Source organism: Manis pentadactyla, chromosome 8 (assembly GCF_030020395.1).
Source record: "Manis pentadactyla isolate mManPen7 chromosome 8, mManPen7.hap1, whole genome shotgun sequence".
Taxonomy (NCBI): Eukaryota; Metazoa; Chordata; class Mammalia; order Pholidota; family Manidae; genus Manis; species Manis pentadactyla.
Window position 1 is genome coordinate 53,742,944 of NC_080026.1, and position 60,948 is coordinate 53,803,891.

Here is a 60,948-nt window from a genome sequence, read left to right on the forward strand (position 1 = left end):
TTCATCTCCTTTTACATAAGAAGGCTCCCCGTTGATTCCTCAGTGCAAATTCCTCTGGGTCTACCCATGCTCCACTATTGGGTGGGTACTTTTGCCTTTCACTAAACTTTTATTCTCCAAATAAACTCAAAGCTCAAATATTTTTTGCACCAGTTCTTGAATTCTTTCTTGCAAAAAGACCAAGGACCCCCATCTCCAATAATACTACTACTGCTTATATTTCCTACATTATTTAGGCCACTGTTCTCCAAACATTTCTTGGTGGCATCTCTTTTTTTTTTTTTTGGTATCATTAATGTACAATTACATGAGCAACATTATGGTTACTAGACTACCCCCATTATCAAGTCCACACCACATACCCCATTACAGTCACTGTCCATCAGCGTAGAAAGATGCTATAGAATCACGGCTTGTTTTCTTTGTGTTGTACTGCCTTTCCTGTGCCCCCCCACCCCAGTACATTATGTGGCCTAATTCTAATGCCCCCTTTCCCCCTTCTCTCTCCCTTCCCACCTATCCTCCCCAGTCCCTTTCCCTTTGGTAACTGTTAGTCCATTCTTGGGTTATGTGAGTCTGCTGCTGTTTTGTTCCTTCAGTTTTTGCTTTGTTCTTATACTCCACAGATGAGTGAAATCATTTGATACTTGTCTTTCTCTATCTGGCTTAATTCACTGAGCATAATACCCTCTAGCTCCATCCATGTTGTTGCAAATGGTAGGATTTGTTTTCCTCTTATGGCTGAATAATATTCCATTGTGTATATGTACCACATCTTCTTTATCCATTCATCTACTGATGGGCACTTAAGTTGCTTCCATTTCCTGGCTATTGTAAATAATGCTGCGATAAACATAGGGTTGCATATGCCTTTTTCAAACTGGGCTGCTGCATTCTTAGGGTAAATTCCTAGGAGTGGAATTCCTGGGTCAAATGGTATTTCTATTTTTAGTTTTTTGAGGAACCGCCATAGTGCTTTCCACAATTGTTTAACTAATTAACATTCCCACCAGCAGTGTAGGAGGGTTCCCCTTTCTTCACATCCCCGCCAACATTTGTTGTTGTTTGTCTTTTGGAAGGTTGCCATCCTAACTGGCGTGAGGTGATATCTCATTGTGGTTTTAATTTGCATTTCTCTGATGATTAGTGATGTGGAGCATCTTTTCATGTGCCTATTGGCCATCTGAATTTCTTCTTTGTCTGTTCTGAAATTTCTGAATTTCTTCTTTGTCTGTTCAGATGCTCTGCCCATTTTTTAATTGGATTATTTGCTTTTTGTTTGTTGATGTGCATGAGCTCTTTATATATTTTGGATGTCAACCCTTTATTGGATATGTCATTTATGAATATGTTCTCCCACACTGTAGAATTCCTTTTTGTTCTATTGATGGTGTCCTTTGCTGTACAGAAGCTTTTCAGATTGATATAGTCACACTTCTTCATTTTTGCTTTTGTTTTCCATTGCCCAGATAGATATGTTCATGAAGAAGTTGCTCATGTTTATGTCCAAAAGATTTTTGCCTATGTTCTTTTCTAAGAGTTTTATGGTTTCACGACTTACATTCAGGTCTTTGATCTATTTTGAATTTACTTTTGTGTATGGAGTTAAACAATGATTCAGTTTCATTCTCTTACATGGAGCTGTCCAGTTTTGCAAACACCAGCTGTTGAAGAGGCTGTCATCTCTCCATTGTATATCCATGGCTCCTTTATCGTATATTAATTGACCATATATGTTTGGTTAATATCTTGACTCCCTATTCTGTTCCACTGGTCTATGGGTTTGTTCTTGTGCCAGTAACAAATTGTCTTGATTACTGTGGCTTTGTAGTAGATCTTGAAGTTGGGAAGCGAGATCCCGCCTGTTTTCTCCCTTGTCAGGACTGCTTTGGCTATTTGGGCTCTTTTGTGGTTCCATATGAATTTTAGAACTATTTTTTCCAGTTTGTTGAAGAATGCTGCTGGTATTTTGATAGAGATTGCCATGAATCTGTAGATTGCTTTAGGCAGGATGGCCATTTTGACAATATTAATTCTTCCTACCCAAGAGCATGGAATGAATTTCAGTTTATTAGTGTCCTCTTTAATTTCTCCTAAGAGTGTCTTGTAGTTTTCAGGGTACAGGTCTTTCAGTTACTTGGCTAGATTTATACCTAGGTATTTTATTCTTTTTGATGCACTTGTGAATGGAATTATTTTCCTGATTTCTCTTTCTGCTAGTTCATCATTAGTGTATAGGAAAGTAACAGACTTCTGTGTATTAATTTTGTCTCCTGCAACTTTGTTGAATTCAGATATTTGTTCTAGTAGTTTTGGAGTGATGTCTTTAGGGTTTTTTATGTACAATATCATGTCATCTGCAAATAGTGACAGTTTGACTTCCTCTTTACCAATCTGGATGCCTCTTATATTTTTGGTTTGTCTGATTGCCATGTATAGGACCTCCAGTACTGTGTTGAATAAAAATGGGGAGAGTGGGCATCCCTGTCTTGTTCCCAATCTTAGGTGAAAGCTTTCAGCTTCTCGCTGGTAAGTATGATGTCGGCTGAGGGTTTATCATATATGGCCTTTATTATGTTGAGGTACTTGCCCTCTGTACCCATTTTGTTGAGAGTTTTTATCATAAATGGATGTTGATTTTTGTCAAATGCTTTTTCAGTATCTATGGAGATGATCATGTGGTTTTTGTCCTTTTTATTGATGTGGTGGCTGATGTTGAATGATTTTTGATTGTTGTACCATCCTTGCATCCCTGAGATGAATCACACTTTATCATGACTTATGATCCTCTTGATGTATTTTGAATTCAGTCTGCTAAGATTTTGTTGAATATTTCTACATCTATGTTCATCAAGGATATTGGTCTGTAATTTTCTTTTTTTGTGGGGTCTTTGCCTGGTTTTGGTATTAGAGTGATACTCACTTCATAGAATGAGTTTGGAAGTATTCCCTCCTCTTCTATTTTTTGGAAAACTTTAAGGAGAATTGGTATTGTGTCTTCTCTAAATGTCTGAGAAAATTCAGCGGTGAATCAATCTGGTTCAGGAGTTTTGCTCTTTGGTAGTTTTTAAATTACTGATTCAATTTTGTTGCTGATAACTGGTCTGTTTAGATTTTCTGTTTCTTCCTTAGTCAGTCTTGGAGGGTTGTATTTTTCTAGGAAGTTGTCTATTTCTTCTAGGTTATCCAGCTTGTTAGCATGTAGATTTTCATAGTATTCTCTAATCATTCTTTGTATTTCTGTGCTGTCCATCATCATTTTTCCTTTCTCATTTCTGATTCTGTTTATGTGTGTAGATTCTCTTTTTCTCTTAATAAGGCTGACTATGGGTTCATCTATTTTGTTTATTTTCTCAAAGAACCAGCTATTGGTTTCACTGATTTTTTTCTATTGTTTTATTCTTCTCAATTTAATTTATTTCTTCTCTGATCTTTATTATGTCCCTCCTTCTGCTGACTTTGGGCCACATTCGTTTTTCTTTTTCCAGTTTCATTAAGTGTGACTTTAGACTATTCATTTGGGATTGTTCTTCCTTCTTTAAATAGGCCTGGATTGCTATATACTTTCCTCTTAGAACTGCCTTTGCTGTGTTCCACAGAAGTTGGGGCACTGTGCTGTTGTTGTCATCTGTCTCCATATATTCCTTGATCTCTGTGATCTGAGAAGTTGGTTGGTAAAATTTCAATCTTTTTAAATTTACTGAGACTCTTTTTGTGGCCTAGTATGTGGTCTATTCTGGAAAATGTTCCATGTGCACTTGAGAAGAATGTCTATGCTGCTGCTTTTGGGTGTAGAGTTCTGTAGATGTCTGTTAGGTCCATCTGTTCTAGTGTGTTGTAAAGTGCCTCCATGTCCATACTTCTTTTCTGTCTGGTTGATCTGTCCTTTGGAGTGAGTGGTGTGTTGAAGTCTCCTAAAATGAATGCATTGCATTCTATTTCCTCCTTTAATTCTGTTAGAATTTGTTTCACGTATGTCGATGCTCCTGTATTGGGTGCATAGATATTTATAATGGTTATATCCTCTTTTTGGACTGACCTCTTTATCACTGTGTAGTGTCCTTCTTTATCTCTTGTTACTTTCTTTGTTTTGAAGTCTATTTTGTCTGATACAAGTACTGCAATACCTGGTTTTATCTTCCTATTGTTTGCATGAAATATCTTTTCCATCCCTTCACTTTTAGTCTGTGCATGTCTTTGGGTTTGAGGTAAGTTTCTTGTAAGCAGCATATAGATGGGTCTTGCTTTTTTATCCATTCTATTACTCTGTGTCTTTTGATTGGTGCATTCAGTCCATTTAAATTTAGGATGATTATTGATAGATATGTACTTATTGCCATTGCAGGCTTTGGATTCGTGGTTACTAAAGGTTCAAGGCTAGCTTCTTCACTATCTATCTGTCTAACTTAACTCACTTATTACACTATTATAAACATAGTCTGGTGATTCTTTATTTGTTTCCCTTCTTTTTCTTCTGCCTCCACTCTTTCTATGTTAGGTGTTTTATTCTGTGCTCTTTTGTGTTTCCCTTGACTGATTTTGTGGATAGCCGATTTCATTTTTTGCCTTTAGTTAGTATTTGGTTGGTCTGCTTTCTTTGGTGTGATTTTCTCTGGTGACATCTGTTCAGCCTTAGGAGTACTTCCATCTAGAGCAGTCCCTTTAAAACACCCTGTAGAGGTGGTTTGTGGGAGGCAAATTCCCTCAACTTTTGCTTCTCTGGAAATTGTTTAATCCCTCCTTCAAATTTAAATGATAGTCTTTCTGGATACAGTATTCTTGGCTCAAGGCCCTTCTGTTTCATTGCATTGAATATATCATGCCATTCTCTTCTGGCCTGTAAGGTTTCTGCTGAGAAGTCTGATGATAGCCTGATGGGTTTTCCTTTATAGGTGATCTTTTTTCTCTCCCTGGCTGCTTTTAATAGTCTGTGATTGTCTTTGATCTTTGCCATTTTAATTATTATATGTTTTGGTGTTGTCCTCCTTGGGTCCCTTGTGTTGGGTAATCTGTGGGCCTCCATAGTCTGAGAGACTATTTCCTTCCCCAGCTTGGGGAAGTTTTCAGCAATTATTTCTTCAAAGGCACTTTCTATCCCTTTTTCTCTCTTCTTCTTCTTCTGGTACCCCTATAATGCAAATATTGTTCCATTTGGATTGGTCACACAGTTCTCTTAATATTCTTTCATTCCTGGAGATCCTTTTATCTCTGCCTCAGCTTCTCTGTGTTCCTGTTCTCTGATTTCTATTCCATTAACATTCTCTTCCACCTAATCCAGTCTGCTCTTATGCTCTTCCATTGATTGTTTCATTTATGTTATCTCCCTCTGAACTTCATCCCTTAGCTCTTGCATATTTCTCTGCAGCTCCATCAGCATGGTTATGACTTTCATTTTGAATTCTTTTTCAGGAATATTGGTTAATCTATCTCACCAGGCCCTCTTTCTGGCATTGCTTTAATGATTTTCGACTGGACCAGGTTCTTCTGCCTTTTGATAATGATAGAAGTGATCGGTGGCAAGAGGTGGGTATGTCAGCTGGGAGAAAAAGTCCCTTCCTGCTTGCTGGTTGCCTTTTCCTTCTCCACTGCCTGTGTTGGTTACCTGCACACTGGGAGCAGTATCTGGGTTAATCCCCTTAGCTGCCATGGGTAAGGCACCCCTCAGGATGGCATAGGGCACTGCTGGGTGTTGCAGGCGCATGGCGTGTGGTCTCATGTGAGAACAGCGCCCCTTCATGCCTTCCATACCTTGCACCAGCTTCCTCTGTCTGTGCTGTGCAGCTGTGTGCTGGTGGCAGCCTCTGGGTCTGGTCCAGTTAATTGCACGCTGGGAGTAGGGTCTGTGTGGTTGCTGTGGGTGGGGCTGCTCCCTGGCTGGTCCTCAGCAATGGCAGGTCAGCTGGTTTGCTTTCAGTGCCAGCTGGGGGAAATGAACGGCAGGCTGCTTATTGCTGTGAAGGGCTTCAGAGATGCATTGCTACCCAGAGGGTTAGGGCGCCTGAAGTTTCTTAAGATTCCCAGCCTGCTGGGCTGAGTGTGCCGGAACGATTTTGTCCACCTGTTAAACCTTGTCCCTTTAAGACTTTTAAAGTGCCCTCTTGTCTTTTGTCCCAGGGAAGCCAGCTGTGGGGACCTGCTCTCAGTCTCCCTCTCGGATTTTACTTTTCCATTTTTCTAATACCCAGTACACCATGCAATGTGTGTCTGTGCCCCCAGTGCAGATCACCAGGGCTGGTAATTAGCAGTCCTGTACTTCCACTTCCTCCCCCACTCTGATTCTTTTCCTCCCGCCAGTGAGCTGGGCTTGGGGGAGTGCTCAGGTCCCGCCGAGTCATGGCTTTGTATCTTACCCTTTTCCTGAGGTGCTGAGTTCTTGCAGATGTAGATGTAGCCTGGCTGTTGTACATTATCTTCTGGTCTCTCTTTTAGGAATAGTTGTATTTGCTGTGTTTTCAAAATATAAATATATATTTGGGAGGAGATTTCCACCACCCTACTCACGCTGCCATCTTGAGCGCCTCCCCCTCCCTTCTTGGCAGCATTTTTATTGAGATATACTTTACATGTCATGTAACTCACCCACTTTAAGTGTACAATTCAATGGTTTTAGTTTATTCACAAAATTGGGAAACCATCACCATCATCATTTTTAGAACATTTCTATCACACCCAAAAGAAACCCTATGTCCATTAACATATCCCCCCTATGGGGACAAGCGCTGTCTGCTTGTAACCATTTGTCCCAAAATAACCATGAAATCACATGGCCCCCTCCTTCAGGCAGTATGCTAAGTATATGGTATGTTGATGGTCTGGGGCTGGCCAAATCCAGGCCTCCTCATCTATAGAAACATTTCATTGAGAGGCAGACCCCTATGACTAAAGTTTTGGGGCATTGGTCAGACAAGAAGGATCCCTTTTAGCAAAGCATATAGTCTTTGTCCCCTCACACCATATAGCAGTTCCTTCCTTGTCGGCAATAGTCATTCAAAACCTCATCTGGTGAGCTGCTCCTGGACTCCCTGTATGCAAGGCCCAATAAATTCTCATTTCCTTCCAACCCCCTGAGCCCCTGTTAATCACTACTTTACTTTCTGTCACTGTAGCTTTGCCTATTCTGGATATTTTATATAAATGAAATCATATAGTAAGTGGTCTTTTGGACTTGCTTCTTTCACTTAGCATAGTATTTTCAAGGTTCACTCATGTTATAGAACTTCTGTTAAAAAACAAAGTTCAACTGAGTAGAATTGCGTATCTAATTGGCTTTCATAAACTATTCACCAAGTGGGCAGCATCCCATCTAGCAAGTAGAGAGATGCTCTGAGGAACTGAATAAAATGTAAGGCTTTTATAGGAAGGAAAATGGGGCAGGAAGTTATTAGCAAAAGAAAAGAAAAGATTGTTTAAGGCAAGATCACTTACCCATAAGGGGAAGAGCAGGAGGTTTTATCATGCAGATTGCCACATCTTGTGGGGGAGAGGGATAGAGAGAGAGAGAGAGGCCACTTGACAGATTACTTCTTTGTTACTGACCAGAAAATTCCTGATTAACTATTAACGGGTCGCATTCCTGGAATAGGTTGAACCTTTAATTAAGTCTTGGTATGGGGGAAGACAAGGTGCAAATGACTCCACTGGGCTTGTTGTTTCTTTTTATTAATACTCTATTCCTTTTTACTACCAAATAATATTCCATTTTATGTATATATCACATTTAAGAAGTTACAGACTCCAAGTATTTCAGTGATGTGCAACAATGAGAAATCTTCCACTAATGAATTGTACAGTTTAAATGGGTGAGTTACATGACATGTAAAGTATATCTCAAAAAAATGCCACCATATTCCTGACAGGAGAGTAAATTGTTACAACCATTATGAAGAGTAATTGACAACACTTCTATAGTTATGGAAGTGGATCTTAGGACCCAGCAATTCCACACTTAGATATGGATTCTACAGAAATTCTTGCACAGGTGCACAAAAGATATGTGCATATACATTCAGCTTTATGATTGCAAAAAACTCCAATATTTCTTATGGTATATCCATTCTCTTCTTTATAAACAGTATATTCATTTAGTTGAATAATCCATAGTGACCTACTGACATGGATGGAATCTAAAGATTTGTTTAGCATAATGCTAAACAAAAAAGCAACTTTCCAGAACACATCTAAGAGGATACCACATATGGGATTTAAAAAAAGTAACAATACTATATGCCTACTTTTCTATTTCTCTCAAAGTGTTTATTCATTTTTAAAAACTAGCCCTTCCCCACCCTTCCCCCACCTAAGCTATGGTTCTTTGAAGTTCACAAGCAATAGTAAATAACTCTAAAATGTTTTTTTGTTTTTTTTGTGTTTTTTGATATACATTTTTTAAATTCAGCTGAACCCTCAATCACAAATAAATTGTTCATTTTTGTTAGACATGGCAATGTTATGAACTTCACGTGGAGAAAAGCTTGACAGTACATATGCTTTTAATAGGAATCTGTACTGGTTAGTTTCCTCATGCAGAAATGAAATACAAGACTTGGAAACAGAAAAGATTGTGATTTCCCAGACAAATAGGCAGTGTCTTATGATTGTGTTAATAATTTACTGCAGTAAGCCACATATTATGGTTTGTAATTGCTGAGAGAGCTTTGTGCAACTGAATGCACAGATACAACCTCTCCATTAAAAACTTGGAGAGGTGCTAGGTTCTGAAGGATTGCAAGAGGAAATGAGGAAGATCAAGATGGTAGTAAGGACTGGGATGTTCTTTCTTTACAAGGAAAACCTGAACGTTTTGTTGGAACATAGCCAAACTGTCTGACATTACTCTGAAAAAGCCCTCCTCTTCCCCAGTGCATGTGGCAGACTCTCTCATCTCACCAAGTAAATTTCTTAAGCATTCTCCCAAGAATAGTTTTCAGGGGAAATAGGATCCTCCATGACTTTTGACAGGCATGCCCTTCTTTTTGAAATTCCTAACTGCATTTATTTACTATAATTGTACCAGAAAAATGGACACAATTTTTTTGTATATAAGGCAGCTAAGTTAGGGGTACAGTGAAAACAGAATTTTACATTTGCAAGGGCTCTTAGAGATCCTATGATCATTTTGAAGAAACAAACTCCTATAGAAATCTTAACTCCCTGAAGGCACCTCTGTTAAATGTGAGACTCATGTAAACCTCAAAGTGTAGAGTAGTGACTTTCCTACAGAGCTAGTTAATGACAGGACAAATAATTTTGGGCCAGTACTCAGAACCATCACATCCAACGTATGTCATAAGAAACAAAGATAGAAGAAATGTAAGTACATAAAAGCATGGAGCAGAAGAAGAGCGCAGAGGCTTTCATCAATCCCAAAGGGCTGGTTGCTTGAATGCCACAGCTAGTTAACATCTGAATGAAAGAAATATTGTCTATTCAAGGACTTAAACTTCAAAAGATCGTTTTCTTTTTTTTTGAGAGGGCATCTCTCATATTTATTGATCATGTGGTTGTTAACAACAATAAAATTCTGTATAGGGGACTCAATGCACAATCATTAATCAACCCCAAGCCTAATTCTCAACAGTCTCCAATCTTCTGAAGTACAACGAACAAGTTTTTACATGGTGAACAAGTTCTTACATAGTGAATAAGTTCTTACATGGTGAACAGTGCAAGGGCAGTCATCACAGAAACTTTTGGTTTTGATCACGCATCATGAACTATAAACAATCAGGTCAATTATGATTATTCGTTTGATTTTTATACTTGATTTATATGTGAATCCCACATTTCACCCTTATTATTATTATTTTTAATAAAATGCTGAAGTGGTAGATAGATGCAAGATAAAGGTAGAAAACATAGTTTAGTGCTGTAAAAGGGCAAATATAGATGATCAGGTGTGTGCCTATAGACTAAGTATTAATCCAAGCTAGACAGGGCAACAAAACATCCACAGACGCAGAAGATTTCTCTCAAAACAGGGGGGGTGAGGTTCTAAGCCTCACCTCTGTTGATCCCCAATTTCTCACCTGATGGCCCCCTGCGACTGTGCCTGTCTTAGGTTGTTCCTCCCTTGAGGAATCTTACCCGTCTCTGGCTAACCAGTCATCTTCCAGGGCCATACAGGGAAATGTAAAGTTGGCAAGTGAGAGAGAAGCCTTATTGTTTGAAATGGTTAGCTTTTTACTTTTTTGCAGGTTTATGCCCTGTGGCTTCTATGCCCAGCATTTGTCTTGAGGTATCTTTACCACTTGGAAGAATTATGATACTCGGTAATTTCGATATGAGGCATGACTTAGGGGTTGTAATTATGAAGGAAGAAGAGAAGCTGTAGAAGTAGCAGATGGAAGAAAACATGGGAAGATTGATTATTTCTTTGACATATCTTCTTGTAGTGTAATACAAGCATGTATAGGTTTTAAACTACTAATTAGATTGCGTACACACATTAACATAATAGGAATACAGCTACATAACCAAAGCAGACCTACAATTACCAGCCATATCCAGTGAAACCAAGAAAACCAGTTAGGCACCCTAGGCATTTGTGAAAACTTATCAATGATATGATGAATATTGTCTAACTGAATTTGAATATTTTTAGAAAAATCAGACAAATTAAAACAACACATTCCTGGGAACTGTTCACATCCCATATGTTCTTTTAACAGTAGATAGTCTATAGTCGCAAGATTTTGGAGCGCTGCAACTTGCACTTCTCCTAATTCTTGGGTGAGTTCTGACAGTATAGATCCAGTCAAATTTGTTGTTTCACTGTATGCACAGGCCAGCTTAGATATCTCCTTCTTCATTCCAATGGCAAGTCCAGGAACCGGTGGGAGGAATGCAGCTACCACTGCAACAGCACCAGGATCTTTGTTGAAGTTTTTTGATGATCATCCTCTGGAATGACTCTTCCAGAGAATGTTGATGTTGGAAGTTCTTCATATTACATCTTAATTCATTTTCTGGGTAGCCAAATTAGGCTTCGATCCTCTGTATAAACACAAACAAATCCCCTGCCCACACTTTGATATGCCCTTTATACCATTGTGAAGAACCTATTGGAGATCACCACACAGGAACTGCCTTTTTTTCTTTCTTTTTTTTTTTTTAAGAGAAAGGAATATTATCAAAAAAATGTACTTCCATAGCTGATCATCTGACACCCTTTAAATGATCAAAATTAAGGATATTTAAAGCATGCATTAATCAGTGATTTGCAGTTAATTTTATCCTATCAGGGAGTAATCTCCCTTTTCTTTCTTTCTTTCTTTTATCATTAATATACAATTACATGAAGAACATTATGTTTACTAGGCTCTCCCCTATACCAGGTCCCCCCAACAAACCCCCTTACAGTCACTGTCCATCAACATAGCAAAATGTTGTATAATCACTACTTGTCTTCCCTATGTTGGACAGCCCACCCCTTTCTCCCACCCCCCCATTCTGCATGCTAATCATAATACCCCCATTCTACTTCCCCCCCTTATCCCTCCCTACTCACCCATCCTCCCCAGTCCCTTTCCCTTTGGTACCTGTTAGTCCATTCTTGGGTTCTGTGATTCTGCTGCTGTTTTGTTCCTTCAGTTTTTCCTTTGTTCTTATACTCCACAGATGAGTGAAATCATTTGGTATTTCTCTTTCTCCACTTGACTTATTTCACTGAGCATAATACCCTCCAGCTCCATCCATGTTGCTGCAAATGGTAGGATTTGCCCTCTTCTTATGACTGAGTAGTACACCATTGTGTATATGTACCACATCTTCTTTATCCATTCATCTACTGTTGGACATTTAGGTTGCTTCCATTTCTTGGCTGTTGTAAATAGTGCTGTGATAAACATAGGGATGTATCTGTCTTTCTCAAACTTGATTGCTGCGCTCTTAGGGTAAATTCCTAGGAGTGCAATTCCTGGGTCAAATGGTAAGTCTGTTTTGAGCATTTTGATGAACGTCCATACTGCTTTCCACAATGGTTGAACCAATTTACATTCCCACCAGCAGTGTAGGAGGGTTCCCCTTTCTCCACAGCCTCGCCAACATTTGTTGTTGTCTGTCTTTTGGATGGCAGCCATCCTTACTGGTGTGAGGTGAAACCTCATTGTAGTTTTAATTTGCATTTCTCTGATAATTAGTGATGTGGAGCATCTTTTCATGTGTCTGTTGGCCATCTGTATTTCTTTTTTGGAGAACTGTCTGTTCAGTTCTTCTGCCCATTTTCTAATTGGATTATTTGTTTTTTGTTTGTTGAGGCGTGTGAGCTCTTTATATATTTTGGATGTCAAGCCTTTATCGGATCTGTCATTTACAAATATATTCTCCCATACTGTAGGGTCCCTTTTTGTTCTATTGATGGTGTCTTTTGCTGTACAGAAGCTTTTCAGCTTAATATAGTCCCACTTTTTCATTTTTGCTGTTGTTTTCTGCCCGGGGAGATATGTTCAAGAAGAGGTCACTCATGTTTATGTCTAAGAGGTTTTTGGCCTATGTTTTTTTCTAAGAGTTTTATGGTTTCATAACTTACATTCAGGTCTTTGATCCATTTTGAATTTACTTTTGTATATGGGGTTAGACAATGGTCCAGTTTCATTCTCCTACATGTAGCTGTCCAGTTTTGCCAGCACCATCTGCTAAAGAGACTGTCATTTCACCATTGTTTGTCCATGGCTCCTTTATCAAATATTAATTGACCATATATGTTTGGGTTAATGTCTGGAGTCTCTAATCTGTTCCACTGGTCTGTGGCTCTGTTCTTGTGCCAGTAATAAATTCTCTTGATTACTACAACTTTATAGTAGAGCTTGAAGTTGGGGAGTGAGATCACCCCTACTTTATTCTTCTTTCTCAGGATTGCTTTGGCTATTCGGGGTCTTTGGTGTTTCCATATGAATTTTTGAATTATTTGTTTCAGTTCACTGAGGAATGTTGCTGGTAATTTTATAGGGATTGCATCAAATCTGTATATTGCTTTGGGCAGGATGGCCATTATGACAATATTAATTCTTCCTATAGCTATGAGCATGGGATGAGTTTCCATTTGTTAGTGTCCCCTTTAATTTCTCTTAAGAGTGACTTGTAGTTTTCAGAGTATAGGTCTTTCTCTTCTTTGGTTAGGTTTATTCCTAGGTATTTTATTCTTTTTGATGCAATTGTGAATGGAGTTGTTTTCCTGACTTCTCTTTCTATTGGTTCATTGTTAGTGTATAGGAAAGCTACAGATTTCTGTGTGCTAATTTTGTATCCTGCAACTTTGCTGTATTCTGATATTAGTTCTAGTAGTTTGGGAGTGAAGACTTTAGGGTTTTTATGTACAATATCATGTCATCTGCAAATAGTGACAGTTTAACTTCTTCTTTACCAATCTGGATTCCTTGTATTTCTTTGTTTTGTCTGATTGCCATGGCTAGGACCTCCAGTACTATGTTAAATAACAGTGGGGAGAGTGGGCATCCCTGTCTTGTTCTCGATCTCAGAGGAAAAGCTTTCAGCTTCTCGCTGTTCAGTATGATGTTGGCTGTGGGTTTATCATATATGGCCTTTATTATGTTGAGGTACTTGCCCTCTATACCCATTTTGCTGAGAGTTTTTATCATGAATGAATGTTGAATTTTGTCAAATGCTTTTTCAGCATCTATGGAGATGATCATGTGGTTTTTGTCTTTCTTTTTGTTGATGTGGTGGATGATGTTGATGGATTTTCTAATGTTGTACCATCCTTGCATCCCTGGGATGAATCCCACTTGGTCATGGTATATCATCCTTTTGGTATATTTTTGAATTCGGTTTGCTAATATTTTATTGAGTATTTTTGCATCTACATTCATCAGGGATATTGGTCTGTAATTTTCCTTTTTGGTGGGGTCTTTGCCTGGTTTTGGTATTAGGGTGATGTTGGCTTCATAGAATGAGTTTGGGAGTATTCCCTCCTCTTCTCTTTTTTGGAAAACTTTAAGGAGAATGGGTATTATGTCTTCTCTGTGTGTCTGATAAAATTCCGAGGTAAATCAGTCCAGCCCATGGGTTTTGTTCTTGGGTAGTTTCTTGATTACCGTTTCAATTTCTTTGCTCGTAATTGGTTTGTTTAACTTTTGTGTTTCTTCCTTGTTCAGTCTTGGAAGGTTGTATTTTTCTAGGAAGTTGTCCGTTTCTTCTAGGTTTTCCAGCTTGTTAGCATATAGGTTTTCATAGTAGTCTTTAATAATTCTTTGTATTTCTGTGGAGTCTGTCGTGATTTTTCCATTCTCATTTCTGATTCTGTTGATTTGTGTTGATTCTCTTTTTCTCTTAATAAGTTTGGCTGGAGGCTTATCTATTTTGTTTATTTTCTAAAAGAACCAGCTCTTGGTTTCATTGATTTTTGCTATTGTTTTATTCTTCTCAGTTTTGTTTATTTCTTCTCTGATCTTTATTATGTCCCTCCTTCTGCTGACTTTAGGCCTCATTTGTTATTCTTTTTCCAGTTTCGATAATTGTGATGCTAGACTATTCATTTGGGATTGTTCTTCCTTCTTCAAGTGTGCCTGGATTGCTATTTACTTTCCTCTTAAGGCTGCTTTCGCTGCGTCCCACAGAAGTTGTGGCTTTGTGTTGCTGTCATTTGTTTCCATATATTCCTTGATCTCTATTTTAATTTGTTTGTTGATCCATTGATTATTTAGGAGCATGTTGTTAAGCCTCCATGTGTTTGTGAGCCTTTTTGTTTTCTTTGTACAATTTATTTCTAGTTTTATACCTTTGTGGTCTGAAAAGTTGGTTGGTAGAATTTCAATATTTAGGAATTTACTGAGGCTGTTTTTGTGGGCTAGTATGTGGTCTATTCTGGAGAATGTTCCATGTGCACTTGGGAAGAATGTATATCCTGTTGCTTTTGGATGTAGAGTTCTATAGATGTCTATTAAGTTGATCTGTTCTACTGTGTTGTTCAGTGCCTCCGTGTCCTTACTTATTTTCTGCCCTGTGGATCTATCTTTTGGGGTGAGTGGTGTGTTGAAGTCTCCTAAAATGAATGCATTGCAGTCTATTTCCCCCTTTAGTTCTGTTAGTATGTGTTTCACATTTGCTGGTGCTCCTGTGTTGGGTGCATATATATTTAGAATGGTTATATCCTCTTGTTGGACTGAGCCCTTTATCATTATGTAGTGTCCTTCTTTATCTCTTGTTACTTTCTTTGTTTTGAAGTCTATTTTGTCTGATATTAGTACTGCAACCCCTGCTTTCTTCTCTCTGTTGTTTGCCTGAAATATGTTTTTCCATCCCTTGACTTTTAGTCTGTGCATGTCTTTGGGTTTGAGGTGAGTTTCTTGTAAGCAGCATATAGATGGGTCTTGCTTTTTTTTATCCATTCTATTACTCTGTGTCTTTTGATTGTGCATTCAGTCCATTTACATTTAGGGTGACTATTGAAAGATATGTACTTATTGCCATTGCAGGCTTTAGATTCGTGGTTACCAAAGGTTCAAGGTTAGCCTCTTCAGTATCTTACTGCCTAACTTAGCTCGCTTATTGAGCTGTTACATACACTGTCTGGGATTCTTTTCTTCTCTCCCTTCTTATTCCTCCTCCTCCAGTCTTCATATGTTGGTTGTTTTATTTTGTGTTCTTTTGTGTTTCCCTTGACTGATTTTGTGGGTAGTTGATTTTATTTTTTGCCTTTAGTTAGTATTTGGTTGGTTTGCTTCCATTGCCATGATTTTATTTTCTCTGGTGACATCTATTTAGTCTTAGGAGTGCTCCCATCTAGAGCAGTCCCTCTAAAAAACCCTGTCGAGGTGGTTTGTGGGAGGCAAATTCCCTCAATTTTGCTTGTCTGGGAATTTTTAAATCCATCCTTCATATTTAAATGATTATCATGCTGGATGCAGTATTCTTGGTTCGAGACCCTTCTCTTTCATTGCATTAAGTATATCATGCCATTCTCTTCTGACCTGTAAGGTTTCTGTTGAGAAGTCTGATGGGTTTTCCTTTGTAGGTGACCTTTTTCCTCTCTCTAGCTACCTTTAAAACTCTGTCCTTGTCCTTGATCTTTGTCATTTTAATTATTATGTGTCTTGGTGTCATCCTCCTTGGGTCCCTTCTGTTGGGGGTTCTGTGCACTTCTGTGGTCTGATCGATTATTTCCTTCCCCAGTTTGGGGAAGTTTTCAGCAACTATTTCTTCAAGGACACTTTCTATCCCTTTTTCTCTCTCTTCTTCTTCTGGTATCCCTATAATGCAAATAGTGTTCCTTTTGGGGGTCACACAGTTCTCTTAATATTGTTTCATTCCTGGAGAGGCTTTTATCTCTCTCTGCATCAGCTTCTATGCATTCCTGTTCTCTGGTTTCTATTCCATCAATGGCCTCTTGCATCTTATCCATTCTGCTTATAAATCCTTCCAGAGATTGTTTCATTTCTGTAATCTCTTTCCAGACATCGTCATCCCTTAGCTCTTGCATATTTCTCTGCAGCTCCATCAGCATGGTTATGAGCTTTATTTTAACTCTTTTTCAGGGATATTGGTTAGGTCTATCTCCTTCTCAGGGTTTTCCCCTGTGATCTTGGTCTGTATCAAATTCTTCTGCCTTTTCATGGTGATAGAGGTATTTCTGGGGAGTTGGTGGGTAGTTGGCTAAGAGAAAGTCCCTTCTTGCTGGCTTGTGGCCTTCCTCTCCTGGGAGAACAGCGACTCCTAGCAGCTTGTGCTGGGTACCTGCGTGCAGGCGGGGTTTCTAATTCTTGCCCGGCTGCTGTGGAGCTCCACGGTTGCTGTGGGTGTGGCCATACTTAGGCTGCTTCTCCAATATGGTGGAGCCATGTCGGAAGGGGAATGGGCAGGATGCTGTTTATCGCCATGAGGGGCCTCCGAGGTGCGCTGCCATCACTGCTGAATTTTATCAGACATTTAGAGAAGACATAATAACAACTCTTCTTAAAGTTTTCCAAAAAATAGAAGAGGAGGGAATATTCCCAAACTCATTCTATGAAGCCAGCATTTCTCCAATACCAAAACCAGGCAAAGACACCACAAAAAAGAAAACTAAAGACCAATATCCCTGATGAACATAGATGCAAAAATACTCAACAAAATATTAGCAAACTGAATTCAAAAACACATCAAGAGGATCATAAGTCATGATCAAGTGGGATTCATCTCAGGGATGCAAGGATGTTACAACATTAGAAAATCCATCAGCATCATCCACCACTTCAACAAAAAGGACAAAAAACACACGATCATCTCCATAGATACTGAAAAAGCATTTGACAAAATTCAACATCCATTCATGATAAAAACCCTCAACAAAATGAGTATAGAGGTCAAGTACCTCAACATAATAAAGGCTATCTATGTATGACAAACCCACAGTCAACATTATACTTAACAGTGAGAAGCTGAAAGTTTTTCCCCTAAGATCCAGAACAAGGCAAGGATGCCCACTCTCCCCACTGTTATTCAACATAGTACTGGAGGTCCTATCCACGGCAATCAGACAAAACAAAGAAAAAAAGGCATCCAGATTGGTAATGAAGATGTCAAACTGTCATTGTTTGCATATGACATGATACTGTACATCACAAACGCTAAAGAATCCACTCCCAAACTACTAGAACTAATATCTGAATTCAGCAAAGTTGCAGAAGACAAAATTAATACACAGAACTCTCTTGCTTTCCTATATACTAATGATGAACTAGCAGAAAGAGAAATCAGGAAAACAATTCCATTCAAATCTGCATCAAAATAAAACACTTAGGAATAAACCTAACCAAGGAAGTGAAAGACCTATACCCTGAAAACTACAAGACACTCTTAAGAGAAATTAAAGAGTACACTAATAAATGGAAATTAATCCATGCCCTTGGGTCAGAAGAATTAATATTGTCAAAATGGCCATCCTGCCTAAAGTGATCTACAGATTCAATACAATTTCTATCAAAATACCAACAGCAATCTTCAACAAACTGTAACAAATAGTCTAAAATTCTTATGGAACCACAAAAGATCCCAAATAGCCAAAGCAATCCTGAGAAGGAAGAATAAAGCAGGGGAATTACGCTCCCTGACATCAAGCTCTACTACAAAGCCACAGAAATCAAGACAATTTGGTACTGGCACAAGAACAGACCCACAGACCATTGGAACAGAATAGAGAGTCCAGATATCAACCCAAGCATATATAGTCAATTAATATATGATAAAGGAGCAATTTATATACAATGGGGAAATAACAGCCTCTTCAACAGCTCGTGTTGGCAAAACTGGATAGCTACATGTAAGAGATTGAAACTGGATTGTTTAACCCCATACACAAAAGTAGACTCAAAATGGATCAAAGACCTGAATGTAAGTCATAAAACCATAAAACTCTTAGAAAAAAACAAAGGCAAAAATCTCTTGGACATAAACATGTTCTTCATGAACATATCTCCCGGGTAAGAGAAAAAAAAGCAAAAATGAACAAGTGTGACTATATCAATCTAAAAGGTTTCTGTAAAGCAAAGCACATCATCAGTAGAACAAAAACATCCTATAGTATGGGATAATATATTCATAAATGACATATCCGATAAGGGGCTGACATCCAAAATATATAAAGAGCTCATGCATCTCAACAAACAAAAAGTAAATAATCCAATTAAAATATGGGCAGAGGATCTGAATAAACACTTCTCCAGAGAAGAAATTCAGATGGCCAACAGGCACATGAAAATATGGTCCACATCGCTAATTATCAGAGAAATGCAAATTAAAACCACAATGAGATATCACCTCACACCAGTTAGGATGGCCACCATCCCAAAGACAGACAACACCAAATGTTGGCGAGGATGGGAAGAAAGGAGAACCCTTCTACACTGCTCGTGGGAATGTTAATTAGTTCAACCATTGTGGAAAGCAGTATGGAGATTACTCAAAACACTCAAAATAGAAATACCATTTGACCCAGGAATTCCACTCCTAGGAATTTACCCTAAGGATGCAGGAGCTCAGTTTGAAAAAGACATATGCACCCCTATGTTTTTCACAGCACTATTTACAATAGCCAAGAAGTGGAAGCAACCTAAGTTTCCATCAGTAGACGAATGGATAAAGAAGATGCAGTACATATATATAATGAAATATTATTCAGCCAAAAGAAGAAAACAAATCCTACCATTTGCAACAACATGGATGGAGCTAGAGGGTATTATGCTCAGTGAATTAAGCCAGATGGAGAAAGATAAGTATCAAATGATTTCACTCATCTGTGGAGTATAAGAACAAAAAAAAAAACTGAAGGAACAAAACAGCAGCAAACTCACAGAACCCAAGAATGGACTAACAGTTACCAAAGGGAAAGGGACTGGGGAGGATGGGTGAGATGGAAGGGATAAGGGGAATAAGAGACATTATGATTAGCATACATAACATAGAGGGGGCATGGGGAAGGCAGTATAGCACAGAGAAGACAAATACTGACTCTATAGTATCTTACTATGCTGATGGACAGTGACTGTAATGGGATATATGGTGGGGACTTGTAATGGGGGATGTCTAGTAAACATTATGTTGCTCATGTAATTGTACATTAATGATACCAAAAAAAACGATATATGCACCCCTATGCTTATCGCAGCACTATTTACAATAGCCAAGACATGGAAGCAATCTAAGTGTCTATCAGTAAATGAATGGATAAAGAAGATGTGGAATATTACTCAGCCATAAGAAGGAAACTTATCCTACCATTTGCAACAACATGGATGGAGCTAGAGGGTATTTTATTCAGTGATATAAGCCAGGTGGAGAAAGACAAGTGCCAAATGTTTTCCCTCATTTGTGCAATATAACAACAAAGCAAAACTGAAGGAAGAAAATAGCAGTGGACTCACAGACTCCAAGAAGGGAATAGCAGTTACCAAAGGGGAGCAGTTTGGGAGAGTGGGTGGGGAGGGAGGGAGAAGGGATTTGAGGGGCACTACGATTGGCACACATGGTGTGTGTGTGTGTCACAGGCAAGACAGTGTAGCACAAAGACAAGTAGTGACTTTGTGGCATCTTGCTACTCTGATGGATAGTGACTGTGGTGTGATGTGTGGAGGGACTCAATAATATGGGTGAATGTAGTTTCCACAATGTTGCTCACGTGAAACCTTCATAAGATTGTATATCAATGATACCTTAATTAAAAAATAATAATAAATTTAAAAAATAAAGTGAGTGTCTTATTGGTAAAAAAACATGTATATAGACAACTGCCAAAGTGTCTGAAAAAAACTGCTCTATGGTGCCAAAGGACTCGTCTATTTATGTAATTTAACATAGGCACCATTAGGTCCAAGTTTTAGATAGCAAATCCAACAAACTGCTAAAATATAAGTAACTGTTGTAATAGAGTTGGCATGCTGAATGCAGACAGCAGTGTTTTTATCTGGTCTCAAAATGATGATCCTTTTGGTCAGTCTTGTAAATTCAAGTCCCACAGATATTCCCCCAGTTTCTGGGAAGTAAAGTCGTGAATTCTTACAGTTTCTTTTTTTTTCTATTCCTACTCTGCAACTCTGCAAGCCCTCACCACATTGAGGCTATTTTGAGGTTGAAGCAGGATTCACTGCAAGCAACCACCGCTATTGCTACAGTTAGTGCGACCACTGTTAGTACCACCTCAGGCCAGGCCCTGTTCTCTTCAAAGTATTAACTTATTTAATTCTCCCCAAAACATCACACAGTTAGTCCTGAGATGCCAAGAAGTTCAGCAAGTTGCCCCAAATTACACCACCAATCAGTGGTGATGCAGGATGATTTGCTTTCTCTCTAAGGGAGGCATGTCTTTGGCTGACAGTGAGGGCTGGGGGTGAGGGCAGGGTCCTTCTCCTAAGCCTCCTGCCAGGGAGGAGAAGTGAGGAGTGTTTGTGTGTGGACAGGCATTTGTACAATTCTGTTCAGCATTCTTTCATTTGATTATCTTATTTCTGGGGTGTTTTAAGTCTTTGTTCTGATCCGGACTAATAAAATCATAGCTCAAGTATGAGATGGAAAGGCTCTACTTAGCAGTTGTCAATGAAATGTTTTAAAGTAAAAATGACTGTTGACCCAGATCCTATTAGAAAACAAAATTCTGAGCAGGGCTACAACTTGAAAGATTGTTAAATAGTTGAAGACTGGGAATTTCTATGACTTGGTGATAGTAAGAATATAAATTTTAATTCACATTGCAGCAAAGTACTGGAAATGGGAGAGGGGGCTGACCTCATCATGTAGAACATGAAGGAGATCAAGAGTGGGCAAGTCCTGCTATACAGTGATTTTCGCAATGGCCCTGGCCGCTGTTCGGTAGCTCTGGATGGGCCAAGAAAGTCAACCACATACGCTTCTTCACCTTTTCAAAGTGATGTGAAAATATGCACAGATAAATACATCTGAAATATACTGAAATCTAATTTCCAGTCCACAAAAGAATACTTCAATTCATTGGGGACCTTTTCAGTTTGCTCTGGAAATATCACCCCTCCTCCCCCTTCAACATTTGCTGTTCTCTTTCCTCCACCCTGCTCTGATCCTCCAGTCTCCCAAAGCCCAGCTCAAATGCCACCTTTACCCTGAGGTGTAGTCAACATTATTAGCAGAGGCTAGAGCAATTGCTCTCATTTGAAGTCCAATGGCAGCTGTGGTCTCTAGCATTCATTTAGCACTCACCATTGGCTGCTCTGTATTAGGGGTATTTTTTTATGTGTGTGTATGTATCATAGACTATCAAGACTCTAACAGCCTAGAAGAGAGAATTCCTTCCTCATTTAATAGCTCCCTGACAATTGATGATAATGCCTATACACACTTGCCAATTAACTTTTGTTGATTGAATTATTAATACTGTTTAAATTTTCAATTTGCTCTCAAGGGATATCTGGATGGCCATCCTAGAATCGGTGCTACTTATGGAAAGAGGAAATTATACACCCTAATTACTTTGCTTTTATTAAATTTGAAGTCTAGGCAAAAAGAGAAAAAATTGTTTAATATTTTCTCTTAAGGACAAGATCAATGATGCAGGCACTTTTGAGAAAGCAACACTGAGCTTGTCTATTCTTGGACAGAGAAAGAGGAGAAGTCTGAAAAATATGTATATGTCACCATAATGACACAAAGAGAAAAGACCATTAGCCAAGTGGGGTGAAGGGCTGTATACATTCTGATTTTTAACATTATGAAATTGAGTTTCTGGCTAATTTTTTTCTCTGAAGGGCAAAAGAGTCTATTGTAATGATCTATTTTTAAGTGAAAAGATTTTTTCTCTCTTCTACTGAATTTAACTTAACCTTGAGTCTAGGGTTACAAGTTTGCTATAAGACTGTGTATTGCTAATGTGTTTATTAGAGGGAAATAGTTTTTAAATTCATTTGTTGTAGAAATTTAATTCACTCACCCAAAGTTTAATGTATATGCCATCACTGTGATGATTAGCTTGCCATCTATGATTTTATATCTTTGCTCTATAACCTCACTGACATATGTATATGTAGCATATGTTCACAGGAAGGAAGAACTAACACACTTCGTCTTGACATTCTCAGGCCTGCTTCAGAAAAATAATTTTGTGATTTTAATGGATTTATCTAAGTAAAACATGACTCTTGTGCTTCCAATATCCTGAATATTTCTCTTAGATGGCTTCAATATTTCTTAGATGGCATTTCTTGAAAAGGCAGTAAGAGAGAAATAGATCTTATATTAATAAAGGATAGTATAGCTTCTTCCAAAAAAGTCATCAGAGAGCCAAAATGTCTGAATGATTATCCTATATATTGGTACCAATACATGGAATCCTGTCAGCTCAAGGTTTTCTCTGAGGCTTTATTTTAAGTGACTAATGATGTTTTTTGTAATAAAGACTTTAGAGCTCCATGGTGTTAAGAGGTTGTGTGAATTAAATTGCACTGGGTATTTGCATTTCCATGACACTAGCAAATGTACTGCCCCATGACAGGGTTTTTGGTTGGCTTGTCATGTTAACGAATGAGGAAACAGTTGATAAGTAGTTCTATTTTGACCTGAAGGTGTTGGAATGAAAATATAATAAAATACTTTGTATTTTTAGCAACAGGATGAGTTCATTAAGGATGAACCAGCTGGATATTGCTGTTTACAAAGACTCCTACAAAGGGGATACTTGTTTGTTTCTCGGATTTATATCTGTGACTCATGTGGGGGACTTTTTGCTCGACATTAGGTTTTCTAGCCTTTTCTGGGAACAAACACATCTCCCTTTTTTGAAGAGTAAAAGGAATAAAGCATAACCAAAGGAAAAGAGACCATTTTCCCCCTGACTTATTTCTTGAATATGAAACTTTCTTCTCTTTATCATACAAAATAGAAACACATGAAATAATCCAGAATCATTAATAACTATAAGTGAGTTTATGTAATGAGAAATGTCACATGGAGAAATATCTTTTTAAAATAACATACTGTGCTTGGCTGGTGTTCAATGTGCTAGACGTGTTCAGGAGACTTGAAGATTAAAACAACTGTTAAAACTCATGCCATAATTCTGACCCATTTCATTGCACATTAACTTCTGTAATGCAAACCTTAATGAGATCCTCCTAAAGGGATCAGAGAGTAATGTAACAGAACCAGCATGTTAGGACCCTTTTCTTAACTCCTCTACCAACTTTCCTTCTCTGCTGCACTCCACCCAAGACCCTGGGGAAATCACCATGAGAACGACCACCGCAAGTGTCTGGACAGTGCAAAGCAAACATCATGGAGAGGAGGGGGCCGAGGCCATGGCAATGGTGGGTGCAGACTGGGAAAGGCTGATCGCACAGCTATGCCCATCATAGGTGGCTGGTGGAGGTGGTTTCATGTTGGCACTGACTGAGTTTCTCTCTTCTGTCAATCTGTACCCCAAGGCATTGGGTACCCCATAACGTTGGGTTTCTGCAGTAGTAGCCTGGAACTCCAAGCTCAACACTTTTTCCCTTGGTTTGTTCAAAACCACATTGACTGATTCCATGTGGTTGCTCCCTTTTGCTTATTGGTGCTGCTTCTCCAAGGGTCAGGTCTGTCATCCTGTAAAGCTCAGTGTGGCAGGTTTCTGTTCCTGACCCCGTGTGTGTCACATCTCCACCCAGCATTAGAGTCCCTTCTGCCTTTGCACAGTCTTTAACCATTGGTTTCCATTCTCTGATTCCCTTCAAGGACTTTAAACTTCTCCTTAAGCAGGTGGTAACTAAAAGTTGTCTTTCCTTGGAAAAGTTAAGTAACTTGCCCAACATCACATTCTTATGAAATGGTGGACCTGAGTTTTATAGCAGCAAGTCTCACTCTGGGGCCTATGCCTTTTCCTTTTATGGGGTACCACCTCATTGTACTTTAGACTACCTTTCTTTTAAGGGAGTAGTGCAGAAGGAGGAGAAGTTACTTGATTCCAAATGTTAATGCCTCCTAGATCATACTACCATTGATTTAGATATAAGTGCTTCTAATTTTTGCTTTCTATTCAGCTTTTATCAAACAGGAAAGTATTTTCTTTGAAATACATCAATCAGGTCTTGCGTCTTTAGTGTCCTGGTTACTTAAATTGGCTACACAAATGAGTGTTACAGGGTGTCTAATTCCAGAAACAAACTGGAAGTGGGCAACTGAACACTGCCAGGATCCATTCTCTCTCTTCCCATTTTTCTCTTTAAACGTCTGTCTTCCCTTCATCTCTCATTGCAGTCCAGCCTTTTCTGCTTGCCAGTCCACAAGGCAGGACACGGATGCTCCCAGCTCCCAGGCTTCTATTGCTTCCTTCTAAAACCCACCTAGTCTGTGTAAGGTTGAAAGCACTGGGGGGAGGGGGGAGCACATCAGACACTGATGACGTGCCAAAGTCTCTGGCTGCTGCCCCCTCCCAACCTGAAAAATATGCCTTAGGCTAGTCAATCCTCGTGCTGCTGTAAATCTAAGCTCTGCCTCCCCCTACCTTCTTTAAAAACTCTCTGCCTGTCCACTTTCGCGTGACTTCCCCAGCCTGTGACAGCCAGGTTGTGGAACCTCGCCCGGGGGGCATTCAAATAAATTACCTGGCCCTTTGTTGCCTCTATTTGCCTGCTTATTTCGGCTAGAATTTATCTTACATTTGGTGCCGAAATCCCGGGAAGGAGCATGAGTGCGGGCCCCGACCGGCCACCGGCAGCCCCGCCCCCTCCTTTCCTGACCCAGGGCCTCAACCTGCTCTCCGCTGCGTGGACTATTTTCTGGTGAGTCCCTCAATTTCTCCCGGTCTGCTTCCCTTCCTAACTCCGTTTCACCTGGTCCGTTAGAAATCATGCGTACGTCCAGGTCTGGGCATTCAGCCCATCCGTTGCAAGTATTTGGGATACCCGCCCCTGGCCCTGCAGTGGGGGAGACATCCCTCATCCAGGCTCCCAGGCCGTCTCCTCTGACTTGGTGCACTTGGGACGCTGGGTGCTCCTCTCAGCGGGATTAGTTGGGAACTGGCGCAGACGTGGGGAACCAGCCCTCAGAAGCGGAGGCTCAGACCCCGCTGTGGTGTCTCATTTCTAATTTGGCTACTCTATGTTTGTCCCGGGAAGTTTGCAAATGGAAGCTAATCTTTCTTTGCTCTGAGGCCGGGCCTCAGTATCCCTTGGACAATCAATCTCACTGGCCCCCTGAGGGAACTTTCGATTTTGGCCTCCTCACAGACTTAACTAATTATTGCCACTAGAGCGGAGAGTAGAGTGAAATCCCATATGTGCAGGCTTTTTGGACTTTGCACTCCCATCCAGACCTTTATGTTAACTGTTCAATGACTCAGGTTCTCCTGGCCCAATCTCCAGTTAAAGATTGTCAGCCTCTTACTCTGCCCAGTCCTTCCCTTTCAGAACCACCAGAAAACCTCAGTCACCCACCTCCCTCAGCTCGCAATCCCCTCCCCCTCTCTCCACCACCATCTTTAAGTCCTTTGTCTTCACACGTGTCGCCGCCATCATAAAGTCCTACATTCTCAACCATGCGGTTGTCCTGCTCTCCTCTTCTGGTGGCTGCACCTCCTACTCCCCCTCTCCTTCCACCTTCACCACCCTCTTCCCCCACCAGAACATGCTCCTCCCACCCTCTAGTTTCAGAAGCCACAAACAAGAAACTGAAGAAAAACAAAGCAATTATATATCAGTAACTCAAGTCTTTATATCAGTTTGTCTATCTGTATATATGTTTTTATATAAAAAGTGTTGCTGACTGTAGTCGTTGTGTCTCAATTTGTATGTTTGTGTGTCTAGGTGTGTAAATGAGAAATAGTTTTCTACCTCTGGATGGTATTAATAAAAATTGATTTAAAAACAAGCATTTGTGAAAATTAGGCATTCTAAAACTTCCAGGAAATCTGATAAAAAATGTTAAGCATTAATGCTAATTTGAATTTGGCTGAAGCAGGCATGTCCTTGTTATCAGCTGCCAAAGTTTACCTAATGTCACTTAAATTGATGTTATCTACTAAATCTTTTAAAAATAAATGTCTAAAAACTTGGCTTTGTCTAATATTCAGTAAAGGTATTCTAAATAACCTAGCATAGTTAAAAATAAGTAAATAAATAAGTGTAGCAAATAAATCCCAGTATCAAGTACACAGCAAAATTAAAATTTTGTTTTCAGTTAAAAAGACAAAGTTTTCTTAACTGTTAATCTGCTCTTAATATTAAAAGATTGCAATGAGTTCTCTAATTGTTTTATCAAAGCAGTTTCTCAAGCTTAAAGTCTCGGTGAGTTGTCAGAATATTTAAGAAAATGAGATCTTAATATTAAAAGGACTGCCCGAGTTTTAGTCCACGGCAGTGGGCCCAGTAGCTCTATGAAGTTTGTTGATTTGAGAAGGCCCACTTCTTGTGCAATGGATGACGGCATTTGAGTAGATACCAAAAAAGGATTGGTACAGCATCCTGGAGGCAGACCCATCTGCAAGTATTTCAGACCTAAAACAAAATTATCAAAAACTCATACTAATGATCTTCATGCTCTGGAACTTTCTGTTAAAACAGATTTGGATGGGCAGAAGATGGCAGCGTGAGTAGAGCAGCGTAAATTTCCTCCCAAAACCACATATATCTATGAAAATATAACAAAGACAACACTTCCTAAAATAAAGACCAGAGGACACAGGACAATATCCAGACCACATCCGCACCTGAGAGAACCCAGCGCCTCGCCAAGAGGAGGCCCAAACATGGCCACGCCCACAGCAACAGCGTAGATAAACTTCATAGCAGCAGGGCAGGAAGCAGAAACCCTGTCTGCACGCAGCTGACCAGCACAAGCCACTAGAGGTCGTTGTTCTCCCAGGAGAGGAGGGCCACAAACCAACAAGAAGGGACGTTCTTCCAGCCATCACTCGTCCCAGCTCTGCAAACTATTCCTATCACCATGAAAAGGCAAAGCTACAGGCAGACAAAGATCACAGAGACAACACCAGAGAAGGACACAGACCTAACCAGTCTTCCTGACAAAGAATTCAAAATAAGAATCATAAACATGCTGACAGAGATGCAGAGAAATACGCAAGAGAAATGGGATGAAGTCCGGAGGGAGATCACAGAGGCCAGAAAGGAGATTGCAGAAATGAAACAAACTCTGGAAGGGTTTATAATCAGAATGGATAGGATGCAAGAGGCCACTGATGGAATTGAAACCATAGATGGAATTGAACGCATAGAAGCTGACATAGAGAGAGACAAAAGGATCTCCAGAAATGAAACAATATTAAGAGAACTGGGTGACCAATCCAAAAGGAACAATATCCATATTATAGGGGTTCCAGAAGAAGAAGAGAGAGGAAAAGAGATGGAAAGTGTCTTAGAAGAAATAATTGCTGAAAACTTCCCCAAACTGGGGGAGGAAATAATTGAACAGACGACGGAAATACACAGAACCCACAACAGAAAGGATCCAAGGAGGACAACACCAAGACACATAATAATTAAAATGGCAAAGATCAAGGACAAGGAAAGAGTGTTAAAGGCAGCTAGAGAGAAAAAGGTCACCTATAAAGGGAAACCCATCAGGCTAACATGAGATTTCTCAACAGAAACCCTACAGGCCAGAAGAGAATGGCATGATATATTTAATACAATGAAACTGAAGGGCCTTGAACCAAGGATACTGTATCCAGCACGACTATCATTCAAATATGATGGTGGGATTAAACAATTCCCAGACAAACAAAAGCTGAGGGAATTTGCTTCCCACAAACCACCTCTACAGAACATCTTACAGGGACTGCTCTAGATGGGAGCACTCCTAGAAAGAGCACAGCACAAAACACCCAACATATGAAGAATCGAGGAGGAGGAATAAGAAGGGAGAGAAGAAAAGAATCTCCAGACAGTGTATATAACAGCTCAATAAGTAAGCTAAGTTAGGCAGTAAGATACTAAAAAGGCTAACCTTAAACCTTTGGTAACAACGAATTTAAAGCCAGCAATGGCAATAAGTACATATCTTTCAATAGTCACCCTAAATGTTAATGGGCTGAATGCACCAATCAAAAGACAAAGAGTAATAGAATGGATAAAAAAGCAAGACCCATCTATATGCTGCTTACAAGAAACTCACCTCAAACCCAAAGACATGTACAGACTAAAAGTCAAGGGATGGAAAAACATATTTCAGGCAAACAACAGAGAGAAGAAAGCAGGGGTTGCAGTACTAATATCAGACAAAATAGACTTCAAAACAAAGAAAGTAACAAGAGATAAAGAAGGACACTACATAATGATAAAGGGCTCAGTCCAACAAGAGGATATAACCTGTAAATATATATGCACCTAACACAGGAGCACCAGCATATGTGAAACAAATACTAACAGAACTAAAGGGGGAAATAGACTGCAATGCATTCATTCTAGGAGACTTCAACACACCACTCACCCCAAAGGATAGATCCACCGGGCAGAAAATAAGTAAGGACATGGAAGAACTGAAAAACACAGTAGAGAAGATAGACCTAATAGACATCTATAGAACTCTACATCCAAAAGCAACAGGATATACATTCTTCTCAAGTGCACATGAAACATTCTCCAGAATAGACCACATACTAGGCCACAAAAAGAGCCTCAGAAAATTCCAAAAGATTGAAATCCTACCAACCAACTTTTCAGACCACAAAGGCATAAAACTAGAAATAAACTGTACAAAGAAAGCAAAGAGGCTCACAAACACATGGAGGCTTAACAACACGCTCCTAAATAATCAATGGATCAATGACCAAATCAAAATGGAGATCCAGCAATATATGGAAACAAATGACAACAACAACACTAAGCCCCAACTTCTGTGGGACACAGCAAAAGCACTCTTAAGATGAAAGTATATAGCAGTCCAAGCATATTTAAAAAAGGAAGAAAAATCCCAAATGAATGGTCTAATATCACAATTATCGAAATTGGAAAAAGAAGAACAAATGAGGCCTAAGGTCAGCAGAAGGAGGGACATAATAAAGATCAGAGAAGAAATAAATAAAATTGAGAAGAATAAAACAATAGAAAAATCAATGAAACCAAGAGCTGGTTCTTCGAGAAAATAAACAAAATAGATAAGCCTCTAGCCAGACTTATTAAGAAGAAAAGAGAGTCAACACAAATCAACAGTATCAGAAACGAGAAAGAAAAAATCACGACAGACCCCACAGAAATACAAAGAATTATTAGAGAATACTATGAAATATATGCTAGGCGGAGCCAACATGGCGGCGTGAGTAGGACAGTGGGAATCTCCTCCCAAAAACATATAGACTTTTGAAAATACAACAAACACAACTAGCCCTAAAAGAGAGACCAGAAGACACAGGACAGTGGCCAGACTGCAGCTACACCAGCGAGAACCCAGCGACTGGTGAAAGGGGTAAGATACAAGCCCTGGGACCGGAGGGACCCAAGCGCCCCACCCCCAGCTCCCGGCGGGAGAAAAATAGGCAGAGCGGGAGGGAGACGGAGCCCAGGACTGCCGAACACCCAGCCCCAGCCATCCGGGCCAGAGCGCAGACACAGTACGTGCACAGGGGGCCCTGGATACTGGGGGAACAGGGAGTAAGTCCTCTGAACGGGTGCCGAAGCTGATGCCCCTGTGACAAAGAAAAGCGGGGGCTTTTTGAAAGTCTTAAAGGGACAGGGACTTAACAGCTTGACGGAAACAACCCAGGTCACAGTACAGCAGCTGGAAATTACAGGGAAAACCGGGTGCACTAACCCCCCGGACAACAGCTCTGAAACCCCTCACGGAGGTAAACAGTCAAGCAGCCCCCCCATCCATTACCCCACCGGGCGCTGCGAAAGCAGAGAAGCAGCCTGAGACAAATTCCGCCCACAGAAAGGGAAATTTCTCCCTTCCGGCCAGGCAAGACACAAAGACCCACTCTACACGCAATTACCCAACACAAGCCACTAGGGGTCGCAGTTGTCCCAGTAAAGAAAGGCCAGTAGCAAGTGAAAATTTTGGCCCTCCCAGCTGACAGTCAATAGCACCTGTCAACATGAAAAGGCAAAAAAATATGATCCAGACAAGACTAACCCAGACAGCTTCGGCATCTGCTACATCTTCCCCTGAGAAGGAATCTGGGGAGATAGATTTAACCAGTCTTCCTGAAAAAGAATTCAAAACAAGTCATAACCATGCTGATGGACTTGCAGAGAAATATGCAAGAACTAAGGAAGGAGAATTCAGAAATAAAACAAGCTCTGGAAGGACTTCAAAACAGAATGGACGAGATGCAAGAGACCATTAATGGACTAGAAAACAGAGAACAGGAACACAGAGAAGCTGATGCAGAGAGAGATAAAAGGATCTCCAGGAATGAAAGAATTTTAAGAGAGGTGAGCGACCAATCAAAAAGGAAAAATATAAGAATTATAGGTATTCCAGAAGAAGTAGAGAGAGAAAAGGGGATAGAAAATGTCTTTGAAGAAATAATTGCTGAAAACTTCCCCAAACTAGGGGAAGAAATGGCCTCTCAGACCACAGAGGTACACAGAACTCCCATGACAAGGGATACAATGAGGGCAACACCAAGACACATAATAATTAAAATGGCAAAGATCAAAGACAAGGACAAAGTATTACAGGCAGCCAGAGAGAAAAAAAAGGTTACCTACAAAGGAAAACACATCAGGCTATCATCAGACTTCTCAACAGAAACCCTACAGGCCAGAAGAGAATGGCATGATATACTTAATGCAATGAAACAGAAGGGCCTTGAATCAAGGATACTGTATCCAGCACGAATATCATTTAAATATGAAGGAGGGATTAAACAATTCCCAGACAAGCAAAAGTTGAGGGAATTTGCCTCCCACAAACCACCTCTACAGGGCATCCTACAGGGACTGCTCTAGATGGGAACACTCCTAAAAAGAGCACAGAACAAAACACCCAACATATGAAGAAGGGAGGAGGAGGAACAAGAAGGGAGAGAAATAAAGAATCATCAGACTGTGTTTATAATAGCTCAACAAGCGAGTTAAGTTAGACAGTAAGATAGTAAAGAAGCTAACCCTAAACCTTTGGTAACCACAAACTTAAAGCCTGCAATGGCAATAAATTCATACCTTTCAATAATCACCCTAAATGTAAATGGACTGAATGCACCAATCAAAAGACACAGAGTAATAGAATGGATAAAAAAGCAAGATCCATCCATATGCTGCGTACAAGAGACTCACCTCAAACCCAAAGACGCACACAGACTTAAAGTCAAGGGATGGAAAAAGATATTTCAAGCAAACAACAGAAAGAAGAAAGCAGGTGTTGCAATTCTGGTATCAGACAAAACAGACTTCAAAATAAAGAAAGTAACAAAAGACAAAGAAGGACATTACATAATGATAAAGGGCTCAGTCCATCAAGAGGATATAACCATTATAAATATATATGCACCCAATACAGGAGCACCAACATACCTGAAACAAATATTAACAGAACTAAAGGAGGTAATAGAATGCAATGCATTCATTCTAGGAGACTTCAACACACCACTCACTCCAAAGGAGAGATCCACCGGGCAGAAAATAAGTAAGGACACAGAGGCACTGAACAACACACTAGAACAGATGGACCTAATAGACATCGACAGAACTCTACATCCAAAACCAACAGGATACACATTCTTCTCAAGTGCATGTGGAACATTCTCCAGAATAGACCACATACTAGGACACAAAAAGAGCCTCAGTAAATTCCAAAAGATTGAAACCCTACCAACCAACTTTTCAGACCACAAAGGCATTAAACTAGAAATAAACTGTACAAAGAAAGCAAAAAGGCTCACAAACACATGGAGGCTAAACAACACGCTCCTAAATAATCAATGGATCAATGACCAAATCAAAATGGAGATCCAGCAATATATGGAAACAAATGACAACAACAACACTAAGCCCCAACTTCTGTGGGACACAGCAAAAGCAGTCTTAAGAGGAAAGTATATAGCAATCCAAGCATACTTTAAAAAGGAAGAGCAATCCCAAATGAATGGTCTAATGTCACAACTATCGAAATTGGAAAAAGAAGAACAAATGAGGCCTAAGGTCAGCAGAAGGAGGGACATAATAAAGATCAGAGAAGAAATAAATAAAATTGAGAAGAATAAAACAATAGCAAAAATCAATGAAACCAAGAGCTGGTTCTTCGAGAAAATAAACAAAATAGATAAGCCTCTAGCCAGACTTATTAAGAGGAAAAGAGAGTCAACACAAATCAACAGTATCAGAAACGAGAAAGGAAAAATCATGACGGACCCCGCAGAAATACAAATAATTATTAGAGACTACTATGAAAACCTATATGCTAACAAGATGGGAAACCTAGGAGAAATGGACAACTTCCTAGAAAAATACAACCTTCCAAGACTGACCCAAAAAGAAACAGAAAATCTAAACAGACCAATTACCAGCAACGAAATTGAAGAGGTAATCAAAAAACTACCAAAGAACAAAACCCCCGGGCCAGATGGATTTACCTCGGAATTTTATCAGACATACAGGGAAGACATAATACCCATTCTCCTTAAAGTTTTCCAAGAAATAGAAGAGGAGGGGATACTCCCAAACTCATTCTATGAAGCTAACATCACCCTAACATCACCCTAATACCAAAACCAGGCAAAGACACCACGAAAAAAGAAAACTACAGACCAATATCCCTGATGAACGTAGACGCAAAAATACTCAACAAAATTTTAGCAAACCGAATTCAAAAATACATCAAAACCATCGTACACCATGACCAAGTGGGATTCATCCCAGGGATGCAAGGATGGTACAACATTCGACAGTCCATCAACATCATCCACCACATCAACAAAAAGAAAAACAAAAACAACATGATCATCTCCATAGATGCTGAAAAAGCATTTGACAAAGTTCAACATCCATTCATGATAAAAACTCTCAGCAAAATAGGAATAGAGGGCAAGTACCTCAACATAATAAAGGCCATCTATCATAAACCCACAGCCAACATTATATTGAACAGCGAGAAGCTGAAAGCATTTCCTCTGAGATCGGGAACTAGACAGGGATGCCCACCCTCTCCACTGTTATTTAACATAGTACTGGAGGTCCTAGCCACGGCAATCAGACAAAACAAAGAAATACAAGGAATCCAGATTGGTAAAGAAGAAGTTAAACTGTCACTATTTGCAGATGACATGATACTGTACATAAAAAACCCTACAGACTCCACCCCAAAACTACTAGAACTGATATCGGAATACAGCAAAGTTGCAGGATACAAAATCAACACACAGAAATCTGTGGCTTTCCTATACACTAACAATGAACCAACAGAAAGAGAAATCAGGAAAACAACTCCATTCACAATTGCATCAAGAAAAATAAAATACCTAGGAACAAACCTAACCAAAGAAGTGAAAGACTTATACTCTGAAAACTACAAGTCACTCTTAAGAGAAATTAAAGGGGACACTAACAGATGGAAACTAATCCCATGCTCGTGGCTAGGAAGAATTAATATCGTCAAAATGGCCATCCTGCCCAAAGCAATATACAGATTTGATGCAATCCCTATGAAACTACCAGCAACATTCTTCAATGAACTGGAACAAATAATTCAAAAATTCATATGGAAACACCAAAGACCCCAAATAGCCAAAGCAATCCTAAGAAAGAAGAATAAAGTAGGGGAGATCTCACTCCCCAACTTCAAGCTCTACTATAAAGCCATAGTAATCAAGACAATTTGGTACTGGCACAAGAGCAGAGCCACAGACCAATGGAACAGACTAGACAATCCAGACATTAACCCAGACATATATGGTCAATTAATATTTGATAAAGGAGCCATGGACATACAATGGCGAAATGACAGTTTCTTCAAAAGATGGTGCTGGCAAAACTGGACAGCTACATGTAGCAGAATGAAACTGGACCATTGTCTAACCCCATATACAAAAGTAAACTCAAAATGGATCAAAGACCTGAATGTAAGTCACGAAACCATTAAACTCCTGGAAGAAAACATAGGCGAAAACCTCTTAGACATAAACATGAGTGACCTCTTCTTGAACATATCTCCCCGGGCAAGGAAAACAACAGCAAAAATGAGTAAGTGGGACTATATTAAGCTGAAAAGCTTCTGTACAGCAAAAGACACCATCAATAGAACAAAAAGGAACCCGACAGTATGGGAGAATATATTTGAAAATGACACATCCGATAAAGGCTTGACGTCCAGAATATATAAAGAGCTCACATGCCTAAACAAACAAAAAACAAATAACCCAATTTAAAAATGGGCAGAGGGACTGAACAGACAGTTCTCCAAAAAAGAAATACAGATGGCCAACAGACACATGAAAAGATGCTCCACATCGCTAATTATCAGAGAAATGAAAATTAAAACTACAATGAGGTATCACCTCACACCAGTAAGGATGGCTGCCATCCAAAAGACAAACAACAACAAATGTTGGTGAGGCTGTGGAGAAAGGAGAACCCTCCTACACTACTGGTGGGAATGTAAGTTAGTTCAACCATTGTGGAAAGCAGTATGGAGGTACATCAAAATGCTCAAAACAGACCTACCATTTGACCCAGGAATTGCACTCCTAGGAATTTACCCTAAGAATGCAGCAATCAAGTATGAGAAAGACCAATGTACCCCTATGTTTATCGCAGCACTATTTACAATAGCCAAGAATTGGAAGCAACCTAAATGTCCATCGGTAGATGAATGGATAAAGAAGATATGGTACATATACACAATGGAATACTACTCAGCCATAAGAAAAGGGCAAATCCAACCATTTGCAGCAACATGGATGGAGCTGGAGGGTATTATGCTCAGTGAAACAAGCCAAGCAGAGAAAGAGAAATACCAAATGATTTCACTTATCTGTGGAATATAAGAACAAAGGAAAAACTGAAGGAACAAAACAGCAGCAGAATCACAGAACTCAAGAATGGACTAACAGGTACCAAAGGGAAAGGGACTGGGGAGGATGGGTGGGTAGGGAGGGATAAGGGGGTGAGAAGTAGGGGGGTATTAAGATTAGCATGCATGGGGGGGTAGGAGAAAAGTGAGGGCTGTACAACACAGAGAAGGCAAGTAGTGATTCTACAACATTTTGCTATGCTGATGGACAGTGACTGTAAAGGGGTTTATAGGGGGTCCTGGTATAGGGGAGAGCCTAGTAAACATAATATTCGTCATGTAAGTGTAGATTAGTGATAACAAAAAAAAAATGAGCAGTTCCTGTGTGGTAACCTCCAATGAGTTCTACACAAGGGTATAAAGGACATATAAAAGTGTAGGCAAAGGGTCTGTTTGTGTTTATACAGAGGATCAAAGCCTAATTGGGCTACCCCGAAAATGAACTAAGATACGATATGAAAAAGAACTCCCCACATCAGCACTCTCTGGAAGACTCATGCCAGAAGGTGATCATCAAAAAACCCCAACAAAGATCCACGCACTGCTACAGCTCTAGATGCACTCATCCCACCAGTTCCTGGACTTGCCATGGGAATGAGGAAGGAGATATCTAAGCTGGCCTGTGCATACAGTAAAACAACAAATTTGACTGGATCTATACTGTTGGAACTCAAACAAGAATTAGGAGAAGTGCAAATTGTAGCGCTCCAAAATCTTACAACTACAGACTATTTACTGTTAAAAGAACATAAGGGATGTGAACATTCCCCAGGAATGGGTTGTTTTAATTTGTCTGATTTCTCTCAGACTGTTCAAGTTCAGTTGGACAATATCCACCATATCATAGATAAGTTTTCACAAATGCCTAAGGTGCCTAACTGGTTTTCTTGGTTTCACTGGAGATGGCTGGTAATTACAGGTATGCTTTGGTTATGTAACTATACTCCTATTAAGTTAATGTGTGTGCACAATTTAAGTAGTAGCTTAAAACCTATACATGCTGAAGTTACTCTACAAGAAGATATATCAAAGAAATAATCAATCTTCCCATGTTTTCTTCCGCCTGCTACTTCTATAGCTTTTCTTCTTCCTTCCTAATTACAATCCTTAAATAGAATTCGTGCCTCATATCAAATTTACCGAGTATCATAATTCTTCCAAGTGGTAAAGATACCTCAAGACAAATGCTGGGCATAGAAGCTACAGGGCATAAATCTGCAAAGAAATAAAAAGCTAACCATTTCAAACAATAAGGCTTCTCTCTCACTTACCAACTTTACATTTCCCTGTATGGCCCCAGAAGATGACTGGTTAGCCAGAGACGGGTAAGATTCTCAAGGGAGGAACAACCTAAGACAGGCACAGTCGCAGGGGGGCCATCACGTGAGAAATTGGGGATCAACAGAGGTGAGGCTTAGAACCTCACCCCCACTGTTCTGAGAGAAATCTTCTGCATACGTGGATGTTTTACTGCCCTTGTCTAGCTTGGATTAACACATAGTCTACACGCACACACCTGATCATCTACATTTGCTCTCTTACAACACTAAACTATGTTTTCTACCTTTATCTTGTATCTACCTACCACTTCAGCATTTTATTAAAAACAATAATAATAAAGAGAGAAATGTGGTATCTGCATATAAATCAAGTATAAAAATCAAATGAGTATTCATATTTGAACTGACTGTTTAGAGTTCATAATGCATGAGCAAAACCGAAGGTTTCTGTGATGGCTGCCCTTGTACTGTTCACCATGTAAGAACTTATTCACTATGTAAGAATTTGTTCTCCATGTAAGATCTTGTTTGTTATGCCTCAGAAGATTGGAGACTGACGAAAATTAGGCTTGGGGTGGATTAATAATTGTGCATTGAGCATTGACTCTCCTATACAGAATTTTATTGTTGTTAACAACCATTTGATCAATAAATATGATAGATGCCCTCACAAACAAACAAACAAACAAAAAAAGCACACACTTCCAATGGTAAAATAATAAGTAACCGGGATGTAATGAATATAGTCAAGATATTGTAACAGCTTGGTATGTTGATAGCTGGTACCTAGAATTGTCATGTATATAAATGTTGAATCACTATGTTGTACACCTGAAACTAATGTAATGTAAATACTGTGTGTCAACTACCCTTCAATAAAAAATTATCTACAAAAAAAAAATGTTAAAAGGACTAAAAGCTAAAGTTTACTAACAACTGTATAACCTTCTTTATTTGCCTTTAACGTATTTTGTTGTCATTCTGGTTAAATAGATAAGTATTGCTTCATAGCATCCTACAATCCTATTTAAGCAAGTGCTTAAAACTTTTAACAGCTTCCCAAAATCAAATTCAAAAAAGTGCTTTTTACCTCTAGTTCACTCTAATATTTTCCAGAGGGCCCCTAGGACATGTCAGAAGAATTTCCTCTCATTGAGGAAAATATTTGGCTAATTTGGAAGAGGGCCCCAGCGAAGTGACGCTAAGGTGGTGGAGCCGTGGAGAATAGAGCGGGCTGGGAGTGAGAGCAACAGTCCGAACGCCCCGCCCGTCTCTCTGCGGTGAATGGCGGCGGGATGGAGCACGAGGGGAGCGGAGGCAGCGGGGGGTCGGCCGGGCTCCTGCAGCAGATCCTCAGCCTGAAGCTTGTGCCGCGGGTGGGCAACGGGACCCTGTGCCCCAACTCCACTTCTCTCTGCTCCTTCCCAGAGATGTGGTATGGCGTGTTCCTGTCGGCCCTGGTGTCCTCTCTCTTCTTTCATGTCCCTGCTGGATTACTGGCCCTCTTCCCCCTCAGGCATCACAAATACGGCAGGTTCATGTCTGTGAGCATCCTGTTGATGGGCATCGTGGGACCAGTTACCGCTGGCATCTTAACAAGTGCAGCAATTGCTGGAGTGTACCGAGCAGCGGGAAAGGAAATGATACCATTTGAAGCCCTCACCTTGGGCACTGGACAGACATTTTGTGTAGTGGTGGTGTCCTTTTTACGGGTCTTGGCTACTCTATAGCATATACCCTTATGCTATGATGTCGAACCTAAGTTATATAGAATCCTCAAAAAGAAGACATGGAGTGTAATGTTTTCCTCTTCAAATGAAAGCAACTCGAATGAAAATGCATGTGAAGAATAGTATCTCAGCCCTCTCTTCAATTTGAAGCTCCCAGAATTGAAGGTCTTTTTGGAGCTCCAAGAATTGAAGGTCTTTTTGGACTTTTGTTCTCAACCAAAAAAAATCAAATTTCTTATCTTTTTTTTTTTTTTTTGGTAGCTATTGAATTTAAGCAATTTAAAGGTGCACTTTTCCCAATCATGTCAATAGTTCTTCTGGGTTGGCATCTTTGCACTGAAATTTATAATATTCTGTGACAAAATGCAGTGTTGCACATTTCAGAGCAACTATGGGAAATACTGGTTTATTTCTGAGCAGAATATATTAAAATCTTATTTAAGCTGATCTCAATGAGAATTTGGTAGACTCTTCTTTTGCTACATCTTCGTGACAGTAAGTGCCAACTAGGTTTTAACTGAGTTTATAGCTTTGAGAGCAAATTTGGTGAAATAGAAGAGGAAAAAAATCTGTAACAAGTAGTGGCATCAATTCCACTGTTTAAAGGAGATGATGTGATGTGGATAACTAGCTCTGATTACTTAATATATTTTAAGAGATGTGAATTTGTTGTTTTGTACATTTTATCAAAATAAGCTAGCTAATTGAGACTTTTTTTCCCCCAGAATTCCTGTACTACCTTTTCCTATCATTCTTATTCTATTAATTGTATTTAGTTTAATTGGCAGCACACCCTGTTAAATAGTTTGAGCTGAAAATTTTAAGCCAGATTGGTTAGGATGCTCTTTGGATATTGAGGGCACCACAAAATAGAGGTTAAACATTCTGTTAAGAGTTTTTCTTAGTGACTGGTTTTTAAATGACTCCTGAGAAATTGTAGAAGTGCAGCTTAAACTATAGTTAGCAAATACTGATTTCTTCATCTTATCATGCTTACCTCGTAGAGGGTCTTCAGCCCATTTTCACAGTATTGGGTACCACTCTCAAGAAGTGGCTGTAGTTTAATTTTCAGTTATGCCTCTAGTGTGCCCTTTCCATTTTCTTTCAAGAGAATTAAATACCAAATGGTTTTTAAACCCAACTTTAGCTATTTCAATTTTTTATCCTACTGCCTAATTTTCTTTTTCATTAAAAGGCCTGAAAACTGTGACCTTCAAAAGATAAAGGGTTCCAAAAATTAAGTATCTAACTTGATCCTTACCACCTAAACCATTTTGTATGGAATACAATCATCATTATCTAATTAAAATAGCCCAGAGGACCAGTGTACCATAGAAAAAAAATTACAGAGGGACCACAAAAATTAACTGGACATTTTTTTTTCTAACCTAATAGGCTATTAGACCACTTCTCAAATTATACTGACATATACTCAGACTACGTCGAAAGTACAAGTAGAGTCACAATGCTGGCACATGTCCTTAGAAATACCCCAAGATGATTCTCCGATGCTCAAATCTTCCTTTTAAGTAAATTTAAAATCTTTAAAGACTCTTTTTCAGTTCAAAGAGCTGTGATTTTGAAAAGTAGCCATTCAGTTTAAGAAATTTGAGGATGTTGCATCCATTATTGTAGAAAATGATTTTAATCCTTTCTATTGAAAGATGCCTCTCTATTAGAGTTTTCACCTAAAACATTCTTTTGGATAGAATTTTACAAATTGAACATGTGGGCCAGTAGTTGGTGAGCCTGCCCCCAAACACTGACTCATAAACATACTGATCCATGATTTAAAAGTGTTTGGTTATTTTTCTTTTAGAGCCAAGACGCAAAAATTAATGTATTTTGAAAGGTGGTTTTTGTTTCCATCTGTTTCTCATTTGTTATACTTTGATTATCTACTCTTTAAAAACTTCAAATATAAAATGTATCCTTAAATTATTGAATGTTTCATCTGTCCTACTATGTGAACATTCTCCTGTGAATTAATGTAAATAGACTACATAGATTGAGCTTTGTAGCTTCAAATATTTTCAGGGAGAAACTATTTGAATAGTAAAGAATGTCTATTCCCCCTTGGGGATTTTTTTGTTGTTGTTGTTGTTCTATTTGTTTTTTAAAATTTCTCATCTCAAATACATAATTATTTGGAGGTGGTTGCTCAAATGGAAAAATGTTGGCATTTGTGTTGAACATTTTATTTTACTGTATGTAGTTTTTTGAGAATTTTTGCCAAAAACTGGCTTTCTTAGAGACATAGGCAGCCACCCCTCCTTCAGCTGTACATCCATTTTTCCTTTTTTATGTGGGGGAAGGAGGCAGCCCCCATCCATAAAAGCTGATTTCTGGATTCTTTAATATGGGGACTTTGGGGTGAAGGCATTTCATGAAAATTTCAGTCCACATACAAATGTGTAATGAATATTCCAGGAGAAAATACATCTCTTTCTGCTGTTAACTCACTTTTTAACAGCAAAACATTTCTTCTTAGGAAATGTTTAAACTAGCGAGAAAAAGTTCATGCAAATTATTGCCTTTGAACCTTCCTTGTGTTTAAAATTTCTAAATTGTATGTTAGCTTTTGATTCCAATGTCCTTTCTGACTGTTCTGGTTCGAGTTAAGTTCTTATCACAGCGGCAGAGCATATCAACCTCCCCTAAGAAACCATTTCCTGGAATGTGAAGTCCGGGTGCCATTAGCTATCTACTTGCAGAAAGTTTTGTGTTCCTGCATTTCTTTTTTATGCACTCTGTTGGGTTGGCTGTGACTAAAATCAGCTTAACTTTTTGTATTAGATTATATTGCTAAACTGCTACAGTCAAAATGATCAAATCTTTATACAATAGAAAATTACTTAAATTTTATTTTTCTACTGACATTTCTAATTCTGATGTAAATGTTTATCAATAAAGAATTTCTTTGAAAAAAAAATTTGGCTAATTTGGCTTATTTACCTGCTTAATTACCTATAAGGCACTGTCACAGAGAATGATGCTAAACTTTGTTACTGAATGTTTTGTGTTACAGAAATATCCAAATTTCCTTATGACAACTGTCTTACAGTAAGCTTTCATCAAATCTTTAACCATTGTCATTTGTAAGTCTTTTGTCATTTATACTCACTGTTTTATTACTCCTAAACTAGTAAAAACTAGATTTCAGCAGAACAAGTATTAGTTACATATGATTAAGTAAACTAAAGAAAATGATTTTGTGACTTTTTGTTTCAAATATTGTTGATAAAGTGTTTTAAGCTTTTTCTCTTAAGCTGACAACAGTTTAGTAAATGACTGTCTTTATAAGCAGAATTGAAGCTTTATCTTTCTCTCTACCTGATCCCTCCAGAATTTAAAAACTCTCAGTGACTATTTTTATATTTCATGGCAGTATATTTATTTGCACAAGTTCAATAAGAATCTGCTTTCCTTGTAAGAGGACCAATTAAAAACACTAGTTATATTGCCAAAGCTTTGACTGAACATCATACCTAAGAGACACGTGTGTAAACTCAGATATGAACAGAGAGCTTTAAGGAACTAAGATTGACTTTATACAGCCAACAAAGCCCCTTAGAAGAACTAGCCTGGTACCTTGCTTACAGAGTTCCCAGCAGCCTTACCAGGTGAGTAAAGAAGGTCACTTCCTGGCAGATGCAGGAACCTCAAGAATGTCCTGGGAACCTCATGAAGAGAAGAATTCACTAAAATCTACAGGTACTGCAGGTACAACCTGATGGAAAGTCTTACTTGGCTTTCTGGCCTCAAGAGGCCTTTAAAAGTTCAATCTGAAATTCCTTACAAAAAGTTCCAGCAAAGCACATTTAAAAGAGCCGGTGTAATCAATTGCTCTTCTTGCTGCACTTATGCAAATAATAAAGCCAAGTGTTAATTATTTTCTTAATCTAGCTACTTCTAATAAAAATAAGGGTGATTTTAGAGAAAAGTATTATTTCAATAATGCAGTCTTATCTATAGTAAATCCTAATACTAGTCATTGAGATGTAAACTCAATCCAGAATTTTAATTTCCCCATAATACCTGGTTATAATTCTCAATTAAACTCTTCATATTTCTATTTCTCATATTCAGCCATTCTTTCTTAATCTCATCAAATTTGTCCTTTCAGAATAAAAGCACCAACTTTCTGAAGCCCTCTCAACTGACCAGTGATAGAGACCTACCTGCACCCTTTACTGCGCCTCTTCTCAGCATGAAGCAGCCAGAGTGGTCATCGCCCCTTTTCCCTGGCAGCAGCTAGAGTCTCTATCTGTAGAAGAGAAAATGAGACAGAAACCATAAGCTTAGATGGAGTGAAGTGAAAGCCTCTAAAAAAATCAGGGTGAGATATTTGCAGTCAGAGCAATATAACTACATGCTACGAAACTCCCCCCACTATGCCCCTTGTCAGCCAGAAGTAGCCAGATCAAGTCGTCGCCCATTATGACCAAAAGGCTGAAATGTAAGGTTGAAGGCACTGGGGGGTGGGGGGAGCACGTCAGACACCGATGACATGCCAAAGTCCCCGGCTGCTGCCCCCTCCCAACCTGAAAAATGTGCCTTAGGCTAGCCAATCTTCGCGCCACTGTAAATCTAAGCTCTGCCTCCCCCTACCTTCTTTAAAATCTCGCTGCCTGTCTACTTTTGTGTGACTTCCCCGGCCTGTGACAGCCAGGCTGCAGAACCTCGCCCAGGGGCATTCAAATAAATTACCTGGCCCTTTGTTGCCTCTCTTTGCCTGCTTATTTCAGCTAGAATTTATCTTACAGTCTGTGTGGAGAATATCTTGGTAATCATTCCAAATCCTCAGCACAGGGACTTTGATTGGCTCAGCATGGTCAGGTGTTAACTCTAGGGTCAGATTCTGGGTCGGGGGCAAGGCCAAGTTCTCCACATGTGGCTGCTCCCTCAGCAAACTTGTGAAAAGGAAGTTTTCTGAGAAGGGATGAAGGTTAGGAGTGGCAGTGACATGAACAGACAACCCAGGAGGTATCTACCTCATGCATATTTCACTGAAACTCAAAGGTGAAATAATTTTTTGGCCCCATCTCTTCCTGAACCCATTGACTTAGGCTTAGCTCTATTAGTTCACAGAATAAGCAATGGCTATTTGCTAGCAGGATCAGAAGCCACTTCCCCTGACAGCATTAAGTAACACTTGTAACAAACCTAAAAGGACAGTCAGCTTTATTAGGTTTCCTTAAATGCAAGATGTTTGTCTTGTTCCATTAGTTCCACAGCTCCTAGAGCAATCCCTGACACCTAGTAAACATTCATTAAGTATTAGCTGCTAATTTTAATTTTTGCAGAAGGTCCAAAATGGATAGTATTGAACATTACTGAAGTGGGAGCACTAAAATGGGTGCTGGCCCCTCAATCTTCTCAGCCCTTAGAGACCAAGGCCCATTACAGAGCTCCCAGCTGACAGCACTCCATGCAACTTGGTATTAGAAAGCACCATTTTATCAGGAAAAGAAATTGAAACGAGACAAGCATTTAAAAGAGCAAGATTGTATAAACCATGGTGCATGTGAAAGTTAGTTTAAAATATTTAATTAGTAGTATTAGTTTAAATATTAGTTATGTTTTTACTAATATATTGGTTAAATATTAGTAATATTAGTTTAAATATTAATTTAAAGTATTTTGTGTCTTTTGCACATTAACTCAAGTAAGTCATCAAAATTTCCCAATAAAAGTCCATCATGTAGAGCAGGATGAGGACCCCTCAGGAGAGCTTTGCTCTTCGAGCCTATTGCTGTAATGCCCTTGCCTCCACCCACCTCTGCTCTGTGGTTGGTATGGATTTTAATCAAAGACTGGATTAGAAACAATGGCACCGTCTGCCCTGTACCCCTCAGGGATGCTGATCTCACCCTCCCTGGATCCAGGTGTCCCCTGTCTCCATTCCAGGTGAGACAAACTGCAGCTCTGTCTGAGCAGTGAGCTCTGCTGAAGTAAAAAAGTCTGCAAGGATCTTGTCCTTTATACATGGAGGAAGCCACACCAACTGATAGGTTTAGGGAGACCTCTGCACTTACCTCAGGGCCACATGATCTCCTGGTGGTGTTTCCTTAAGCACGTAGGAGCCTCTGAGGCCCATTCCTAATGTACAAGTCTGTGCTTTTGGAAAGGAGGCAAATGAATGCCTGGCTTTCACACAAGAAGTACAGCACTGGAGGTCCATGTGGTGCCCCAGAAAGTAAGTGTTGTTGACAATTGTTGGAAACCCCCAAGTGACAAGACTGAGTGCCAAGCACAGGCTGAGTGCCTCCAGGGTAGCTTCCCTAGTGGGCTGGTCAGCCCCAGAGTTCCCAGGTCAGTTTGAGTAATTGAGTCTAGTCCTCATTTGGCTGCAAGCCCAGCTTGTCCACACCACCAACCAGCACTATTTGCCCACCCCGTGGAGAATGAGCAATGTCCACAGCAATGGGTAGGGGAGACATCCATAGGTGTTGACAGATGTTTTGTGCAGGAGGTGCGGGGGCTGGGGCCATCTCCTGCTGTGGCCAGGGGCCTTCTCTCCATCAGGTTAAAAGGAATGGCAATCAAATCATGGTCAGACCTATCTGGCAGGGGATGGTAGACCCATCACCAGCTGCATTTAAGGGGCTTTTCAGAGTTTAGGAAAGCCATACCAGGGCATTTTCCTTTGTGAGGAAGGCTTTGGGGGCAGTTCTGAAAGATAAAGTTTATTGATATCACTCCCTCTCCCATATCTCTTGGCATCAGGATGTTTCCTCCCAGCTGATGTCCTCAGCCCTGTACCTGGGTGTTGCTCTCTCTTCACCAACCACAAAACCAGAGGGTAGCTATAATTTCCCCTTTTCTAACCACCCTCCACTCCACCCATACCTTTTGTCTTGAATGGCCATGTGCAACAAGGACAAAGCCATCTTTTAAAAATTTACGGAGATCTCTGCTCCCCTACTTTGGCTCACATGGGTCACAGTAGAGGGACTTTGTGGACAGTGCACTCAGACAAGTGGTCATTTATCTTCAGAAAGGCAGGAACTATGGGAGAATCAGGAACCAAGAGAGCAAGAACTACTGGGCCGTCAGGAAAATGGACCATCAACCCTTTTTCATCCTTGGGTTGAAGTCTCAAGGTCCAGTTTCCCAAAATAATTTTAATTTTGGCCTAGTCTCACTCACTTGCCTATCCTGGGCCAGAAAGACTCAGTTGGGAGTTCTGCTAAGATCACTTGTAATTGAGATGGGTAGAGTCTCAGAGGAAGAGGAAAATGGCATGGTCAGACAAACCTAACAAATGTCCATTACAGGAGGAGGCACTTTCTGTCCTGGTTCTGTGTTAGCACCCTGACAGTTAAGGAAAAATTATGATACTTGTTAAAGATGGTATTCAAGGGGGTTCCTTACAGTGGGGTTTTGTAGTATCAGAGAGAGATCCAGGTCAACACCGAATACATGGAAAAATGGAGATTTACAGCCGAAGAGCAGGGCAGGTGTCAGTGGATGGAAAATTAACAGGAAACATCAGGGATAAGGGGGGATGGATTCTAGCTAAACTGGACAAGATTATTGCTGTAGACAAATCAGGCAGTGAAATATCAAGTGTGGGGCATGAGGAGTTTGATTAGATATCAAGGATAGGAAATTTCCAGTGAAATGAGTCGGCCAGATTCTTGCTAAAACCAGACTAAATGGATAGAGCCCCTGGACTAAAGGACAGAGCCCAAGGTCAGGGCATAGGCAGAAGGAGTCCTCAGAGGAACCTGACTCAGGTGTGATCAAGGGGTCTTTGTCATGCAAGACTCATCCTATTTTTTGCATCAGACATTTTACTAATTCTTTAGTCAAACATGCAGTAAGAAACATTAAAACAACAATAATATCAACTAAATGTAAGCACTCTGGCAGAGATGGGCAGTGTAAGAATCCGCCTTCATCTGGTTTAGAATGCATGATTCCATGACTGAGTTACTGTCACCACTTGACTTAATTATTGAAATTAAGGTGTAGCGCGGCCCACAACATCTTTTGTGTAGACTTTCTAGACTTGCATTGTCTAAATACTGTGGCCAGTAGCCACATGTGGCTATTGGCCACTTGAAATGTGGCTAGTTCAAACTGAGCTGTGCTATAATTGCAAAATACACACTGCCTTTCAAAGACTTAGTATGACCAAAAGTCAGACAGTACTGCAACTGCAAGATTGCAAACATTGCAAATAACCTAGAGCTGATGGCAGTGGACCAGATGGAGAGGTCAACCTGAAAGTCCATGACATCAGAGAGAACAGGGAGGAGACATGATTACCATCCTGAGCACATGGGTTGCAGTCAGCCAGGATGACTTTTTTTGCAATTCTGCATATAGACAATATGGACAATATCTCTGCCTCAGATTGTTAAATGAAAATTATCAAAATGTTTGACTTTTCCATAGGTTAATTTATGTCTGAACTGTATTTACACTTACCCAACCCCATGAAGTATATCCTTTCATGGCTTAGCTTCTCAGTTTTGCTGTTTGGCTCCTCCATTCTTGAAATCCCAGTACAAATCCCACTCCTTGCCTGAGGACCATGAACTACCTACCTCATTATCAAAGGCCAAAGTGATTCATTCAAAACAGCTTAATTTTGAGTGGCTACAGTGCGCTGGGCACTGTCTTAGGGGCCAGTGACACAGCAGCAAAACAAGCAAAGATCTTTCTCTCTTAGAGCCCAGATGGTATTATCTATATTAATAGACAATTCTATCTTGAAGATATTGCAGGAGATGGTCTTGGAGATGGGTCTCTTGAAAATTCCCTTGGAGGACTAGTTCAGCCTTCTGAGTCAGGAACTTTTCTGAAGAAGGCAGTAAGCAGAAATGTGACAGAAGTGGCACTTTGCATTAAGAAAAAGGATTACAATGCCTTAAACACACATAGGCTATTCGGTTGTCAAAGTCCACAGGGCTGCCAATGGTTTGTGGCCAGCTAATGGAACCCATCTAGGAAATCCCTCTGGTTAATGGCTCTCCTTAGTGGAGGTTTGACAATGGCCTTGATTCATTTATTATGATGTTTAAGTAATTATACAAATTTTAAAAATTGTACCAGGCACTTACCTTTCCATGATACAAAGATATTGTTTCTTTCATTTGTTTTATTTTAACTGGTGGTTTCTGATTTAGGAATCAGCTAATGAACACAGTGTCAAGGTAATGGAATAAAAATGTAACAATTTCTTTATACTTCTGAGAGTACTTTGACTTGTGAGTAATGAGCCAGCAGGGTTCTGGTAACTACTTTTATTTATATGACATAATAGAGATATTAAATGGTGGGCAAAAGGCTTCTGAGGAGGCTCATGATTTATTTACTAAATTATATCTTGACTTAGCTATAAATTAATATTTGTGCTTGTAGATGAGATTTCTAATATTTACTTTCTCCTTTCTTTGGAAAAAGTCCACAAGATTCAAAAGTAACTAGAATGAGTCCACTGTTTTTTCTTAAATGTTTATGGAGCTGTAAAACTCATTTTCTTTACTAGACAGGATTAGATATGTTTGGGATGCAGTTAGAGTGATTTGCATTGCTGGAAAAGGTTACATAATGAGAAATGGTTGCCAACAAACAGAAAGAAGAAATGCCCTGCCTCTTCTTCCACCATTCAAGGCAGAGGCAGCCTTAGAAGCTCACTGAGGACTCTGCAGCGCTTTGACAGAACAGACACTTCCAACCCTGGAGGCGCTGGACTGCGCTGCCCAGTGTCTGCAGAAGACAGAATGGGGATGGGACAGTGAAGAGAACAAGGGCTTTCAGGTCATGGGAGTGCAGCCATGTCTATTTTTATTTCTATTTTTGCCTCAGCACTATAAACCCAGGTCAAAGCACAGTGCCAGTAGAGGAAGCTCTTCAAAACTGATAACTGCTGCTATTTATACTAGTGAGGTGCCCTCCACAGGGGCCCCGCGTCACAGCTGCCCCGTTTCTTCTCACTGTGCCACCACAAGGCCCAGGGGGCTTAATACAACAAAGAATCACACTGTTAGATTGAACACTATTAGATTAAAAGGGCCCAGATTACATCGGCCACGTTGCACCAGAGGGCTCAGCAGTGGGCAGGCATCTCAATCTCTTACGGTGAGGATAGCTCCTCGAGTCTCCCTTTTTCAACTCTTTAACCCTAGGTCTGGAGTTCAGCACCAGTGCTCCATTTATCATCATATTGAATTCCTTGATATCACAGAAAAAAATCTCATCAGAAACAAAAGTAAACATTATTTATCTCCTTTGTTTAAAATTTAATGCACTCGAGAGGGGCAGAAGATGGCGGCGTGAGTAGAGCAGCGGAAATCTCCTCCCAAAACAACATATATCTATGAAAATATAACAAAGACAACCCTTCCTAGAATAAAGACCAGAGGACACAGGACAATATCCAGACCACATCCACACCTGAGAGAACCCAGCGCCTCGCGAAGGGGGTAAGATACAAGCCCCGGCCCCGCGGGAGCCGAGCGCCCCTCCCCCCAGCTCCCGGCGGGAGAAGAGCAGGCAGAGCGGGAGGGAGACGGAGCCCAGGACTGCCGAACACCCAGCCCCAGCCATCCGGGCCAGAGTGCAGGGCGCTCGATACTAGGAAAACAGGGCAGCAAGAACAGTGAGCAGGCACTGGAGGCTGGGCGACAGAGGACATAAGAAAAGCGCGTGACCATTTTTTTTTGCTTTTTTGCTGTTTTGTTTTGGCGAGCGCTTTTTGGAAGTCTTAAAGGGATAGGGACCCCAATACTAGGGAAACAGGGCAGAAAGACCGACCGGTGAGCAGAGGCCTGAGGCTGGCACCGGAGAATAAAGAAAAACGAACGACCACCTTTTTCTTTAATTAAAAACTTTTTTTTTTTTTTTAATTAAAAAAATTTTTTTCTTTTTTTTTTGGTGGGCATTGTTTTGTTTTGGCGGGTGCTTTTTGGAAGTCTTAAAGGGGCAGGGCGGGTCACTTAATCCAGAGTTAGGGAATCCGGGATCTCTGGGCACCCTAACCCCTGGGCTGCAGGGAGCAGGGAGGCTCCTTACGGAGATAAATAGCCTCCCAGCAGCTCCTGCTCCAACGCGACTCCACCATTTTGGAGTAGCTGCACGAGCTAGGCCACGCCCACAGCAACAGCGGAGATTAACTCCATAGCAGCCAGGCAGGAAGCAGAAACCCTGTCTGCGCGCAGCTGCGCAGCACAAGCCACTAGAGGTCGCTGTTATCCCAGGAGAGGAGGGCCACAAACCAACAAGAAAGGAAGTCCTTCCAGCCGTCACTCGTCCCAGTTCTGCAGACTATTCCTATCACCATGAAAAGGCAAAGCTACAGGCAGACAAAGATCACAGAGACAACACCAGAGAAGGAGACAGACCTAACCAGTATCCCTGAAAAAGAATTCAAAATAAGAATCATAAACATGCTGACAGAGATGCAGAGAAATATGCAAGAGAAATGGGATGAAGTCCGGAAGGAGATCACAGATGCCAGAAAGGAGATCGCAGAAATGAAACAAACTCTGGAAGGGTTTATAAGCAGAATGGATAGAATGCAAGAGGCCATTGATGGAATTGAAATCAGAGAACAGGAACGCATAGAAGCTGACATAGAGAGAGACAAAAGGATCTCCAGGAATGAAACAATATTAAGAGAACTGTGTGACCAATCCATAAGGAAAAATATCCGTATTATGGGGGTCCCAGAAGAAGAAGAGAGAGGAAAAGAGATGGAAAGTGTCTTAGAAGAAATAATTGCTGAAAACTTCCCCACACTGGGGGAGGAAGTAATCGAACAGACCACGGAAATACACAGAAACACCAACAGAAAGGATCCAAGAAGGGCAACACCAAGACACATAATAATTAAAATGGCAAAGATCAAGGACAAGGAAAGAGTGTTAAAGGCAGCTAGAGAGAAAAAGGTCACCTATAAAGGGAAACCCATCAGGCTAACGTCAGATTTCTCAACAGAAACCCTACAGGCCAGAAGAGAATGGCATGATATATTTAATACAATGAAACAGAAGGGAATTGAACCAAGGATACTGTATCCAGCACGACTATCATTCAAATATGACGGTGGGATTAAACAATTCCCAGACAAACAAAAGCTGAGGGAATTTGCTTCCCACAAACCACCTCTACAGAACATCTTACAGGGACTGCTCTAGATGGGAGCACTCCTAGAAAGAGCACAGCACAAAACACCCAACATATGAAGAATCGAGGAGGAGGAACAAGAAGGGAGAGAAGAAAAGAATCTCCAGACAGTGTATATAACAGCTCAATAAGCGAGCTAAGTTAGGCAGTAAGATACTAAAGAGGCTAACCTTGAACCTTTGGTAACCACGAATTTAAAGCCTGCAATGGCAATAAGTACATATCTTTCAATAGTCACCCTAAATGTTAATGGGTTGAATGCACCAATCAAAAGACACAGAGTAACAGAATGGATAAAAAAGCAAGACCCATCTATATGCTGCTTACAAGAAACTCACCTCAAACCCAAAGACATGTACAGACTAAAAGTCAAGGGATGGAAAAACATATTTCAAGCAAACAACAGTGAGAAGAAAGCAGGGGTTGCAGTACTAATACCAGACAAAATAGACTTCAAAACAAAGAAAGTAACAAGAGATAAAGAAGGACACTACATAATGATAAAGGGCTCAGTCCAACAAGAGGATATAACCATTCTAAATATATATGCACCCAACACAGGAGCACCAGCATATCTGAAACAAATACTAACAGAACTAAAGGGGGATATAGACTGCAATGCATTCATTCTAGGAGACTTCAACACACCACTCACCCCAAAGGATAGATCCACTGGGCAGAAAATAAGTAAGGACACGGAAGCACTGAACAACACAGTAGAGCAGATGGACCTAATAGATATCTATAGAACTCTACATCCAAAAGCAGCGGGATATACATTCTTCTCAAGTGCACATGGAACATTCTCCAGAATAGACCACATACTAGGCCACAAAAAGAGCCTCAGAAAATTCCAAAAGATTGAAATCCTACCAACCAACTTTTCAGACCACAAAGGCATAAAACTAGAAATAAACTGTACAAAGAAAGCAAAGAGGCTCACAAACACATGGAGGCTTAACAACACGCTCCTAAATAATCAATGGATCAATGACCGAATCAAAACGGAGATCCAGCAATATATGGAAAGAAATGACAACAACAACACTAAGCCCCAACTTCTGTGGGACACAGCAAAAGCAGTCTTAAGAGGAAAGCATATAGCAATCCAAGCATATTTAAAAAAGGAAGAGCAATCCCAAATGAATGGTCTAATGTCACAATTATCGAAATTGGAAAAAGAAGAACAGATGAGGCCTAAGGTCAGCAGAAGGAGGGACATAATAAAGATCAGAGGAGAAATAAATAAAATTGAGAAGAATAAAACAATAGCAAAAATCAATGAAACCAAGAGCTGGTTCTTCGAGAAAATAAACAAAATAGATAAGCCTCTAGCCAGACTTATTAAGAAGAAAAGAGAGTCAACACAAATCAACAGTATCAGAAACGAGAAAGGAAAAATCACGACAGACCCCACGGAAATGCAAAGAATTATTGGAGAATACTATGAAAACCTATATGCTAACAAGCTGGGAAACCTAGGAGAAATGGACAAATTCCTAGAAAAATATAACCTTCCAAGATTGACCCAGGAAGAAACAGAAAATCTAAACAGACCAATTACCAGCAACGAAATTGAAGCGGTAATCCAAAAACTACCATAGAACAAAACCCCCGGGCCAGATGGATTTACCTCGGAATTTTATCAGACATACAGGGAAGACATAATACCCATTCTCCTTAAAGTTTTCCAAAAAATAGAGGAGGAGGGGATACTCCCAAACTCATTGTATGAAGCTAACATCACCCTAATACCAAAACCAGGCAAAGACCCCACCAAAAAAGAAAACTACAGACCAATATCCCTGATGAACGTAGATGCAAAAATACTCAACAAAATACTAGCAAACCGAATTCAAAAATACATCAAAAGGATCATACACCATGACCAAGTGGGATTCATCCCAGGGATGCAAGGATGGTACAACATTCGAAAGTCCATCAACATCATCCACCACATCAACAAAAAGAAAGACAAAAACCACATGATCATCTCCATAGATGCTGAAAAAGCATTTGACAAAGTTCAACATCCATTCATGTTAAAAACTCTCAGCAAAATGGGAATAGAGGGCAAGTACCTCAACATAATAAAGGCCATCTATGATAAACCCACAGCCAACATTATATTGAACAGCGAGAAGCTGAAAGCATTTCCTCTGAGATCGGGAACTAGACAGGGATGCCCACCCTCTCCACTGTTATTTAACATAGTACTGGAGGTCCTAGCCACGGCAATCAGACAAAATAAAGAAATACAAGGAATCCAGATTGGTAAAGAAGAAGTTAAACTGTCACTATTTGCAGATGACATGATACTGTACATAAAAAACCCTAAAGACTCCACCCCAAAACTACTAGAACTGATATCGGAATACAGCAAAGTTGCAGGATACAAAATCAACACACAGAAATCTGTGGCTTTCCTATATACTAACAATGAACCAACAGAAAGAGAAATCAGGAAAACAACTCCATTCACAATTGCATCAAAAAAAATAAAATACCTAGGAATAAACCTAACCAAAGAAGTGAAAGACTTATACTCTGAAAACTACAAGTCACTCTTAAGAGAAATTAAAGGGGACACTAACAGATGGAAACTAATCCCATGCTCGTGGCTAGGAAGAATTAATATCGTTAAAATGGCCATCCTGCCCAAAGCAATATACAGATTTGATGCAATCCCTATGAAACTACCAGCAACATTCTTCAATGAACTGGAACAAATAATTCAAAAATTCATATGGAAACACCAAAGACCCCGAATAGCCAAAGCAATCCTGAGAAAGAAGAATAAAGTAGGGGGGATCTCACTCCCCAACTTCAAGCTCTACTATAAAGCCATAGTAATCAAGACAATTTGGTACTGGCACAAGAGCAGAGCCACAGACCAATGGAACAGACTAGAGAATCCAGACATTAACCCAGACATATATGGTCAATTAATATTTGATAAAGGAGCCATGGACATACAATGGCGAATTGACAGTCTCTTCAACAGGTGGTGCTCGCAAAACTGGACAGCTACATGTAGGAGAATGAAACTGGACCATTGTCTAACCCCATATACAAAAGTAAACTCCAAATGGATCAAAGACCTGAATGTAAGTCATGAAACCATTAAACTCTTGGAAGAAAACATAGGCAAGAACCTCTTAGACATAAACATGAGTGACCTCTTCTTGAACATATCTCCCCGGGCAAGGAAAACAAGAGCAAAAATGAGTAAGTGGGACTATATTAAGCTGAAAAGCTTCTGTACAGCAAAAGACACCATCAATAGAACAAGAAGGATCCCTACAGTATGGGAGAATATATTTGAAAATGACACATCCGATAAAGGCTTGACTTCCAGAATATATAAGGAGCTCACACGCCTCAACAAACAAAAAACAAATAACCCAATTAAAAAATGGGCAGAGGAACTGAACAGACAGTTCTCCAAAAAAGAAATACAGATGGCCAACAGACACATGAAAAGATGCTCCACATCGCTAATTATCAGAGAAATGAAAATTAAAACTACAATGAGGTATCACCTCACACCAGTAAGGATGGCTGCCATCCAAAAGACAAACAACAACAAATGTTGGCGAGGCTGTGGAGAAAGGGGAACCCTCCTACACTGCTGGTGGGAATGTAAGTTAGTTCAACCATTGTGGAAAGCAGTATGGAGGTACATCAAAATGCTCAAAACAGACTTACCATTTGACCCAGGAATTGCACTCCTAGGAATTTACCCTAAGAACGCAGCAATCAAGTTTGAGAAAGACAGATGCACCCCTATGTTTATTGCAGCACTATTTACAATAGCCAAGAATTGGAAGCAACCTAAATGTCCATCAATAGATGAATGGATAAAGAAGATGTGGTACATATACACAATGGAATACTACTCAGCCATAAGAAAAGGGCAAATCCAATCATTTGCAGCAACATGGATGGAGCTGGAGGGTATTATGCTCAGTGAAACAAGCCAAGTGGAGAAAGAGAAATACCAAATGATTTCACTTATCTGTGGAATATAAGAACAAAGGAAAAACTGAAGGAACAAAACAGCAGCAGAATCACAGAACTCAAGAATGGACTAACAGGTACCAAAGGGAAAGGGACTGGGGAGGATGGGTGGGTAGGGAGGGATAAGGGGGGGAGAAGTAGGGGGGTATTAAGATTAACATGCATGGGGGGGTAGGAGAAAAGGGAGGGCTGTACAACACAGAGAAGGCAAGTAGTGATTCTACAACATTTTGCTATGCTGATGGACAGTGACTGTAAAGGGGTTTATAGGGGAGACCTGGTATAGGGGAGAGCCTAGTAAACATAATATTCGTCATGTAAGTGTAGATTAGTGATACCAAAAACAAAGCAAAAAAAAAAAAAGGGCAGTTCCTGTATGGTAACCTCCAACGAGTTCTACACAAGGGTATAAAGGGCATATAAAAGTGTAGGCAAGGGGTCTGTTTGTGTTTCTACAGAAGATCAAAGCCTAATTGGGCTACCTCGAAAATGAACTAAGATACGATATGAAAAAGAACTTCCAACATCTGCACTCTCTGGAAGACTCATGCCAGAAGATGATCATCAAAAAACCCCAACAAAGATCCACACACTGCTACAGCTCTAGATGCACTCATTCCACCAGTTCCTGGACTTGCCATGGGAATGAGGAAGGAGATATCTAAGCTGGCCTGTGCATACAGTAAAACAACAAATTTGACTGGATCTATACTGTAGGAACTCAACCAAGAATTAAGAGAAGTGCAAATTGTAGTGCTCCAAAATCTTACAACTATAGACTATTTACTGTTAGAAGAACATATGGGATGTGAACATTCCCCAGGAATGGGTTGTTTTAATTTGTCTGATTTCTCTCAGACTGTTCAAGTTCAGTTGGACAATATTCACCATATCATAGATAAGTTTTCACAAATGCCTAAGGTGCCTAACTGGTTTTCTTGGTTTCACTGGAGATGGCTGGTAATTACAGATATGCTTTGGTTATGTAACTATACTCCTATTATGTTAATGTGTGTGCGCAATTTAAGTAGTAGCTTAAAACCTATATATGCTGAAGTTACTCTACAAGAAGATTTGTCAAAGAAATAATCAATCTTCCCATGTTTTCTTCCGCCTGCTACTTCTATAGCTTTTCTTCTTCCTTCCTAATTACAACCCTTAAATAGAATTCGTGCCTCATATCAAATTTACCGAGTATCATAACTCCTCCAAGTGGTAAAGATACCTCAAGACAAATGCTGGGCATAGAAGCCACAGGGCATAAATATGCAAAGAAGTAAAAAGCTAACCTTTTCAAACAATAAGGCTTCCCTCTCACTTACCAACTTCACATTTCCCTGTATGGCCCCGGAAGATGACTGGTTAGCCAGAGACGGGTAAGATTCCTCAAGGGAGGAACAATCTAAGGCAGGCACAGTCACAGGGGGGCCATCAGGTGAGAAATTGGGGATCAACAGAGGTGAGGCTTAGAACCTCACCCCCCCTGTTCTGAGAGAAATCTTCTGCATACATGGATGTTTTATTGCCCTGGTCTAGCTTGGATTAACACATAGTCTACAGGCACACACCTGATCATCTACATTTGCTCTCTTACAACACTAAACTATGTTTTCTACCTTTATCTTGTATCTACCTACCACTTCAGCATTTTATTAAAAATAATAATAATAGAGAAATGTGGTATCCACATATAAATCAAGTATAAAAACCAAATGAGTATTCATATTTGAACTGACTGTTTATAGTTCATAATGCATGAGCAAAACCGAAAGTTTCTGTGATGACTGCCCTTGTACTGTTCACTATGTAACTTATTCATTATGTAAGAATTTGTTCTACATGTAAGAACTTGTTTGTTATGCCTCAGAAGATTGGAGACTGACGAAAATTAGGCTTGGGGTGGATTAATGATTGTGCATTGAGCACTGACTCCCCTATACAGAATTTTATTGTCGTTAACAACCATTTGATCAATAAATATGAGAGATGCCCTCACAAAAAAAAAAAAAAAAAAAAAAAAAAAGAACAGACTTCGAATGGTAAAATAAATAAGTAACCGGGATGTAATGTATAGCATAAGGAATATAGTCAAGATATTGTAACAGCTTGGTAGGGTGATAGCTGGAACCTAGAATTATGTATATAAATGTTCTACCACTGTGTTGTACACTTGAAACTAATGTAATGTAATACTGTGCGTCAACTACCCTTCAATAAAAAATAATTATTAAAAAAAAAAAAATTTAATGCACTCTTTCATACACATATTTACAAAATCAAAATGGCATCTCCCACTCTAATTGCTCAACAAAGGCATTCTCTCCACCTGCTGCTGCTCCATCGCCACACCACTCCCTGCTCTATGCCCAACCATGCTCTGTGATGATGTAGAACCAGTGGTGGCACCTTCTGCCCTCCCTCCTGATGTCTGCCATCAGCACACTCTTCCCCCCACCTCACTCCCAAGAGCTGGCTGGCGTACCCCTGATGGTCTGTTTCTCTGGGGTTTTCCACTCTTCTCAAAAAGGAAGTGGAGCATTATTTCTCAGCAGTTGTCAGGCATCATACAGATTGTGATGGTCAGACCAATTAAGAGACTGGGAACCAACAGACCTGTGTCTGGTTGTGGATAAAACAAACGAACTCTGGGGCTCAGGACACATGACATCACCACATGGGGTAGAATACAGATGGTTAACAAACTCACATCTGGTTAGCAGCAGAACAAAGGAGACATATCAGATCTCCTGTCTCCTGGGGCAGTACTCTTTATTTTACATGACAGCACCGTACTTTTCGGGTTTTGGGAGTGCTGCTTTTCAACTTCAAATTCCTGATTCCATGCAGTAATTTAGGTTGTGATAGATATTCACTTCAGAATCGCCACTAGCTGGAAGCAATGGCTGGCAGATACAAAAGACTGTAACTGACCATGTTCTGGGTTTTCTCTGCCAAAGACTCAATCATCTGTCAAAGATGTGGGACTTTCCTTTAGCCTCCAGTACTAACATCCTACTTCGACTTGAGAGGTACCTTTTTTACAGCGGCTCACCTTGCACTCCCAACATCAGTGTGACTACTCTAGAATTCACTCCATCGTTTTTCTCCTATACTGATTGTTATGGACTGAAGTGTGTCCCTCAAAAGGTATATGTTAAGTCCTAATCCCCAATGTGACTGTATTTGGAGATAAGGCCTCTACAGAAGTAATGAAGATTAAATGAGGTCCCAGGGATGGGCCCCTAATCTGATAGGACTGGTGTCTCTTTAAGAAGTGGAGGAGACACCAGAGCTCTCTCCCTGTATCTTCCCCCTGAGTGCCACACAAGAGGCCATGTGAGAATACAGCAAAAGGACAGCTGTCTAAGAGCCAAGAAGAGAGGCCTCACCAGATCCAACCCTGCTGGCACTTTGGTCTTGGACTTCTAGGATTCAGCACTCTGAGAAAATAGATTTCTGTTGTTTAAGATACCTAGTCTGTGGTATTTTGTTATGTTTGCCTGAGCAGACAAATAAAACCTCAGCAAATACAACTTCTCAGGAAGCAGATATGGGATCCCTGCTTCCAGCTGCAAGTGGAGTATGGGAGCTTGGGTAAGAGAAACAAGCAAAATATGGATGATTATCAGATTCAGGAGGAGTGGGGGGCCTCCAGGTAGCACCAGACTACAAATCTTGCCTCTTCTCATTTTCATATTTAAAAAAATAAATAAACCCTGCAGCGCCCTCCTCTTCATTCTGCTGCAAAGAGAGCAAAAAAACAGAGAATCTTAGGTACAAAAAAATGAGTATGACATTAACACGAGCAATAACAAACATTTCAGCAAAACCAAACCATGGAAAGCAGAACAATGTTAACATACTATTTTTCTTTTTTAACAATTTGCACCTGAAGAAGCTTTTTAAAAAAGTGATCAGGATATTAAAATCACTATAATTAAAATAATCATAGGGATACTCAAGAATATCACATCAATCATAAAGTGAGAGCGGGCAGTTATGAAAAGAACCAGAGGTCTTGGAAATAAAGTGACTAAAATAAGAAACCTTTCAAGACATGCGCTGATGACAGAATGGGCTAACGACCAAATTTGAGAGAGGGAATATCAAAGGGATTTCTCGAGCGAATTCTCGCAGAAGGGATAAAAGGATAAAAGCTACGAATGACAGGCAAGAATTACGAAGGACAGATGTAAAGTTTCAGCACAGGTCAACAACAATGATTTGGCTGTCTTTCCTGTTCATCTTCTTGGCCAAAATTAAACCACCTTAACAGTTGGGTTTTTTCCCAGAGTTACTGTTGGCTTCCAGCTCTAGGCGGTTCTGGGCCCAGGGCTTCCCCTTCCAGCATCGGTAACTTCCTGGGCCTCAGACAGGCTCCCCAGTTGGCTGAGGACCACCAGCAGCTTCAACGCAACCAGTCCCCAACCCTGCACCTCCTCCGCCAATACTCTGGCACACGCTGTCCATGGGTCGCCCGGCCGAGGCGAGACTGCCGGACAGTGAACGACTCCACGGATCAGAGGAACAGACACCAGCCCGGCAACAGGAAAGCTCCCCAGCTCCTGGAAGCCCCGTGGAGACGCGAGCCGCTAGGCGCCAAGACCTCCTTTGTGTCACGGCCCCACCCCTTCGCCTAGGCCCGCACCCACCGACACGCCCCGGGCGCGCGGCCTTGTGGGAGTTGTGGTCCTGCGCCACTGCGGAGGCGTCCGCGGCCAGAAGGCGGGGCCGGCGGCCGAGGGAACCCGGGAACTACAGTTGCGGAGGCCGCTCCGCCTCCCCGGGCGTCGGGCTCCACGGCGGCCAATGGGGCAGGACTACACGGGCCTCCAAAACAAGAGGAGGGGCGGTGGGGGGAGGGGCGGACAGGCCTGCGTTGTTCACTTGTGTCTCTACGAAGAGCGTTTCTGCCAAGATCTTGCACAGAGCCCAGCTCCCAAGATTTGGATCGGACTTTTCGAAAATAGAGCTCTCCTCCTCCCAATCGTCTTTAGTCTCTCACCTGCAGGCTCTTAAAATTACATCTGGACTTGTAGGATTCTGGAATAAATGGGCTGTTTTCAGAATCTTGGCACCCCGCGTAGTCCGTCGCAAACACAAAGACCTGACCCACCGGCAATCTGCCTTGCTCAGCTACTGCCAGCGAGGGTGCGACACCTACACCTGTGTGGGCGGTGGGCCCACCTATTCGCCTGCCCTTGATAAAATCCCTGAATGAACACATTTCAAGTTTAGACTGTGGCAAATTATTTCAGTCCCAAGTGCTGGTTGCCTACTGTTTTCTGTTGCTTGGATGGTACTCTTTTTTAAAAAAGATCCCAGAAGTTTTTCCTGTGTCAGCACAATAAGTTGATTTTAATCAGACTGCAGAGGAGGAAAAAACTTTCCTTCTACCCAACTAAATTCTCCATTTCTGGGGGCCTTGGATTAAATTGACAAAAGACAGTAAGAAGCCTGTGATAAGAAAAAATTCTGAAATGTCTTAAATTAAGTGACATAAGAGTGGGAGAATGAGGGAAAGACAAGGGAGGGTCATCAGTCAAGAGCTGCAGGCCACAGCTGACCAGAAATTCCACATTCCTGGATGAAGTCATTTCAACAATTATCTAGAAGGTCCCCAGATCCACTGACTGCCCCTTGCGGATGACCAGCATCTGACCATCATCAGCAACCAATCCATGAGCCTCCTCTACGAACTAACCACTTATTCCAGGATCTTCCCCTCTTTGCATTAGCCCACCTTCCTTATCTGTAAGCCAATGTGAATTTGAAGAACTTTCTTTCCTTGAAACTTCTCATAACTGTGCTCCGTTTCTTGAGTCTGGCAGACAAGTTATTTCTGTTAACTCGCCTTCCGGCTGGTGAAGCAAAAACTTCCTGTCCCAGGACTCAGCCCTATTTCTGGCTCCTGTAAAGGCTCAAAAAAAAAAAAATCCTTTTATATTTAGAGATTTCTCAGTCTTGAGAGTTCTTTTTTGTTTTGTCACCTGGGAATTTCACAATGAAATGGTACTCAAGTTGGGGGCCAAATGATTGCAAATATACCCTCTTAAGCTAACCACAGGAAAAGAGGTTTGGGGCTTCTGGGAGGGAAGGCAAGTTAGAGGAAGGTGAGGGAAAGAAATGGTGAGGAAACAAAGGTTGTCTTGTTATGCAAATGTGAAATTAAACGAAATTTTTATGGTTACCCATCGTGGTCCCACAGACAAGGAAAGCTTTATAAGCTGTAAAGGTCCTAAATCAGCCAGGCCAACTCATGCTGTGCTGTGAAGATGCCATGCCCCACAGCCATTCTCACCTGTGTCAGCAGATTGCCACAGCTCTTCATCCACGACTGAGAAAAGAAACACTTTTGAATGTTCAGAGATGAAACTGAACCAAGT

General features: G+C 40.3%; 1 protein-coding gene and 2 long non-coding RNA genes across 3 annotated transcripts; 2 read left to right on the top strand and 1 right to left on the bottom strand.

Moving 5' to 3' along the window:
- Positions 1-23,621: 23,621 nt before the first annotated feature.
- On the top strand, positions 23,622-43,121 carry LOC130684556 (uncharacterized). The gene is made up of 2 exons (XR_008998858.1): positions 23,622-25,208; positions 42,528-43,121. It is a non-coding gene; the product is annotated as an uncharacterized LOC130684556 (long non-coding RNA).
- Positions 37,867-38,566, top strand: LOC130684555 (transmembrane protein 170A-like). Its single transcript, XM_057505750.1, has one exon. The coding sequence runs from the start codon at positions 37,967-37,969 to the stop codon at positions 38,399-38,401; it is 435 nt and encodes a 144-aa protein (XP_057361733.1). The 5' UTR covers positions 37,867-37,966; the 3' UTR covers positions 38,402-38,566.
- Positions 43,122-48,185: 5,064 nt separating the features above from the next.
- LOC118929322 (uncharacterized) lies at positions 48,186-59,273 on the bottom strand. Its single transcript, XR_005031548.2, has 2 exons — positions 57,270-59,273; positions 48,186-48,589 (listed from the first exon to the last, which is right to left on the bottom strand). It is a non-coding gene; the product is annotated as an uncharacterized LOC118929322 (long non-coding RNA).
- Positions 59,274-60,948: the final 1,675 nt, after the last annotated feature.

Coding starts and splice junctions, on each gene's coding strand:
- LOC130684555 (XM_057505750.1), top strand. CDS start 37,967: ATGGAGCACGAGGGGAGCGGAGGCAGCGGGGGGTCGGCCGGGCTCCTG.